The 63,512-nt window shown below is 41.9% G+C and overlaps 3 protein-coding genes and 2 long non-coding RNA genes across 5 annotated transcripts in view; 2 read left to right on the forward strand and 3 right to left on the reverse strand.

The window, feature by feature from the left end:
• The window catches only part of calm1b (calmodulin 1b), an 8,666-nt gene extending 3,752 nt beyond the window's left edge, over positions 1-4,914 (reverse strand). The window contains exons 1-3 of the mRNA XM_062550366.1: positions 4,709-4,914; positions 1,445-1,475; positions 653-796 (exon numbers count right to left, since the gene is read on the reverse strand). Coding sequence (XP_062406350.1) covers positions 653-796; positions 1,445-1,475; positions 4,709-4,711 — 178 coding nt within the window. The 5' untranslated portion in view covers positions 4,712-4,914. The remainder of the gene's footprint in view (positions 1-652; positions 797-1,444; positions 1,476-4,708) is intronic.
• A 1,337-nt stretch (positions 4,915-6,251) lies between these two features.
• LOC134097497 (uncharacterized) lies at positions 6,252-10,198 on the forward strand. The gene is made up of 3 exons (XR_009940919.1): positions 6,252-6,557; positions 8,510-8,710; positions 8,945-10,198. It is a non-coding gene; the product is annotated as an uncharacterized LOC134097497 (long non-coding RNA).
• A 4,591-nt stretch (positions 10,199-14,789) lies between these two features.
• On the forward strand, positions 14,790-20,931 carry LOC134098468 (uncharacterized). Its single transcript, XR_009941049.1, has 3 exons — positions 14,790-14,866; positions 18,546-18,741; positions 19,672-20,931. It is a non-coding gene; the product is annotated as an uncharacterized LOC134098468 (long non-coding RNA).
• Positions 20,932-28,829: 7,898 nt separating this feature from the next.
• LOC134097777 (26S proteasome regulatory subunit 4-like) lies at positions 28,830-37,233 on the reverse strand. Its single transcript, XM_062550719.1, has 11 exons — positions 37,146-37,233; positions 36,197-36,250; positions 35,684-35,780; positions 35,465-35,589; positions 34,835-35,020; positions 34,100-34,228; positions 33,852-33,948; positions 33,159-33,348; positions 32,598-32,749; positions 31,258-31,412; positions 28,830-29,173 (listed from the first exon to the last, which is right to left on the reverse strand). The coding sequence occupies exons 1-11, from the start codon at positions 37,146-37,148 to the stop codon at positions 29,039-29,041; spliced, it is 1,323 nt and encodes a 440-aa protein (XP_062406703.1). The 5' UTR covers positions 37,149-37,233; the 3' UTR covers positions 28,830-29,038.
• Positions 37,234-41,450: 4,217 nt separating this feature from the next.
• LOC134098498 (potassium channel subfamily K member 13-like) lies at positions 41,451-44,771 on the reverse strand. The gene is made up of 2 exons (XM_062551556.1): positions 44,435-44,771; positions 41,451-42,391 (listed from the first exon to the last, which is right to left on the reverse strand). Exons 1-2 carry the CDS (start codon positions 44,769-44,771, stop codon positions 41,451-41,453), a joined length of 1,278 nt encoding a protein of 425 aa, XP_062407540.1.
• Between the last annotated feature and the right edge of the window lie 18,741 nt (positions 44,772-63,512).

Below are 63,512 nucleotides of genomic sequence, written 5' to 3' on the forward strand. Positions count from 1 at the left end.
CATTTTTGGCCATCATTCTAGTTATGTTTCTCATGACTTCCTCTTTCAATACAACAGAGTAGATGAGAAACCATAAAGTGTTTTTTTTGGGGGTTTTTTGACAACGCAAGGGATTTGGCCAACAGTCTCTCTGCTCTCAGCACAGAGGCCATGATCAGTCATCAGTAATAAACGACAGACCCACATCCATAGATATATAGCCATGTTTTTTCCATCTGTAATAATGATATTTACATTTACACTTACTCATTTAGAAACTGACTTTAGCTGACGCAAATTATAGTATAATGTACATTCTTGTCAGCATGCGTGTTAGGTGTCAACACCAATGATGTGTTGGCAAATCCAACTCCTTGCCTCACCCCTACCAATAGCTGGCACCGTATGCACAATCGGACTCTAATCACACTCTTAAAACGAATGTGTTGGAAACGACACTGTGTTGTCCCTATCAGGACACAGATATGTGTTCAAAAATAACAAAAATAACACAAGCTGTGTTATTTTCAACACATATTGTGTAACGAATAACAAAAGCAATGTGTTGGAAATAACACAAACTGTGTTGTTGTCCCTTTCTGGACACAGAGATGTGTTGTTTTCAACACATTCATTTTAAGAGTGCACCAAATATGAGCTAATGTGAGCTAACCGTCAGCGTCGACCTCGTTGATCATGTCCTGTAGCTCGGCCTCTGTGGGGTTCTGACCGAGCGACCTCATGACTGTGCCCAGCTCTTTGGTTGTGATGGTGCCATCGCCGTCCTTGTCGAATAAGGAGAAAGCCTCCTTGAACTCTGGGATGAAAGGAGAGAGAGAGACGTTAGGTAACAGTTACTCTGAGCTGCCCATGAGAGTGTAGTCACAGCCATGGTAATCAGGGTAATAATAGGTATAATCGTAGTAGTAATATTAACAATAATAGTTGCAGTAATAGTCATATTAATGACACTACTTTCTGTATAAAAAAACCCCAAACATTTCATGTACAGTGTGTCAAATTATTATCTGGGCCTTTTCCCCCTGCTCAAACTCTCTGTATTTTCCACTATGTTCTCTCCCGTCCATAGAGGCTTACACATACTCCAAGATGGAACTACAAAGACCAAAAAGGCAATGTGTTTGAAGTCAAGTGCTTTACCCCAGACGCCAGTGCAGTCCATAATTAATCGCGGAGGGGTTTATGAAGCACAGCACAAGTGTGAATTTACCACTGGCACAAATCTTGTCATTATGTAAGAAATCTGGCTAAAACTCATTACGTTTGGGACACCCAAACAAAAAGAAATATTCCACATTCTAAAGACCCTTCCACATGAAGTCTGAATTCAATGTGACCTTTAGTCACATTACAAAAAAACTCTGATTGCAAAAATAAACCTCACTTCATTGGGAGACCCCTGGTTAAGTCACATGACAAAATAAAATGGAATGGTTTCTCTTACCTGCGATTTGCTCTTCCGTTAGTTGATCAGCCTAGAGAGGATAAAGGTAAAGCAGTCAGTTAGGGTTCCAAAATTGTTAGTTAGTTCATCAGCCTAGAGCGGATAAAGGAAAAGCAGCCTAGTACCATAAACATGTTCAGGCCAAAAGTCTATGTGTATGATTATGTGCACGAGATTACGCTGTTCCCCAGTATTTTATCAGGTTTTTTAAGCAAACAAAGGCACCCAGCCTAAAGGATATGTAGGACTCAAGTGATGCAGCTGCTTAGGAACGAGACCTTGCCAACAGATACTACTATACATGTACTGTACCATACCACCACAGAAGGCTGTAATATTAGTCTCAATAACATTGAATTTCAGATTTGCAAAGTGTAAAACTAGAGTGTTTTTGTACTTCCACAAAGGCCTTCCCTTGTCAGTTTAGAGACTGAGATCAGCACTGCTGACGCGGTCAGTACAACAGTGTCATTGACAGCTCAGCAAAATATTTCAACCAGGAGCGCAACTAAACGCCGCCAGCAAAGAAAATGCCGTTTTACAGCAAAACAAGCCAACCAACCAATGGCGTGGCAGTATAATGAGAGGAAACCCAGGGCAAAATGTGTCCAATTTCACCACAGAATTCACAGAATCGGGAAGAGTCTAATGGTCGTTGGATGAGTATGGAGCAAATGACCTAATGGACCTAATGGGGGTAGTAACAGCCTTTCTCCATCCCATAATGATTTCTTTCCCTTAGCACTCAGGAAGGGAGTGGCTAGGACTCTGGACTGTGATGGCACAGGGGCCCACTGACTGACAGGACCAGACGACGCCCGTTTGGGTTGTTTTTTCCACCCTCTGGCCTGGATTTAGGGACTGGCCTGGCCAGCATAACGATGCCCAAGACACAGGCATCATCCAGCCTGGACTGAAGCAACACTGCCCAAGCTGCGGTGCCAGGCCCAACCTATGCCCGCCTGACTGCCCGCCCGACTGCCCGCTTGCCCAGTCTCCTGGCCTGCTCTGCCCAGAGTGACGTCACTGAGGCATGGGAAGCTTCGCACGGAGCGTGGGAGTGCCCTTCCTGCTCGACAGAACAGCACGGCTGACTTCACTCCGTGCGCCCACACACATCGCCCAGGCAAGCCCTGCAGCTGACTCCTCGTGGCCCAGAAAAGAGGAGTCGGAAGGGAGGAGAGGCGAGGAGAGGAGAGGGGAGGTGGGAGGGTGGGGCAAGGGTAGTGAGAGGGTGAGGGTGTGCAGGGTGGAGGTGTGGCATGGTGCCAGTACAAAAAAGGCCAGCTGCTCAGAAAACCCTTCTGGCAAGAGCCAAACCCCCCACCCACCACCTCGGCTCACAGCCATGGGTAACCGGGTCAGTTCTCACTGTACCTGATGTGGCGCTGTACTACAGTGGGGGGGGGGGGACTGTAAGAAAGGGCACAGGGGGGGGGGGGGGGTGTTTAAACAGTGCAAGGCGCATGAGCGCTGAGGACCAGAACACACCCGGAGGGAGTTTAGAGTACAGTACCAAACACAGATATGCAAAACACCAATTTTGGAGGACATCCTAAGAGATAAAAAAAAAAAAAAAAAAAAAAAGGGGAACACACGCAACTTCACTTCGAAACACTCCAACCGTGCAAGATCTTCAGTCCAATGTGTTTTCAAATCCAAATCCAAATCCAAACCTAGGGTTGGGTTATATGATGGCCTGTCATGAGCATTAACCGGACAGTGGGAATGGATAGCTGTTTGTGTTACCCAGGACAGAAGCCAAGCAAGTAAATAAATAATGCAACCAGAGTCAGGTGTCACTACTGTTAATAAACACACATCAGCAGCTGCAACATGGCAACAGGTAGGGGACAGGACCCGAGAGCTTCGTGGTGTAGCATTACCTGTATCACAAAGGCTGTCTGTTTTGTGTCTACTGTCAGTACAGCCAGTCCAGCCAGTCAAAACACAGAATGTCAGTACCAAAACTACTACTGAATCAGATTGTGTTGCATCAGGCCAGAAGTATCCTATCTATTGGAAATGGGGTCAAGCGAATGTCTTTTTAAATATCTGGTTATAAATCACCTCAGCATTTATTTAAGGGGTTCTGGTGGCTACAATAAAAATTCTCCTCGCCAGATTTCGTAATATTCCCTGCCATTATAGGCTAAATCCTGCACACTTCAAATCTGATTTCATGGAGAATAATGCAATTTTGTTATGTCAATGGTGCCAAATCGCCAGGGCGTTAATTTTAAGAACAAATAATTACTTGCCCTACATAAAAGGCAACCACCAATGAACTGATGTCAATACTTTTAACTGGTGCAATTGAGACATCACCCCTTAATTTGCATACATTGAAAACATGCAAAAGACAACCAAATGAACATGTACCCAATGTATTATCAGCAAGTCCCTCACGCGCAATAAGCTCTAGCGCTATTTCCATCGCAAATAATCGATAAGTAGCCTACATTAGGCCTATTCAATGGCCTATCCATTTTTATAAAAGTAACATGATTCATTTTCGTATTTTCCTGCAACATTGTAAATCGAAACGCACTGTGATGTTTCACCGACAGCAGCCATGGCATAGACGTAGCCTACAGTGCAGTAACAGTTAAGGCTATCGTTTAATTATGAACACTTGAACCACGATCATTGCTTCACACAAAACAAGTATTTCCGTGGATTTGGGGTGGCGAGGCCTTGATTAAGCATGTGTCAAAGAATGAATGGAGGCGTTAGCCCTTATTTCCAACCCGTGTCAAACAGCCTAGCCTGCTACAGGGCTGGACACCACTGCCCTGCTTCCCCTCCCCCTCTCCCGTGTTTTTAGATCCATCAATTTAATTCACTTTCATCGTCTGTTTCCCACCGCAGCTATCAGACCACCATATGAATTAGGCTACCTCAATCTCCTCCGGTTGCATCACGGCAACCCGATATTATCTAACGGAAGCCGAATAGCCCGTGCCATAAGAATTGCGCAGTTGTCGCGGATCCCGCTCCATTTTGACTGCTGCATCGCTGGAGCGCGAGTATACTATATTAGAATGTCTATGGGATGTAGGCTATAAAAACAAGTATTTTCCGCAGAAAATCATATTTGAAGATAGTGCAGGCACATCCGCATTCGTTATTAAATCAAGATTGTCTCTGTAAAAACGAACGTATTCATACAGTGCAACATTGCATTGACACTTTTAATCTCTGAATATGAAAGCAAGACTATAGCAAAAATTAGAGGAAAAAAACGGTAAATATTATACATACCATGTTTGAAGGAGTCAAGCTGAGATAATGCACGAAAACTAGACTATGCGAGGAGCGTCCCCGGTATACAGGTCCTCAAGTTAAAATGTAGGTGTGTAGGCTCAGGCGGACTATACGCGTTTTCGATGGAAAGCAGCTCGAGATGTGTATTCCTCCGCCACACAGGCCCAGCTCTCTCACTTCCTACTGCCCCGCTGCAGAAATGGATCTCGCCTCCTCCTTCTCAACTAATAAAGCAGGGCAGTGATACGTCAGCCGATGAAATTGGACATCTCTGCCATGAGTCTTTGCAGCAAGTGCTGTCATCTGACAAAAGCCCAGATATCCTGCAATTTTCACGTGCGCCACAGATAAATCGATAAGGCATAGGCTACTCCACTTTCCTTTATTTGCTCGGTATTTCATTAGGCCTAATCTTTCATTATGCCCATACTCTACTAAGATAATAATCACACGTTTGGTGTTTGAGGCTGAGAGTTCATCGTAGATATGTAAAGACCAACTTCATTCAACATTAAGGATTTATCCCAAACTTTTGGTAGTTAATCAGATATGATAGGCCTTATCAGTCTGCTTCTGTAGCCTATTCGAAAACGGTTGTTTTATTCTATTTCCTACTCCCACAACAGGCTAATTTCTCCCAATGTGATAATTCATAGGCAATTACTTTATGTAGTTTATTGCCTTCTATACCGATAAAGTAAACGGTCTGAATGTTACACATAGCCCACCTTTCAAAAGGGCAATATAGGTTTATAACTCAGGATTAGGCACTTTAGATCTTTGAGTCAATCAAGAATGGGATATCTCGCCCTCATTGTCTCCAGTTTTTTTGGGCTCTTGTAATGGGTTCGACTAGACTTCACATGATACGCTCTCAACTCTGTAAAACCCTCGAGTGATTTCACAGCCTAAATATAGGGAACTAGTTTGCTGTGGCGGAAGGATACCTCAGGATTATAAAGCACTTTCCTTGTCGACGCTCGAGAATTTGCGAAGCGGATATGTGACGAAGCATCCGATTGGTTATTGCGGACCTGCAATATTATACAGAATGTGCTGGCAGCCATTATTGGCTATAGTAGACCTGCATTGCGCCAGGCAATAGTGCTTGCTTAAAGCTTATCAATCCATAAAAATAAGAATATTGTAGAATTCACATAGCCTGATTGCACCAATTATTTCCCCAAAACCCAGGCATATCCTTGACCAAAACTATGGCCTACCGTTTTCTATGATATCGCCCCTTTGCGAATCACTGTCGAGGTTCCAGTCGTGCAAACAGTTGCTAGTGATTGGCGCGCTGTGCAGATTAATGAATGCATTTCACAGCATGTAATTAGCCTACTATTTAACTGTATAGGGCTTATTAACTAGGCAGGTTTATTTTATTGTTTATTACTGTATTTGTGTCATGTCATCTGTGCAGGCTACAACAGATCAGACATGTGTAAGAATTAACTTTATTCTACCGTGTCTGCAATTTAAAACTTTGCTCGTGTACTGTAGGCCTACAAATGTGAAATGGTGCATCTATGTCCATTTTGCAAAACTGCGTAATTTTATAAACAATCTCTGTAATTTCGAGTTTTAAACCAGCATACAATTAAACATTCTGTAAACTGTTTGTAACTTGTATAGTTTAGGCATACTTCTTAGGTGCAGGCTTAGCCTATTTAAAATGTATCTTATGCGTTTTTGTAAATCTATTGTGCGATTAGCCTGCTGCACTGTCTGCTGTAATGAAAGTGAAAGTTAGGGGGACGGGTCTGTTTCGTTTTGTTTAGCGAACGAAAGGTTGCTTTATTGTTTGTTTTTGAGTCCCTGTTAGCGAGAACTCACATCAAAGGTAAGGTAATTTTGCATTAGATGTTAGCTTAAGGCAGCCAATAGGCTGCTATTGCCTTAATGAAATCTCACTGAACGCTGACTGTTACGTCCCATAGCCAAATGTTTCTGCAGCTATCTAACACTGACGTGAGCCATTTAGATGTGCAAATGCGTCATGGTTACAACATAGCCTAATCCAGACCAATTAGTCAGGGCAGTAATATTAAATTAAAACAATAGGACTTCGTTCGTCTTGATATTTCAGGTGACATAGGCTATTCAAAAGTTGGCTATGTGAAAAGCACGTGCCAAACGCAAAGACATTTTGGCCTACACTACGGGTCGAGAGCATGTGATAGGATAGCCAACACACATTTTGCTCATAGCCAATGTTGAATCTAAAGCACTCTCAGGCAACCCACACCTGCTTTGAACTGTTAATGAATTCATAGCCGAATACCTAGTCGGCATATAGCCTCTCCAATCTAATATCTCGATGTTCCTAGCTCTTGAGTAAGAGCCAGATCCCTTAATTATGGTCAGTTGGTACCATTAAAGGGGAATACAATTTTTGACCAGGTATAGGCGCTATAATTAGAAAATAGCCTATTGAAAGCATTGCATTTGTTATAGCTTATTGTGTTTGATCATTTGGTTTATTATGTCCATTGTGTTAAGTCGTCACTCTTATTTACAGCACATTTGAATACAACAGGAGTTTACCCAAACACTTCACATCAGGTTTACATCAGACAGGCAGGCAGGACAGTTTAGTGATAAAAAGGGGCCCACACAGGTCTGACTAAAACAATGCATGAAATAAGTAGAAAGAAAAACAAGAATAGAATTAGAAAGTACAAGTTCAAACAAAGATTATCAATAGGTAAACATTTTATTTATATATGATATGAAGCAAAAAATAGAATATGTAGCCTATGTCGATGGAGAGATATCTTAGGTTGTCAACAGGCATTTAAAAAAGTCTATCGTCATATTCTCAACTCTGAGCCAAAAACCTCTGCTTCAATACTTAAGTAAAGTTTCTAGTTGTACTCCTATACTGGAGGAGTTTATAGAGGAGGTTTTTCATATATGATTGTAACCTATAGTATGTGTAACAGATGTCAGCTAGCTGTGCATGTACAACATTAGTAAACCTCAATTCCAACACCTCAAGAGTAAAGCTGGCATGAAAGCTAGTAGTCTGGGCTTTTAGCTCGATTGTCAGCACACTCGGCTACCGATCCGAAGTGTTGTGCTCGCAGGTCCACACAACGGACGTTACATTGGTACCGTGGCCCGGATCGGCAGTGAGGTTTATGAGGGTGAGTGTAACGGATGCCAGCTAGCATTTCTGGTCTTGTGGAACGTTAGTAAACCTCACTCCCCTACCTGGGTCACGGCACCAATTTAACCTGCGTTGTGTGGAACCCGCGCAGTTCAGCCCTGCACAGGCCCAGATTCAAACCCGCGAACAGCAGCATCCCATATTGGGAGTCCAGTGTGTTGACAATGAAGCTCAAGGCATCAGAAAGTGAGGTTTTCACAACCGTACAAATGGAAAGTAAATAAAAGTTATGGAATATATATATATACTGTATATATGGGTTTTCAGCAAATACTGTAAATGAAAACATTCTCAAAAATACAGCATTTCAAGAATCTTAGGAATAACATTTCTCTATGTCACCAAAATGAAAAACAAAAGGAAGGCTTTTGAAACTGACTTCATCCAATGATAGGATTTCAATGTCCTGTATGCAAATAATTATATTTCAGTTGATAACGGCTCAACGGCTCACATATTGTCTAACTCTAGTCTAGGGTGGAATACCTTGCCAAAAATCACTAAGACTTATCCCCCTCAAATGGTATCGACCAACCCCTCTGTCTCAGTAGGCCTACCTAATGACTAATGATTAGGTCCATGGTCTTTGACATAGGCCCACAAAGCATACCTTGTTTTTGTAGGATCAAGGATGGTGAAAGTACATGAGGTCACCATTGGAAACACACTGAACTGCGAAAAAGACTTCAGGACATGTCTCAAACAGAAGCTCCGATCTTGGACTGAAACAACCGACTGGGACTGCAGTGATGTCATCCTGGCCTACTGCCCAATCGTCTCCCGAGTTGGGACTGACATCGAGGCTGCACTCGGGAAAATTCCTGGTAGCTAACTGAAAAAAAAGAATTGCCCGTTTATCAACACAGTTTAGGCAGTAGTACATGCATGATATTATTATTTCAGTGATGTGTATATTTTTTTTTTCAGTAGCTTGTAAGCTTCAGTAGCTTTCAGTAGTAGTAGTTGCAGTTAATGTGCAAAGATGATTAATACAGTGGATCATCACCTCAACATCTCTTACATTTTTGTCTTGTGTCTTCATCTAATTTCTTTCACAGGCCGTAAGCCTACTGTCCTGGTGGTGCTCCATCACACGTTTGATCAAGATTACATCCTGCCAGACACAGGAAGATTTGTAAACAGGCAAGACATGATCACAGTGAATTGCCTTTTTCACGAGTCCCAAGGACTGCTGAGAAGCCGACACCTTGACAGAGCTTTAGCAGATACTTTAGATTTCCTCCGAAAATATGATCCTTCTCATCTTTCTCCTCGCAATCAAGATGAAGATAGTGGTGCAAAGGGGCCTGTTGCTCAGTTCAACCGGTTCAAGGGTGTTAAGGGTTTTTTATTCATTGGTGGTGCCATTGGTGGTGCTATTGGTGTCTTTTTTGTTATTAGACACTTGCATAGACGCGGAAAATTTCTAGCACTAGTAAACTTAAGTCGGGGAATTTTTGGAATATTCCAAGTTAAAAACCTTCATGGAAATAAAGGAAATAATGAGAAATAATGTCCATTTCAGCTGACTATCGCTTTGTCAAGCTAAATCAGACCAGCAATATGACCAGCAATAAATATGGTTATTAACAGTTGTTAGCTTATGCAAAATGATGGACTCTCAAAGTGACAACAAGCCCACAGCTGGGCGACTCTGTTCACAATTTCCCCCCAGTTCCCACAGTGATTCCCACATGAGATGATGTTCACAATGATTATGTTTTAGTAGGAAAAAAATGTTCCCATGCACATGAAAACACCATAGGTTTCCTTTTTGCCTAGTAGCCTGATTGTGGTGTACATGATTGAATTCAACTTAATTCAGGTTGTTTTAAGTTATATTATGCTGCAAGATGGGATTTTTCAACTACATTCCAGTTCCCTGTTGTGGACTAACTCACCATGCTGAATTGTGCAACCCTAGAGACAGCGTACCACCCACGTCACACCATCCCCCTCCCTTCCTCCCCTCAACATTAAATGAATTGTATTGTTGTAGTAGAGTAATATTTTATAGAGCATTTCAAAGCTCTTGGGACTCCAGATGACCATTTTCAGGTACAATCTATAGTGCTTTACATTGTCAAATGAATCTTATTATGTCTCAATTAAATATAATAAAAAAAAATGTCCTCCTCCCCCTCCTCCTTCTACCTTCTAGCTGCAGTGTATATCCTTAGCAATAAGTAGATACAGCATATTGGGTCTTGGAATATCCACAAGAATCTGTAGACATACTGTAGAAATATTCATGGTGTTTTATCCAATATAAATTATGCAGATGTATAGTTCATCTTAAACACACCTATTGAACCAAACACAAAAAAATGCAAAAACAGAGACTTTTGTGTAATGATTCTGTATTTTGTGTAGGCTAGTCCTTCCATATCAGAACCCCTGACATCAAAATGGCAATAATAAAACTTCAGAGTGTTACCTTTCGTTTGAGACCATGATTATGTTTTTACACCAAGGGGTTCACATACAGTAAGCCTTTTATTTTTATGTCAGTGTGCATTTTGGGTGAGCAAAAGTCCAACAGGGAGTCTCCATAGGGCATGTTGCCAAAGTTATGAACATACCTTTACAGATAACGGTGTAATCTACTTGTCTTTTCTTCTATATTCTTCTAGTTTTACACACAACTTCACAGAACCATGGTGATAGGGCTCAGTTGTTTCACAAGTGATTCAAGTGACTTAGAGGGCTGAATTGTGGTCAGTTCAAAGATGTTTGTAACCCAGTAAATAGGGAAGGGGGAACTATATTCTAGCCCCTGTAACTTTGTGCCAGGACATAGTACATTAATTAAGAACTACAGGGTCTTAGCATTCAGCTTAACAGAAGTCTAGGGGTGCCTCTCATGCAGCGTTTATACGTCCTCCCTCTCTCCTCTGGCATCGATCCTCACTGATCTACATAAAGAAAGATAGAAGAAGGGATAGACTATCCCATTGTTGCCACCTCATCATTCTTTATGTAGATCAGTGAGGATCGAGGCCCGAGGAGTGAGGGAGGACGTATAAAAGCTGCATGAGAGGCACCTAAGCGTTTGATGGTAGGATGTAGTGCCCTATATGGGGCACTAGTAGGATGGTGGAAACAGTGCCCTCTGAAGGACGCACAGTGCAATGTCAGGGGAAAAGCCTAGAAATGGCCCACACCAGATCATGATAGAAGTACAGTACAAGGTAAGGATTGCTTGAATGGAATGATTTGCTTGAATGACTCATTTCATGTCAAGTTGTATGAGATTTAAACAGTTGATATTGTCAGTGGTGGTAGCCTACTGGTATTGAAAATCAGAAGCTGTCAAAAAAGCTATTTTTGTTCAAGATGTATAATGCTACTTATTTCAGTGTTAAGTACTCAAGCTGGGCCAAAATGTCTGCATATTATAAACACATGCAAATCAACAAAACAATTGCAAATAGACAAAACACAAGCAACTTAAGAAAACATCTTCATCAATTTGAAGTTTTATGCACGTTTAGGGTGTGCTACCAGCATTATATTACAGTTTTGTCACTTTCTACTCTGCAATTTCTGTGTAACAGTGGTCTGTTTATTCTAGGCTAACAGGCCTGGTATAGTCCTGTGTCTGTGTCCCTGTGACGGGGCGAGTCGTCACCATCACGGCAGCGAGGCGCTGCCTACTATACTTGTTGATTAGGCCTATGGCCAAGTTTCAGAAGTGTCTAGATGTGTAGACCTCTTTGTTGGCTGTAATTAGCTGTGTCTTTGGGCATTCTGAAACACCCCTGTGCTGTTTTGCAATTGGTATGATCCAATTACAGGGGTGCAATCAGGCCCTATTTAAAACCCATGCCTGTAGTTGCTGGGAGAGGAGAGAGTTGCCTGTGAAGAGACGTAAGTCTTGATAGCTCTACTCTAGTTTGTGACTAGTTGCGTAGTCTTGTGTGTCTAAACTGTTTTGATATTATTTTGACTTAGTCTTCTGTCTTTGTTTGCTTTGACTATCAAGTCATTTGTTTTCCCTTTCTTTAGTCAAAAGTATTTTATTTTTCCCTTTTTTTTAACATTCTAAACGGATGCCTTTGCTGGCCTTATTTGGGGAACCAATAAATCCCATCTTAAACCTTATTTTGAGTGCTATTCCATCTCCCTCACAACTGCCCGACACATCTACCTTTAACAGTTTTTTTTTTTTTTTTTTTTTTTTTTTAACTCTGCTTTATTAAAGACAAAAGCAAATATACAAATGAATACAGAAGGATACACATGAAACAGTAGAATCACAATTACACAAAAAAATATTACAAGGTGCACAAACAATTCAAATCAAATGAAAAGTAAATAAAAACTCAAAAAAATTAAATTACAGAAAAATAAAGGAATAAATACAATTATCTGGGGGAATTGACAAACACTTTATTATAGTGTGTAAGCAAAGTTGTAGCTTTTTGGTTCTCCAGACGTTTAACAATAACAATAAAGGATTCAAGTTCTGCACTAAATTGCTGTATATTTGGGGTGGCCAAAGCAAATTTTTGTTTGTGTATATAAAACTTAGTCATTAAAATAACAAAATTACAAATAAACTCTAAGCTAGTGTCTTCTTTATTTTCATAGTACACAAAGACATCTTTCAAAGAAAATGTAAGGTCAGGGTACTTCCCTGAGAACCAGTGGTTCAAAATGTCTGTCCATAACTTAGAAGTGACAGGGCAACTGTAAAATAAATGTGTCAAAGTTTCGCTATGAGCCTTACAAAAGGTACATATATCCTCAATATCACAATATTTAGAAACAATAAAGTGTACTGGATAGATTGTGTGCAAAATTTTAAAATGCACTTCTTTAACTTTGTTACTTATACAGTACTTGAAAGGAGTTAACCAAGATTTACGCCAGTTAATGGGCCCAATTATGCCAAATCTACCTTTAACAGTCCCACACACGTGGCATGACGTGTGACATCATGAAATGCATCATCAACGTTACGTGGCATGCGGGGTGTCGTGTACCTCCCAACAATTGTGCACACGCGACGTGAATGACGCATGTCTTCTACCTGCGCCAAGGTGGACAGAGGAGGGTACCACCTCCTTAAGAGATGATGCTGTGCCGTACTATCCGTAATCAATGGCCCCGTCTCAAACCGCCTACTTGCACACTTCAAATACTTAGTTTAAGTATATAGTGCAGATATTGGGCCAATGCTAACCATAGAAAAGTTGACATAATGCTGGTAAGGGCTCAGTGCACACTAGCAGTGTACTGACGTAAATATGTGATTTGAGACACAGCCAATGTCTCTTAAAAGTGATGCGTGAGTGAGCAAGACACCTCATTTCTCATGTCTGTCCCTCCTGGATTCCTCCATCCTCCATACATTCCTTCCCCATTTCTTTCACAAAATGAATTGGAAGGAGGGCTTAGGACAGAAGGAAGGAAGGAAAGAAGGAAGAGCGTATGGACAAATTGACTTCATCTCAAAGGTCCATCTGCATATACCGCCTCTCTCCTTGGTCCTCCAGCTCTTGCCCCGGAAATCGTTCAAAGCTTTACGTCATCGAGGATGTCTCATGTATCATATTTTAAACATGGAAGGAATGTCCGCAACACTGATAAATTGCTCCCGGTTTAGTGAAAGAATGCGTTTCTTCGGGATGTAAGTGCATGATCAGATGACCCCTGGTCTGTTCGACCTGTTTTACCTGTTACGTCCACGATAGTAAATCTAAAAGTGATTGCATTCAGTCTTGCAGTTACAGCATTTTCCTTATTCCAAAGGAAAGACATTAGACATGTTTGTAATGTATTCCTCTAAGTCCTCCCTCACAGGAATGAAAGATTTACATTTGTGTAGTTTTTATGGCCAGACAGTAGAAGATTCATAGGCCGCCCAAATGTTCTTCTTGTTAACATCCTGTTCCACGAAACCCAGGGACTCCTGAGGTGAATGATGAGGAACTGAAAACAGTATCAGATTATCTAATAGCCTACGTCAAGGGGCTGAGGTTCGCAGCAGCAGCATCACCCAACAATGGCAACAGAAAGCGTTTGCTTAGTGCTTTAATTAGTGCAACTGTTCTGACTGTTCTAATAATACTGTTGTATTATTGTTGTCGTATTTGAAAATCAATTACAGTAGTCTGGTCAAAGGGACATAGTAGCAGCACCAATGATTCCATAACAGACTCCAACATGCTGTAGTAAGTTTGCCTTTGTGTGGAAATTAAAGAAATTGTCCTGATCCTTCTATCCAATGATAAGCGGAGTATATGAAATCAACAATTTATGGCTATTTTTTACTTGTTGCATTTTATTCAAATTGTGTAACAACTCACCAGACTCTAAAGTGAGCAAAGAAGAGCATCTCCAACTCCTCACTTCCTGCTCAAAACCTCTTTCAGCAGCTTCTATTATGGAGGCGCCACGACAGCAGACACTTCATTATCACCTTTTACGCTATATGTTTAAGCACATGCATTCTTCCTTGGTATTTACACACATATCATTACATTTATTGCAAGTACAGGTATAACAGAGAATAATGCAGTAAAAGCTTGGGAAGGGATTTTAACATTATGACTATTGTTTACATTACAACTGGTGCAAATGTAGCACTTCATAGTTTAAACACCCATAGTGCAAATGTGTGCATATAGTAGCCTATGTAAGGCAGGTTAAAAGAGGATGAAGTTTAGAGTCATCCAGCTCAAAAAATAAATAAATTCCAATTTCGGGCGCCATTAAATAAAAAATAAAAAATATTTTTAGTAGTTATTATTTAGGCTACAGATCCCCATATAGACATGTTTAGAGTGTATTCTTATTGAGGTGAATTCATTTTTTGAGTAGCCTACCATGGATAAACGTCAGCCAAACTTACAGTATGCTGGGCCTACAATTTAGTTGTGTCAATATCAAAAGTGAAAGTAACTTGTTCACAACTAGGCTACCCTGACTCGTCGCAGCAGAGTTTCTCCCGCTACTGAGGACTGTTCAACCAGGTAGAAAATCAACCATGTTATTTCGGATTTTTAAAAGGCGACAAATAGGTGCAAGTAACCTAGGCTACATCATTTCTTCAAATGTGAATTTTGGGTCTTATTTGGTCCCTATTTCAGCGATAAAATAGGCATGTGTGCATGGGTGTGCCTGTGTTGACTTTGCTAAGTTGGCAGCGGTGTAAATCTGCGCTAGGTTAAAATAAGTTGTTTATAAGATACGTTTCTCAATAAGTCATGGTTGTGTTTTGTTGTGATATGCATTAGCCTAACCAACGAGCGCCATGTAGGCTACTGTACCATTCCCTTTTAAAAGCCAGGAACTCATGCACAGCTTTAACTCGTTTAACTCGTGACAGACTGTGGAGGGAACGGAACAAGTTTGAACACATCATTCCACGGAAGCTCGTATCTCGAACAGCTGTGTGTGTTGCAAGTTCAGTTAAGAAGAGATATGTAATCGGGAAAAACTTTGTTTGATATGCAGTGGGGACAAACATATCTGAGAACAGCTTGAGCCTCAACAGCCTAATGTCCATCCCATAGCCCTACGAGGCCTAGCCTACTTACATTAGTTAGGGTGCAGTCCATCGTAACATCGTAATTCTCCTAAAAGAAGAGACCTGCGCCTTTGTTTTCAATTCAATTCAATTCAAAAAACTTTATTTATCCCCGAGGGGCAATTTCTCCATGCAGGCATAGACACATAAGACGCACAACATATTAAGACAAACAAGGCAAGACAAGGGGTGGCTTCATTTGTTAGGTGAATGAAGCCACCCATACAGGCTTGGGGGGGCACCGAAAGGGGGGGCACCTCATTTTTATCAACATTTGTTGTGTCACAAAAAAATCATTCAATATTTGAATTAATATATTATAATTAATTTGATTGATTATCAAATCTGGACAGTCAGTTAGATCTGATATGTGCAGGTAATGACTGAAAGTAAAATTAAGATAAAGAACAGCATAAAATCAGCTATTAGGGTAGACTGAGTACAGTTGGGTCATGTGTACAGTTGAGACACCTTAAATATCTTGCCTGCAAACCAAGCCTGATCTATGATTTTTGCTACACATATGTGTGTTAGTATTATCTTTAATCATGGGAAATTTGGACATTCTGCATACCCCCTGTCCAAAGATATTGGCAAAAGTATTTTTACCATAGTGAGAATTTCACTTAACCATGTTCCACAGTGAATATCTTATTACTCCAATGTGACTGTTATACTTTTCTTACATCATTGCAAAGGTCATTCTGTGCTCTACAAACTGACATATGTCATGACATCCTTTCATGCAAGGTTGTTGCATTATTTAGAAAAATGTGCAAGATGGTCAGAAGGGTACAGTTGAGACACTTTGTCTCAACTGTACCCGGATAAAATCCCATTGGATTGCATGGTGTTTATTTGTGCATATTATGATGGCATTTAGGCAATATAGAACACAAATGTCAATAAAATGAACGTTTTTGATATTTAAACGATGTATTATTAATGAATATATCTTATAACATGAAGATTTTAAGGATTACATCATTATTTGAAAATTAGCCATGATAAAACCAAGAAAAAAAAGATATTTTCATCTTTAAACATTTGTCCCTGCTTTATGTCTATCTGATGCCAATTTAGATTAAAAAAATGGATTAAAATAAAAAGAAACACTCAGATTACACATTTTAAAAAGTTTGCTACATTTGCAGTGAATGGCTAGTCAGCCTTCCAGCATCATGAATGGGCGTCTCAACTGTACCATGCTACTGTCTCAACTGTACTCAATATAATTATATTAGGGTACGGTTGAGACAAAATGCCACCTTGTGTTTATGAGTTAATTGTGAAAAATCTAAACAACTTACGGATATATACTTTGGGTTTTATTTTAGTGCACAGATCAAAGATATACCATGTAAGAACACAGTTATTTTCAGTGGCTTTTTACAGTCAAACTTTCAAGTGGTAATGGGGAAAGCAAAAAATGTCCCAACTGTACTCAGTCTACCCCAATAGCTATGTATAATAGTGTGATATAATGGCTTCTCTATGTAAAAATCGGCACACTTAGAATATAACACAGAATTGCAGAGTCAATGTTGAGTATTGTATTGTGATACAAATATAAATGTGAAGAACAGACCTTGGACAATGTCCCCATATCATCTCTGACTGGAATTTATTGGAAATTAGATGATTGCACAATGAAATGTGTCAAAAAAAGAGAAAATCCCCAAAATCTGACTGTAGTTTCCCATCGGTAACAATTGTGACCGAAAATAAAACACTGCTTTTCACCCACTTTTTTATTAAAATTTGAAAAAATAGTAATTGATTACTTCAAAGGGTTACTCAAGACACGTGCAATTTGGGATTAAACGGGTTAATAGACCTAGGCCTATTGACCTATGGTTATGGTTATGGTTATACGTTTAGTTATGGTTATGCTATTTGGCAGACGCCTTTGTCAAGCGACATACAAATAAAAAAAACAATACAATAATTAATTTAACAGCGAGCAATTTTAAAAAGTAGGTCAGATTACAATATATACCTTGTGATAAAATGAGTGACGAACACAAAACTTTGCTCTGAAACCTCCCGGAACAGGCTGATACCATGCGTATTTCTGCTCAATGGCTCCTTGTAGTATCAATTTTCACAAGGAGTGATTTGATGTCTTCAAGTGAAGCAAGAATGGCAACAGTTGCTAGGTGTCCTGTCCACCTCTGGTCCAGCAAACGTTTCAGTTGGTCTCCTGTGTAGTGCATGGCAACCGTTGGTTTTCGGAAAAAGTTGTTCAGTGTGCTGCATGTATTAAAGAAGTCACTGATGGCCCTCTCAGCTGAGAAAGCTTGGACTACGACGAGATGCAATTGATGATTCACTCATAGGTGTCTGAATCATCATGCACACAGGGCACCTCGTGGCCAAGTTTGTCTTGCAAAAGTTGTTGCACACCTCCGTGCCTCCCCGGCATCACTGAAGCACCGTCATATACTCGACTTAGAATCCTGGTGGGACTCAGGCCAGAATAATGTCGGAGTGGGCATCATCTGCAGGAGTAGTGGCCATAACAAGCAGTCGTTCAGTAATCTCCAGCATTTTTTCATTGACAAACAAATAACTACAGAGATATTTTCTTTTCCAGTAGGATCCCTTGTTCCATCTACTTTTATGGCGAACCACTAATCAAAGTACTCACATAGGCTAGAACCCAGATAGCAGGGCCCACTGGGGGCAGATCTGACTGTCCATTGGCGTTTTGCTCATTAGTTCTCTGGCGGTCCGCTGGTGGGTTGCCGAACAAATGCCCCAATATTTTGCCACTGGTCTAAAATCTTTTTTTTTAAACGTATTTAGTTATACTTCATCCATCATTTTAATAACATGTCATATCTTTTCTTAATATTTGTGACATGTTAAAATGAAGAGATTATGGTCCAATGGCGGACCACATGTGGCATGCCACCGACGGCATGCCAGCAGCAGTCCGATCTGCCATCTGTTTTGATGCAAATCTGATTTTGCTGAGAAGCTGTAGCTCTGGAAGATCTCTGGTCTGCAGTCGAATTGCCTCAGAACAGGAATAATTGTTCCACAGTTGTAATGTGGATTATCTGTATGGTGTTGGTTCATTTTGTAACCGTTGTTACTGAATTTACTTGTTTTCACAGACAACAATGGTGAAGGTATACGTGCACACCACTGGACTACATCTGGATTGTCATGAGCAGTTTAAAGCACGTATAGCTAGCCGGGTCCATGTCCGGCAAGAGTCCAATCCTAATGACTGTAACCTCATTCTTGCATTCTGTACAATCACCTCTCGAGTTGGAACTGATGTTGAAGCGGCTGTCAATGAGATCCCAGGTAAGTCTTGTGCTGTGCAGCATTTAAAAGTGTCTTGAACTAAGGTAACTCAGAGAATTATGAATTGTAATTGTTCATTAATCATCATAATCATCAAAATGTCTAAATAATCATGACATTGATGTCCAGTGTTCACAGTATTTTCTCTACAAATGAAAGTCATAGCATACTCAGGCTTACTGAGCCAAGAGACTGGAAGGAATTATTGTCATTCTTTATCATTGACCTTTTTCCAGAATCTTGGACTAAACCTAGTTAACACGCCACTTGAATTTCATTATCTTCAGAAAAGAAACTCTATTTTCTTTCCTTTTTACTTTTTAACTTAAAATAACAGCTTCGACAGAGGAATGATGTTCTTGTCCTTGGCACTGCTAACCCTGGGTTGCCTGGTATTGCACTGTGTAATTAGCCCAGTGGTGCATGACCCTTTTCACCACTTGGTGATACCCTGGGTTAGTCTGGTTTTCACCATACTAAGCTCAATCTTTTAGGATTGAACATTAGTCTGGGAAGGCTGTGCTTTGTTTCTATTGCACTTTGCATCGCTTAAGTTTCGTTATCGTCACGTCACCAGCCAATAGCATGCCAGGACTGGAGTATGGCCGTTTCTGATTGGAGCCAAAGGTTCTGGCAGTAAACAGGAGGAGATAGATCTGCTGGTTTCCAGCCTGAGCTGCCGGGCGAAATTCAAATTCCCCGGAAGTTCAGGCAGGGTTCATCCAGCCCAGCCCTGGGTGTACTTTTAGAATCAATTTTCAGTGTGCGGATCACTGTGATAGACTTTTATAGAACCCTGCATATTGAAAAATCTCTCTGTATGCAGTACATTGAAAGGGTTAAATATGATTTTGTTTACGTAGTATTACTTTAACTGAACAGTTTGCATTTACCATAGGTCTGTCATTTTGTCTTTGTTTCATTTTATAGGGAACCAACCTGTGATCCTTGTGGTTTTTCATCACACCTTTGACGTAGACTATGTTGTGCCAGACAGTAGAAGATTCATAGGCCGACAAAATGTTCTTCTTGTTAACATCCTGTTCCACGAAACCCATCAGGGACTCCTGAGGTGCTTGCAGAATGATGAAGAACTGAAAACAGTATCAGATTATCTCATACGTCAAGGGGCTGAGGCTCCCTCTGCACCTGCACCTGCACCTGCATCACCATCCAACAACGGTGACAGAAGGCGTTGGATTGGTGGTTTCATTTGTTTGGTAGTTCTGATTGTTGTTGTAGTTATTCTTGTTTTGGTAATTGAATATCAACAGGGTAATCTGGGCAGTTGGAGTAACAGCTCCAGTGGTTCCATAGCAGGCCCCAATGATTCCATAAAAGACCCCAATGATTCCATAACAGACCCGAACATGCTGTAGCAAGTTGTAGTTGATTTGTATCTTTTTGTGTGGAAATTAAAGAAATAGTCCTCCTATCCAATGATATATGTATATGAAATCAACATCTTATGGCTATGTTACTTGCGGCAAATCATTTTATTCAAATTGCGTGACAACTCACCAGACTCTAAAGTGAGCAAAGAAGATCATCTCCAACTTTCACTTCCTGCTCAGGACCTCTTTCAGCAGCTTCTATCATGGAGGCGCCTCTGGCCACGACAGCCGACACTTCACTAACACCTTTTACGCTATAGCTATGACTCTTAACTCTACTTTCATCTTTCCTCTTTTGACCTCTGTCATACATACAGTACCATGCACCTACATTTGCACTATGGATGTTTCAACTATAAAGTGGTACATTTGCACTATTGTATTGTAAACAATAATCATAATGTTAAAATCCCTCCCCCAAAAGCTTCCCTAAGCTTTTACTGCATTATTCTGAGTTATACCTGTAATTGCAATAAACGTAACAGTGTGCGTCTAAATACGAAGCAGGGATACGTTTCCTATTTTAAACATTATATGGCTGCAATAAAAAGTGTGTATGGCTGCTATAAGGTAGATCACACATGCACACTTGGCTATTCAGACCCTCTAATTAACGTCTCTTGTCAATAATGACTTAAAGAAATAAATGGTCTGTGTAAACACTGTCTGAGCATCAAGAACAACCACAAGAACTGGTGGAGCCTGTTGTCCCTGGCGGTCATGCATGCTCTGGTTCCAGAGAGCACTTATACTCAGGCTCCAGTTTCAGCCATTTCTTCAGAATGTAGCTGTTCATGTCTCCTATACAGTCAGAATAAATAAATGACCCTTGGTCTGTTTTACTTGTTACAACCAAGATAGTAAAGTCTAAAGGTGATTGCATTTATGCAGTAGCATTTTCCTCATTCCAAAGAAAAGACATTTGACATGTTTGTAGATTGTAGACTGTATTTCTGTAAGTCATTCTGTGTGTTGACTTTGGTGGCCAAAGTCTATATGGTCGGTCACACCTGCTGTATCCAAGTCCAGATCACAATTGATGATTGGCAGTGATTTTGGTTAATATTGCTTGTCTCAAGTCATTCAAGTTTCAAAAGATTCAAGATTCAAAAATATTTATTGTCTAATATGTTGCCATGTTAGAACATGTTCTTTTGATTTAAGGCAGAGTGTCAAGTCAAGTCAAGTTTATTTATATAGCGCATTTCATACACAGAGGTCATTCAATGTGCTTTACATAAACAAAAACCAAACAGTAATAGCAGATAAAAGCATACAGTAGATGAGCAAAGAGTAATAATAATAGTAATAATAATAAAAAGAAAGCAATAAAGAATAATTAACATAAAAGACTAAAGGTGGAATAACTAGAAGACAGGTCTGTTTTTAACAGGTAGACTTTGCCAGAGTCTAATTTAGCAAACCAGTGATAGTGATCCTTCTCAAAGAGTGTGGGTGATGTGTTAGTAGCATGAGTTTTGTAGGATAATGTGTTGCATTGGGAATTAAGGATTTGTTGATTACTTTTTAGCCTGAGGCACTCTGAACCTTCTTCCTGGACAGCGCACTAATTAAGGTTAAATAATGAATGCAAGTCTCACAAAACAAGAATAAGAAACATAAAAGGGTTTTTTTTTAGAAAAGGAGTTTAGTTTTGTCTTCATGAAAATGCTAATTTCCTCATGAGAGGCCGTAATACTTGAATGATTGTCTTGTAAAGATATAGCTTTTGTTTGTAACATTGTCTCTCATTCAGCTTTTATACGTCCTCCCGTCCTCCTCGGGCCTCGATCCTCATGATATACATACAGTAAAGAATGATGGGTCGGCAACAATTGGATAGTCTATCCAGTTTTAGTTATAGATCAGTGGGAAGGCCCATCAAGGATTGAGGAGAGATGTTGAGAGGCACACCATTTCATCAGGTCCCTTTATGTTAATCAAGGACCATGCCGTCTGCATTCATAATCTAGGTGCTTGATTACACCTGTGGAAAGGACCTGGGGAAACCCATGAGGCAGGAGTTTTACTTTCTGGAGCCAGGACCGGCTCTGGGTGTCAAAGCTAACCAGGCTAACAAACCGGTGAGTAGCCTAAAGTCATGAAGTCATGTGACAGCATAAAGCCTACACTGACAGACTTTGACAAGATTTGGGAAAGATTCTTGAAAGATTGTAGTCTTTTGAGTAAAGCTTGAATGGGGCATTAGTTAAAAGACTACAATCTTTCTAGAGTATTTCCCAAATCAAAGTCTGTCAGTGTAAGGTAAGTAGCCAGTTAGGGCTATGTTTCTGAGAGGAAAGGAACTATTTTTAAGAGGGCAAAGTCATAGGCCTACAGTAACAGAGGCCACGAAGGGCCAAAGTGGAAATGATTTTTCCGAAGTGGTAATTTATTTTTAGAGCTCTTTGCATTCCCTTATAGTTTTGTGTTGCTTCACACGTTGTTCCCTTGCCAGCTATCTTATTCTTATTCTTCTATTCGGTTGCAATAGGCTAGGCCTACTTTGAGAAGGCAAAATCACGGGGTGGCCCATAAAATCATTTTGCTTACAGATCCCTCAAATTGACACTTTAGGAAATTATTGAGGTGGGAACTCATGGAGCAACATGGATAAACGCGTCAGTCAAATTAATTAGTAAATGAGATAGCCTATTGAGTTCCCTCCGTATTCTGCATTCATTTGCAAAGTCAAAGGTAGCATTATGAGGGACATGCGGGAACGCAAAACTGCGATGGGATGCAAGATGACCGCAAAAGGCGCTCTAACATCATGTTGGGCTGCTACGCCCAGTGTTACAGTTAGGCTACATTAAAATGAAAGTGAAAGTATCTTGAACAAACACACTCGTCGCAGAGGGTTTCACGCACGCTACAGAGGATTGCCCAAAGGTAGGCATTTCGGATTTTTAAAAGGCGATAAATAAGATACAAGTAGCATAATCTCGTTAAATATGAATTTTGGGTCCTATTTCACCGATTTGATCCCTATTTTAGCTAGCCTATCTAAACTAACGGATTATAGGCAGACGTGCGTGCATGTAGGCTATTGACTTTAACATGTTAAAATAAGTTGGTTGTAGATAAATCAAGTTACTCGATAAAGTTGTGTTTTGCGGTAAACGAACCATTCCCATTTCTGAACCAGCAGCCGCGTGACTGACTTGCAGTAGCCTATTGTTCTGTTTAGGCCTATTATTTAATATGTAAAGCACTTTGAAACTATGTTTAGAAAAGCGCTCTATAAATAAAGATTATTATTATTATTATTATTATTATTATAGCCTATGCGAGTCTGTGCGGACGGAACGGTTGCGTGCCAATTTACTGGATTCCACAAAACGTTGCATTTCTCGAACAGCTGTGTGTTTGTTACACGTAGTCTCTACAGTAGCATACAAGTTAGTACGAAGAGGATATGTGACCTAATTGGGGAAAGCTTTGTTTATAGCCTGCCTCCCCGTCATTATTTATAGATCAGTGGGAACGAGACGGATCAAGGAAGGGAGCGGCTATAATGACGAATGAGAAAAGACCATTATGCAGACGACCCATCCGATGGGCCTACTGATATTAGTTTAGCCTATATGCAGTCCACATGATGAACTGAGTTTGAGGACATAAATCTTTCTAACACTAATTGTAGGCCTACTCTTTGTACCCAGAATCACCCATTCATCTCTTTTGGTTTTGTGCTTTTCAAGAGACTTTGGCGTAAGATTTGTCGTTTTGTAACTGACCATAGTGTGAAGCTTTTCAGTTACGTTTGCAGGATGTTTTATTTGGTTTTACCACTTATAGTAGCCTAAGGAGCTGGAGGAGAAATACTTTTTTTGTAGTTTAATTATTATTTTAGCCAAATTCTACATAAATGCAAAGTAATGAAAATGAAGCCTTCTTTTAGCCTAGCCTACTTATTTTTTTTGAGGAGCTGGAAATGTATGTTAACAACATTTTTGCCTCACTGAACAAAAAAGCAATTAAAACTGTACATTTGTGTGCAAAATTTAAGATTATGCTGTAAATGTTTCTATTTTATACCTTTTTTTATGTTTTCTGTTTTATGTAAACCCCTGGCGTGTAGCTTGTATGTCTTCCTGTTACTGTAGTCATTTCTGTTTTCTAAATTTAATAATAATAATAATAATAATAATAATAATAATAATAATAAAAAGGACATAGATCTTTTTAAAAGGAGAGACCCTGTACCTTTTTTTTGCTAGGTGAGTGAAACCACCCAGTTCTATTAGACGAGGTGTTCCACCCCTGAGATAACTTATCCAGGTCAGTGAGTAGCCTAGTCCATTACTTTATTGTAGCAAACTCACCGCACCTTATAGCGACCATTAACTTGGTCGGGCAGGTGGTGCTTCTTAGTTCCTGTTAGCCTGCGAACATGTTATGACCACAATCAATTTCCTGACTTTGACAAAAGACGAAGCGTAGAATCACAGACCTTTCATCGCTGATCTGCTGCAGTAGGTAGGCTAATAGGCTCTGAAAGATCATACTCTGTCCGCAGTGGAACTGCCTCAGAACAGGCGTAGCATAATTGTTTCACAGTTGTAATGTGAATTATCACTATGGTGTTGGTTCATTTTGTACCAGTTAATGAATTTACTTGTTTTCACAGATAACAATGGTGAATATATATGTGCACACCACTGGACAACATCTGGATTGTCATGAGGAGTTTAAAGCACGTATAGCTAACCGGGTCCTTGTCCGACAAGAGCTCAATCTTAATGCCTGTGACCTCATTCTTGCATTCTGTACAATCACCTCTCGACTTGGAACTGACGTTGAAGCTGCTGTCAATGAGATCCCAGGTAAATCTTGCGTTGTGCTGTTTAAACGTATATTGAACTCGGGTAAGAGCAGTGTAAAAAATAAATATTTAACATAAGTAATTGATCTTAATAATCATAATCATAGAATGTGTAGCCTAATAAATCATAAAAGTCTGGTGTTCACTGTCTTGGCTCTTCAAATGAAAATCTCAGACTTACTGAGCCATTGCAGCCATTCAATAGGCTACATTCCTCCAAGAGACTGGAAGGAATTGTCATTTGCCCAGCTGTTGACCTCAAATTGGCTATCATTGACCCTTTTCCAGAATCATGGACTAAACCTCTTTTAACATATATCTTCACTGGGCCTATATGAAGTGAATGCGCCACTTGAATTTCATTGTCTCCCAAAAAGACTTGCTATTTTCTTTCCTTTTTACTTTTTTAACTTAAAATAACAGCTTCATACTCATTTTGATGAAAAAAAATGATGTTGTCATTAGCGCTACTCACCATGGATTGCCTGGTATTGCACTATGTAACTAGTCCAGTGATGCATGACCCTTTTCACCACTTGTTGATGCCCTGGGTATACTTTTACAATAATTTTTCAGTGTGTAGAGCAGTATGATAGACTTTAATAGAACCATGCATATGAAAAATCTCTCTAGTGTATGCAGTACATTGAAAGGTTTAATGTGATTTTGTTTACATTTTATTACTTTACTTTTTGTAATTTGCCTATGTTTCATTTTACAGGGGATCAACCTGTGATTCTTGTGGTTTTTCATCACACCTTTGAGGAAGACTACGTTGTGCCAGACAGTAGAAGATTCATAGGCCGCCAAAATGTTCATCTTGTTAACATCCTGTTCCACGAAACACGGGGAGTCCTGAGGTGCATCCATAATGATGAAGAACTGAAAAAAGTATCAGATTATCTCATACGTCAAGGGGCTGAGGTTCCCCTTCAAACATCACCATCCAACAATGGGAAAAGAAATTGGTGTTGTATTGGTACTTTTGTTGTGGCAGGTCTGACTGTTCTAGTTATTATTATTTGGGCAATTGAAAAACAACGGGGTAATCTGGGCAATAGCACAGTTACAGGGCTGTAGTAAGTTGTGGTTGATTTGTCTCTGTTTGTGAGGAAATTAAAGAAATAGTCCTCCTCCTATCTAATGAAAAGTGATATGAAATCAACACCTTGTTACTTGGCAAATCATTTTATTCAAATTGCGTGACAACTCACCAGACTCTAAAGTGAGCATAGAAGATCATCTCCAACTTTCACTTCCTGCTCACGACCTCTTTCAGCAGCTTCTATCATGGAGAAGCTACAGGTCATGACAGCAAATGCTTCATTAACACCTTTTACGCTATAGCTATAGCTATCATGACTCTAAACTCTTCTTTCATCTTTCCTCTTTCAACCTCTGTCATACATACCATGCACCTACATTTGCACTATGGATGTTTAAACTATAAAGTGGTTTATTTGCACTACGTATGTCAACAATAGCCCTTCCCTAAAAGCTTCCCTACTGCATTATTCTCCATACCTGTAATGCAATAAACGTAATTGTGTGTGTCTAAATACCAAGCAAGGATGTTTTACTATTTAAACATTATATGGCTGCAATAAAAAGTGAGTATGACTGCTTTATGGTTGATCACATATGAGCACCTGGCTCCTCAGACCTGCTAATTAATGTCTCATGTAAATAATGACCAAAAAAATAATACACTGTGGAAAAACTGTCTGAGCATCAAGAACAACCACAAGAACTGGTGGAGCCTGTTGTCAATTGTAGGTGACCCTGGCGGTCATACATAGTCTGGTTGCAGGGTTCACCCAGCCTAGGTCATGCATGCTCTGGTTCCAGATTTAGTAATTTCTTCAGAATGTTAAGTGCATGTTGCCACAACTGTTCATGTTTCCTATACAGTCATAAAAACATGACATACTGTAGATGTAGATGTTGCTTGGCAGGCAAGGATGACCCTTGGTCTGTTTTACCTGTTATAACCAGGATAGTAAAGTCTAAAAGAGATTGCATTCAGTCATGCATTTACCTCATACCAAAGGATAGACATTAGACGTGTTTGTAATGTATATCTGTAAGTCATTCTCTGTGTTGTAAACTAGGACCACCCTTCTGAGATCTGATGGCCAAAGTCTATGGTCACACCCATCCAAGTAGATCACAATTGATGATTGACAGTTGCTTGTCCCAAGTCATTCAAGATTCAAAAAGATTTATTGTCTAATATGTTGCCAAGATTGAACATTTTCTTTTGATTGAAGGCAGGGTGTGGGTGATGTGTCGCATTGAGTTGCATTGGGAATGAAGGATTTGTTGTACAATGACTTTATCCAGAGGCACTCTGAACCTTCTTCCTGGACAGAGCATTCATTTTAAGATTAAATAATTAATTAATGCAAAAATAATACCATAACATGTCTATTTTAAAAAAGGAATTTTGTTTGGTGATAGTGAGCCTCTCCGAATATTTCATATATGTACCAAATACATAAGGAAACAACATGTGCAACTGTGATGCATCTGGACACAGATGTGTTCACTAGTGTTATTTTCAACACATTCGTGTAGTCTCCATGTGCATTAAGCACTGGGTAAAAAGGGATTCGATTATTCAGGCTCTTCTGACTGCTTATGCAAATGAATATCACCACATACAATAACGTCTCACCTACTTCTCTCATTCCCACACACGTCCACAGTGCCAGTGCAGTTGTTGCTAGCGTAGCCTATACTGTTGTTGCTGCTAGCCCTTCTCTGGAGTGTTTGCGTGATGCGGCTGGACTCCGGGACTGATTTGTGATTTAATTTAGATGCCAAATGGGCAGCGCCGCACCACGGCACTTTCACTGCGGACCAACGAGTAGCAGGAGAAGCGAGAGTCAGGTGTTTTTCTGCTGAGTGGAGGCCTGCCAGCCAGCGTCCATCACATGGAATTAAATCAATGTTGCTTTTTCACCTACTGTAGTGTATTTATGCGGCTAAGAACATGGGTCGGCGCCACCAGATAAAGCCTGAATAGAAGTTTACTTATTCAGATTCTAGACATGCAGCTAATAAAGCCAGAGTAGAGGTTTACCTACTCAGACCAGCTAATTAAGCCAGAGTAGAGGTTTACCTATTCAGACACTCTTAACGAGAAACGCAAACTGCAAACTGCAAACTGTGAGTTTAATTCACTCAGTTCCTTGTTCTGTATGTATGAGGGGGAAACAATTTAGACAACATTTGTCTTTCAATACAAGGTTTAATTCGAAACTGGAAGTGAGGTGTCTGGTTGTTGCTGTGGATAACTATCTTGCAGCAAGTGTGTGTGTGTGTGTTAACTATCAATACGCTTTCACCAGTCGCAAGCTGAACTTCTAAAAAAGACTGAGCAAAATTTCTGAACATACTCCTTGAATGTGTTTGTATTTGCCATTGATCTACAATCTCATAATACAAAAGCATTGGGGAGATACTCAATCCAAGCATTTCTATTGTCTGTAGAAAAGCTAACACACCACTGTGGCATTAGCAAACTTCTCACATTCAATTCTGAGAGCCTGAGTCAGAGAGAAAAGTCCAGAGCAACTTTATGAGTAATTAGCCGGGTGGTGATTAGCTGTGGCTTCAGGGCTGAATGGCTTGTTTAATAATGCACTTAGGTCGTTACAAAGTGAAGGTATGAGAACATAGCCGGAGTTAATTAAACACACACACACTTTCTTAGTCACCTCAATAATCATGTTGGGAAACCAGGATAATAATTGAGGGTAGACATGACTGTTTAAAGTTAAAGTGGTGGAGTTCACCAAACAAAGAAACTATTTTTGGAGATACACAACAGGAGGTGGAATAAAAAAGAAAGCTAACAAATATGACTGTATATTCAAGAATTTTATTTTCCATATATTACAACGAGGCAAAAAAAGAAAAACTGATGGCCAAAGACTACATGCAAACAATATATCAAAATGGGTTCGTTCAGTGGAAACAATGCACTTGCGCTCTCATACACACCGGAGCAGTGGGCAGGATGTAGGGGGAGGGGGGGGGGGGGGTGGCTGCAGAATAACCGACTCTGTTGTTACAGGTACAGTCCCTCTGGTGTGCCCTCCTGCTTCTTGTACAGAACATTCTCTTTGGACTTCTTGAAGTCCTCGTTGGTGACCTTCATCCTGCGCTCCCGCAGGGCCATGAGCCCGGCCTCAGTGCAGATGGCCTGAGCAGGAGGAGGAGGGAGGGGGAGAGAGGGAGAGAGGGAGGGGGAGAGAGGGAGAGGAGGAAATGGAGAGCAGAGAAATAAAGGAGAGAGGAAGGAGAATTAAAGAGGAGAGGAGGAGGAAATAGAGGCGAAGAGAGAGAGAAAGGGAGAAAAAGCAAAAAGAGAGGAGGAGGTAGACAGGGAGAGAGAGAGAGAGAGAGAGAGAAAGGAAGGAAGATGTGAACGAGATGGGAGGGGAGTAGGAAATAAAAGATAGGTTTACATACAAAGTCACCATTTGAAATGAAGACACTGCTGAAAATAAATCATCGAACAATTAACAGATCAGAGATATTCATAACAGTATATCTGCCCTTCCGTCTGCTAAAAAAACAATGTTTGAATGTGTTGCCAGATTTTTGTGTGAAAACTGTGAAAAGCCACAGGGGGGCAGTAGAAACATTCTAATCTCACACTCAATTCAAATAATCCTTTCATAGTGAACCTGATTAATTTTGGACACAAATGAACCTATAGCTACTACTATTACCTCCTTATACCTATTCATTTAGTTGTTTGTTTTCTTCTTAATGGGCATTAACTTTACATCTTTAGATGCATTGCTCATTTGTTCATGTGCACTGTGTTGCTTGCTACTGTATCCTCTCTCTCTCTCTGTCTCTCTGTCTCTCTGTCTCTGTGTCTCTGTGTCTCTGTGTCTCTGTGTCTCTGTGTCTCTGTGTCTCTGTGTCTCTGTGTCTCTCTCTGTCTCTCTCTGTCTCTCTCTGTCTCTCTCTGTCTCTCTCTGTCTCTCTCTGTCTCTCTCTGTCTCTCTGCTCCTTCCTGTCAGCAGGCACTTAAGGTTCCATGGAGGAGGACATTGGTTAGTCCTAAAACAGGACTTTTAAAATACCTGTCAGCATGTCTGACTGAAATTGCGATGCCCAAATAGTATAGTTGGGAGTCACATTGGTCCTGCATGTACAGTATATTGTATACGTTCAACATGAGCCACACTGGCTCTGCGCAGGCTTGGACCCGGAAGTAACAGAGGAAGCGTAGTCGTCTGTCTTCAGATAACACCACAACCACGAGGGATAGTGTGCATCTCATTTGGAAAGCATACAGCAAACAGGAAATGTACAAAGCTGTAGAGTTGTTCAATTGACTGCTTAACGGTACTAATTCGTTCTGTTAACTGTATGTCAATTGCTTTGTGGATGGGATACATGGGTCAACTGGAAAAAGCCAGACACTAACAAGCTGAAAGGGGGGGGGGGGGGGGGGGGGGGGGGATTGTAGTAAGTGGAGGTGGAAATACTTCAGTCAATAAGTCCATTCCCCTCCTGTACTTGTATACCGGGACAAGGAAAGTAGTCCGTTTCAAATGCTCTAGTTGACCTAAAACCATAGCTCCACTTATCTGTGCTGAAATATACGGACTTCCCCGCTCCTGCTCCAGAGTTGCTGCTGGTTGGGGTGGTTAAACTGTTGCTCACACACACACACACAGACTTGTGTGGCTGATGCCCTTAGTTGTGTGCTGTGAGCTCAGCCTTTTTGTGGTGTGCATCATGTTTCTTCTTTTTTAGTATGTTGTACGACATTTGTGCAGTATATATAAAGTATCTATCTGTCTATCTACAGTATCTATCTATCATATCGTAAGTGTAAATATATTTGTATACTTTCTGTTTTTTTTCTCTCTAAATAGCCTTATATACATTTTGGAAGCTTTGTAGGGAGGCTGAGTGCCATTTTGTTTAACCTTTACAATTTTTTACTGTTTGGGAGTGAGGTTGGTTTCTGTTGTTATGTCTTTCAGTTTTCAGGCAAATTAGTTCCAATTCAAATAGCTAGTCTTGGTCGGTTCATTTATTTTGGCCTTTCCCCCCTCCAGATGTTTGTTTGTTTAGCTTTTGTTTATAAATTAAACTTTTTTGACAGTCTTTGTTGTGTTGAAGTGCAAGTGAAGTAAAGTGCTGGGGACAGGAATAGGGAATCTATTTTGTATATATTTGTTTTGCTTACGTCCCCCTAAACCCTAGACTAAAAAGGGTGACCTAACACTACAGATAAACATGCTTCTTTTTCCGACTTACCTTAATGTCGGCACCAGAGAGGTCGTCTTTGGCCAAGATGAGGTCATCTAAGGTGACATCGTCGGCCACAGTCATCCGGCTGGTGTGGATTTGGAAGATGCGCCTCTTGGTTTTCTCATCTGGCAGGGGGAACTCGATCTTACGATCAATCCGTCCTGGAAATAGCCACGCAGTGGGGAGGAGTTAGACAGTCAGTCAGTCTCGCAAGCACAAAGAGACACTGACTACATCTCCATGCACACCATACTGTGATTAAGGACCATATTCTGGTTATGGTAATATTCAGAATAAGACATTTCCATGTGGCATGTGTAGCAGAAACAGATTATTCCCATTTACATGTTAATCAGCATATGCTGAATATGCTTTCACTCGTCGATAAATTCCATCTTGACATTCAAACTTTCAGGTTTTAATACATATACATATATCTTAGAAGAGTAAACTTTTTGCCAACTTTTCACTATGTTTGCCAAATGTCAGGGCATCAAACCAAGCTTCCTTGCATGAGCATGTGCAGACGGAATGTAATATTCCGAAAGGGGCTTTTTCCGACTAATGTGGTGTGCATGGAAACATAGTTAATGCTACTGCTTATTGGTGAGTAATTTGTGCAATTTTGTGCTCTTATCCAACTCATATCAACATGTCCAATGAGGAAATGGGTTTACAACTTTTTCCTCTAAGAATTACTGGAAATGACAGCTCTTTGGGACACCTACACTAAACACCTGATGTAATAAACAAAAAGGGACTCCTCAAAGTAGGTGGCCATCTTTGCACACCAGTTTGCAGTTGCAGAGTTACGCTGCCTAACAGGAGTTAACAAGGTTGGAGGTTAGCGTAACACTTAAATCCCATATATGGGAAACTGTCCCATAAAGGTGCTGAAACATACAGTCGGTTATATGCATCACTGATGATGCTATATGTAGTGATGTATCATAATATGGCATTGCACTACCACCTGTGCATACTGAAACACAAAGTCAGTTCCCTTCCTAGAATTTGGAAATAAATTTTTCACACTTGCATTTTCATCCTTGCTGAGAGTATTTGTCTTGTGTTCTGTATGCAATACTACTACTACTAATACTACTACTTCTACTGGATGCCTACATGTCCCCTGCTGTTATAAGTAGGTAGGTAGGTAGGTAAGTAGGAAAGTAGGAAGGCTGTTAGGTAGGTAGGTAGGTAGGTAGGTAAGTAAGTAGGTAGTTAGGTAGGTAGGTAGGTAGGTAGGTAAGTAAGCAGCCTGTTAGGTAGGTAGGTAGGTAAGTAAGTAGGCTGTTAGGTAGGTATCTTGAGCTGCAGAGCAGCGCTCAGACTCTGGGCCTGACCTGGTCTGATGAGGGCAGGATCCAGGGTCTCGATCCTGTTGGTGGCCATGATGACCTTGACATCTCCTCTGGAGTCAAACCCATCCAGCTGGTTGAGGAGCTCCAGCATAGTCCTCTGGATCTCACGCTCACCTCCAGAGTTGGAGTCATATCTACAGAAGAGATCATAAGAGAAGACATGTTGTAGATCAAAACACAGTTAGTAACCAGCACAGCAGAAAGAAAAACTACATAATGGAAAGAAAATGTATTTTCTATATTATGTATTTGAAATATATTTGATCACATTTACTTTTATTTTTTTCATATATAAACCATGTCCAGTGAATACAATAAGTTCAGACCAGTGATCTGGCTGAAGGTGGGTTAGAGATCCATTAAGCTGCAGTGTTCAAAGAGCTGCTGTAGTGTTGGGTTCTGATTTTATGTGATCTCTCTGACATGTGAGATCTTTCAGAGTTACAACTCTAAAAGCAGAGACATTTTAAAACTTATGCACAGTGAAATCTCCAAAGTCTACCTCTGTCCACACATGTTGAATTTTTGATCAAGTTTACTTACCTCTTGGTGCCAATGGCATCAATCTCATCAATGAAGACGATTGACGGGGCGTGTTCCTCCGCCACCCTGAAGAGCTCTCGCACCAACTTGGGCCCGTCGCCCAGATACTTCTGGATGAGCTCAGAGCCCACCACGCGCAGGAACGTAGCCGACGTCTGGTTGGCCACAGCCTTGGCCAGAAGAGTCTTACCTTTAACCCACAGAGAAAGGTTAACACATGATGCTGTGGACTGGGAGTTCAGCCTATATGACCATCAACCCACTAACTAACCAAAGTCAGCACATATTTTTTCTTAGCTCAATTTGTAATGAATGTGGGTCAGGTCAGGTTAGCAGTCACTGTAACTCTAACACTAAATCTAACAGGGTTCAAATGACTTTTCCCTGACAAAAAAAGTCTGAATTTCCATGACCGTCCTAGATAATGAATGCTGCGTATCGTTCAAGAATATTTCACTTTTTACTACTCAAGCAAGCAGTAAAGCTAACAATCCGACATACAGCAATTCTGTGTAGACATATATTTGCATTAATGTATTATTTTTAGCAATAACATTTCAAACTGCTACAATACAATTCTCTGATATTTCATGACTTTCCATGTCTGTTTTAGACTCTCCAAAATTCCCTGATAATTCCACAAATTCCATGACCCGTGGGAATCCTGAAGTAGGGCAAAATAGCCTAACCAACCTGTTCCTGGTGCCCCGTAGAGAATGACACCTTTGGGAGGTTTAATGCCCATCTCCTCGTAGTACTCCGGGTGTGTAAGAGGCAGCTCCACTGATTCCTGTGGACACACACACACATCAGTTCCAAAACTTTTAAGAACTGCAGAAATATGGCGTATGGTGAAAGAACGACATATTGATTGCTTAATTTACTGTTGCTTTGATGACCATGACTGACAGAGAGACAGACAGACAGACAGACACACAAACCTTAATCTCCTGAATCTGACCGTCCAGGCCTCCAATGTCAGCATACGTCTCTTGAGGAGCCTTTTCCACTTTCATCACAGTGACCAGTGGATCGGTATCATCCATCAACACCCCAATTACAGCATGAACCTGTAGGCCAACAGAACATGAACACCTCATCAGGTCAGCAGACCCATGACTACTCAGTGACAGTATCCGTGACAACAGGGCTCCAGACTAACATTTTAACTAGGACCACTGCAGCTGAACATTCTAGGACCACCTAACTGAATATTTTAGGGTCACAAGCAGAACATTTAAGGGAGTACATCTTAAATCAATCTGCAATGCATTCATTCACATGTCCCCCATCTCAATTGTATTACTGATAAATGCTTTGTTAGTAAATACAGAAATGAATTGTGTGCTATTTAAAAAAAAAAAAAAAATGTTTTTGCAATATCTAAGCCGTGTAAACTCCCTCAGCTGTATGTCTAGTTTCTCACAAAATATGACCTTGGTATGAAATGTAGCAGTCTGTTTAATTTGTGCACTCAAATGTAGAACCTGCTTGTACAGGATCCTAGGTCTGTAAATGAGACAAACACATAATGCCTCGGATGCAATTTTAGCCCATCGATAGGTTGCTTAAAGAGCACAGCGGGGAGGGGGGGGGGGCAATTCTTGACTTGAGCTCAAATATCAACAGCCTCTGGCCAGGTTCACTGACCAACTCTAATAGTGCTAAAGGTTCACCTTGTGGTTGAGAAGCACGGAGCAACCGGGCTCTAGAAGGTCCTTATCCACGAAAGACAGGATGCTGACATAGTGCTCCGAGCCCACCGAGGTGGACACGATGGCGTGATTGTCGTCGATGATCTCCTCCAGATTCCCCACTGACATGGGGGTTCCCCTCAGGTCATCGACCTTTGACCTTTCCTCCTATGGGAGGAAAAGACACATGACTGGGATGAGAAAAGGTGTTGATGGAGCTGCTGCAATGAGGCTTTAGTAACGCAACGGAAATAGTTCTGTGGGTGCCATTTTAACAAGTTTTCATCTATAGAGAGCTACTCTATTGTATTGTGGGCTGGCAACACCAAGACTGGGCTTCTCCTCACACCAAATCCACAGCTTGGCTAAAACACCACTCCTGTTCCCTGATTAAACCAGTACAATACAGTTTATTCCCACCATATGCTACCATACATACACCATATATATCTCCGCATGATATGAGCTCATATCGCATCAGAGCCTGCACAATTAGAAAGCAGAATCAAACCTAGCGAAAACATAGTAGCTCAGAAAACTTAATGGCCCATTTCAGAAGAAAGAAAGTCAATGAATTAATTATCAATGAGTTGATTATGGGATGGCATGTACCTCCTGCTTCTCCTCAAGAGGCTTCATCTGTTCCTGGTTCCTGATGAACTCCTCCTCCATCAGCAGGTAGTCTTTAATCCGCTCCTGCTTCAGGAGCTTCAGCCTGCACTGGGTGTGTGGCGTAACTGGGGAGGCCCAACAGAAAACAAATGGTCATTTACCAGGGCCGCGTCTATTAGAGCTGTGCTCGGCTGAATATCCTCCGGCAAGATGTCTTACCCAGAGGTAGCTTGCTAGCAGCATCAGGCCCCTTGGACTTCTTCTTCCTCTTCCCTACTCGGGAAGGAATGGGAGGCTCATATTTCTTCTTCTTATCCTGTCACAGGGACACAATACAGCATGTCACATCATGTATGTTTTAAAAGGTTATGTTGAAATTTTGTGGGCTGGAATTGGGACAGGACCATTCATCGATATTTAATCAAAATCCTATTTGAACTAACACAATTAGGTCATGGAAAAGGTTTCAATTAATCATGCAGCTCAAATCTATCCCAACAGTTAATCTAGTCACATCTTTTATATGTCATTCTCCTTGAGTGATAGTGAAGCACATGCTCACACTCATAAAAAATGGCCCAACTTAAAAGCAACATTTGGAACATTGAAATGACGCCTGATTTTCAAAAAATATGCAACAAATCAAATCGCAATATCAGTCAGAAAAATTGCAGTGAGATATTTTCCCTGAATTGAACAGTTTTATTTGAAGTAAGAGTAAGTTTTGGTTACCTTATCGTCCTTCTTTCCACCCCCAGGACCATGACCTCCACTTTGGTTTTGTCCCTGTAGAAAAAAAAAACAAGTTAGTGAGCAGCAAAGTACCCCAATAAACGGTTAACCTAACAAATCACTAACGGAAACTACCATTTTCTTGTTTAGCGTAAGCTTCTGAATAGATCAACAAAAAGGTTGTTGTTGGCGAACTTGGCGCTCTACAATGGCAGATCCCCAGCTCTTTCCCTGATCTAGCTTACCTTTAAACACCTGCTATGAATAAGTGCAGTATCTTAGCAAGTGGTACGAGACCAGTTGGTCAACAACATCACTAGCAGCTACATCATGATGACATGATCCAGGCCTAAAGATACTAGCTAACCCGAGTCACTATGACATTGTGTCTATAGCTAGCTCGTAAGGTGATAACATGTTTCACGTTTATTTCCCTACCAACACAGGTAGTACTCAACAAGTAGGCTAATAGAATAAAATGTCTGTACTATTAAACTAACATCAAGTTATCTGAAGGCCAGCCACGACTTAACAACTAACTGTTAGCTAACCGCTACTGCTATGCTAACAAAACAAAACAAAAAAACATGTCAGGACTGGTCAACCTGAATTAAAAAGCAACAATATACTAAAAGATTGATTCAACACAACGTTGTTCTGGCACGTTGTTTCAAACAGCTGTTGTTATGGTCTTGTGTAAATTAGTGTTGACTATTATGCTAGCTACCTAACGTTAATACAAATCCCATAGTCTGAGTCGTTTGCTTGACTGAATTATTGGATCAAATCAATATAAATGTATGTGATTAAAACCCCATCCAAATAGGATTGGAGTCCAGTCGTGTGATCTTGGATTAGACATTTGGTTTCAAAACCCACAACAATTTAATAATGCTTCGTTTTTAAACATGAACACTTCGCCCACAAAGAAAAATGCTTGCTCACTTACCATAGCTGCTCGTCTCTCAAAATCTACGTCAAACTACGGGTAGTAGTACTAGACAAACAACGCGCTCAAATGTAGGTTTGCGTTTTCGTTGATAATGCATTCAGTGCGGCATTATTAAACAAATGGACAGTGAAACACATCTTTCATAACACAAATGTCTTAAATACATTTCACATATATTCACATCGACATACAAAACCAGACAGAATTACATGTAATGCCTTTCATGATAGGCCTAGTTTGACTAGGGTGAATTCGGGTAATGGACAATTTTGCAATTTTGACTTCTGCGCCTCCTCCTCCAATGGCGATATCAAAAGAAAGTGATCAAAGTAGTGTCTACCTGTTCTGTAATCCCCAATATGTTTTCTACTTAAATCAGAGGATACAAATATAAATATCTACCCAGATGAGACATTACACACCTTTTAGTGTTCCAGTTGCGCCAAAAAAAGAGGCAAAACATGGGACAGGTCGCTTTGTCAGGGACATTCAGATCTAATGAAAGCTATTTAGGCTACTTCATGATGTAAACTTTTTTATGCTAATTTCTAATAGGGAAAGCTGGCTAGTCTGCCATTAACCAAACTGTTAGCGTAAACAGTCAACCGCAGACTGTTACAATGTCAAAACAGTCCATAAATTACTTGTTTTGGTCCCTAATGCATATTTCCCTATTTTTAACACTTTAAATGACCCAAAACATGCTGTTTCTCATTAACACATTTGATAAAGTGGGACAGCAAAGAAAAGATTGTCAACACATCGGTGCATAGCCTATTATTGATTCTTGAACAGATCACTAACATAATCAATAATCAATAAGGAACCTTGTTTTATTTAAGACCAATTTTCATTCTTAACATCTAGTCAAAACATGGACCTTATCATACAATTCCAGGGGGATCTTCTGACAGACATCTGCCCTGCATTTTGTGTTATTGAACATGACATGTCACATGACATCTATGGTCAATTTACAGGAATTAACCGAAGCTGAAGTGTCCCACATTTTCCCCTTTTGCACATTTGACTGTGTTTCTGAGTAGCCTAGGTCTATTAAAAGCTTCAATGTGATTCCATTGCCCGCATGAGGCCTAAGAGTTGAAATACAGTTAGACCTTCCGATAACACAAAATTAAATTACTAATTCATGGAAGTGTAGGCTATAGCCTAATCATTCCTCATATTATGTTCAAATTCACAAACAAGCTAAGAAAAGTATATGCTGTATTTAGGCTTAACTCACACATCAGACACTCATTAGAGTAGGTTATTTGTAATGCCTAGTAGAGGACAATGTTTTATTTATTATTATTTGGTCAGAGGTGTTTTTTGTCACACTGTGGAATTGTATTCATATTGAATGTAGAGCAGATCTCCACAAGTGCACTTGACAGTGTATTTATAATGGGGATATAAAGAGGAGTCGTGACTCTGGAAAACCCCACACCACTGCTCCTTACAGCCTGCAATCAAATCAAGCCGTTTTCATCATAATGTATTCATCTCTTGATTATTTTCTTGATTGATCAATAGTTTAAACAATAAAATGTAATTTTGAAGAAAATGTTGCCCTCAAACACTTTCTGTTGTCCACACACCAAATGTAGCAAGAAAATGTAATTTTGAGGAAATTACCAGTGCATGAAAATGCAAAACATAGCCTATACATAAAATGTGAAACAAACTTTTATTTAGAGACAGTTGTGGGCAGAGGAAACAGTTGGCGGGAGTCATAGTTGATGACAATTGACAGTTAATGGTTGAACAGTTAAATAGTTGAGTAGTTTAAAACTTTATCATTTTTAACAGCCCAAAACAGATAACTCCAACATTTTTAAACTGTCAGATTGTCAGATTGGAATCCTGCCAGATTGCACAATTCTGAGAGCCAATCACATTGGAGGATTCTGGGAGCCAATCAGATTGCTCGATTCCAACAGCCAATCAAATTGCAGGATTCTGGGAGCCAAACAGATTGCAGAATTATTACAGCCATTCAGATTGCAGGATTTCAACCGCCAATCAGATTGCTGGAGCCAATTTAATTGCAGGATTCAGAGAGTCTTCATCTTCCAGGGCTCACCCTACCACTCTTTTACATCAACTCTGATGCATTGTGTCTCTGTGCCAGCTGGTTTCATGTGTGCCTACTGTAAAGGTGTTGCTGTTACCATGACAACTTTGCACTAATGAGGTTGATTATATTGCTTTTGTCAATGTTATTGTTGAACATTTCGCACGATATAAATATCTGCACCACTATTTATGAGCTTTCTGAGATGCAACACATAGCTTTCCCTGTCAAAACAAGAACACATTTCTGTGCTTGCAAAGATATCATTCTGATTTAAGTATTTTACTCCTATCCAATTCCAACACAGAAAAGAGGCATTACGATATTTTGAATGTGGAGAAACATTTCCACTTGGTATAGGCCAAGATTTTATTTGTGACAGTAAAATGTACCATTTTACTCAATTAAGTTTGAACTTAAAACAAGACTGAATGTTCTCGTAATATAATCATAAATAAATATGCAATTCAAACAAACAAAACAATGTAAAAATGTTTCATTCAATGTTTATTTGTTTTGTTGACACAATGTTATAACACTTTACATTAAGATGTAAGTAACACTAATGCATTCACTAAACAGCGAAACATTATCTCAAATATTATATGAAGTAAAGTGCCAAACCTGTTTTCTTACAGTTCACTCATACATTATGATTTACAAAAGGATCCCAAGTAACATAATTCAATGCATAATTATAACATGAATAAACTAATAAATCTTGTAATTACCGCTTCATACATGTTGAGTACTGCCTTTCATTAATGTTATGAAAGGATCCTCACATAATATAGAGTATTATATCATTATTTATTGTTCCATGGAGATTGAGGGTCAACTAAAAGCAATGTACAATGACCTGTGTTACAGTAACAATACCTTACAGACAGAAAAGAAAACCCAGCCTGTGGCAGGATATACTGTGATTTCAAATCCTCAGTACAGCATACTGATTTGTACAAAAATATATCAGCAATCTCTTCACCTATTCATGCCCCAACACACATTGTGCAATCATCATAACAGTAACATGTGAATAGGAGTGTGGGATGAGGTTGGGAAGACATGATGGCCTTGGCTCTTGTGACACTGTGCCTTAAGTAGGGTTCAGACCAAAGACTCCCGACGAGACGAGACGAGCCGAGCCGCGACGTTCTACAACCTTGCGACTGCGACTCAACATGTTTAATGCTCTGCGACGGTTTGCGACGGCTTGCAACTACGTGCAACTTCTAATTCACACCGCTGCAACTCCGTCTCGTCGTGTCAGGAATCTTTGGTGTGAATTGGGCTTTAGGGAAGGAATGGCACCACGTGCCAAACTGTACCTGGGCTCAGACATTCCCTTCTCAGAAGCATGCGCTTCATTTTACTGCACTTTCAATAGGGGTCTTGAGGAGGTATCCTCACAGCTTCTATCACAGAGTAGTCAGCGCTCCCCTCGGTTCTCCACTTGGCATCTTTTCACGGAGCTGATCGTTTGGAGCTGCCTGGTTCTAGACAGAGTGATTGGAACACCGGAAGGTCAGAAAGCCCCTGGGCCAGATATGGGTAGCATATGGGCCGGTTCTGGGGTTGGACTTAGCAACTACCCAGGGACATATCATATCTACATCTTTGTGCCTGTACTACCAATAGAAGTCGATATAAAGCGCTGACTGACATAACACTGACACCAAACCTCGACTCACACTCAAAAGTGTCATGTTTGTGCTGCACAATTTCTAAGTGCCTCTGGCTTGTTAAATCCCACTTTTTCCCCCTCAGGTAATATTTCAGAGCTGTTTGTCTTTTGTAGGAAGTCTACCCTTTTGGATTCTAGAAAAAAAGCAATCGTCTGAAGAGGATGTCTTTCTGCAAGATGTGTAATAATGGTATAATGAGAATGGCACCTCTTTGATGGAGCTGTAATGCTCACACATGAAAAAGAAGCCATGTCTGGAGACAGATTTATCTCTTTTTCAACGGTGTTTTCTTTGTCGCTCTTACCCGAGGCTTCACTGAAGCAAATAAGATCTGCTTTTTGTGTGAGCCACAGAGAGGCTGCAGGGAATGCTTGTATTCAGGGAGATTTCTGCAACGCACTTCTCCTTTCTGTGAGGGGTGGAAAAACATCACTAGACACAAGTGAGGATTCGTTCGCTCGCCCTCTCTCTCTCTCGGGATAGCGCATCAACCCAAATAGGTCACGTCGATCGGTGGCCAACCGTCAGATATATTCCCGTTTACCGGTCCACGCTGGTCTCTGCCAGACGGTTGTTCATGATGCCGAGTGCCCCGACCCCTCCGGAGAAGCCGTTGTGGCGCGATCCGGAGCCCGGCTGTCCGAGGTGCCCGTTGGCCATCTCGGACAGCTGCTTCTGCATGATGGCCAGGTTGACCTTGTTGGCCGCCAGGAAGTCCCTCATGGAGATCATCTCGCCGGACATGCGCCGGCCGTCCGTTTCGCTCTCGTTGGCGCCGTCCGTGTCGACGGAGGGGTCGCGCTGGCGCGCGCCGCTTCGCCCCGGGGCCACCGCGTTCCGCCGGTGGGGGTGAGGGCCCCTCGCGCCCACCGCTGCCCCTTGGCACGCGCCGGCGCCGCACAGCGCCTTCAGCCTCCGCAGCAGCCAGTTGAGCACCTGCTTGATGACGATGGAGATGACGTTGAAGAGCGAGTAGATGCAGCAGACGCCGGTGAGGATGCACAGGAAGTTGCCCAGGCGGTAGGCGCCCTGCGCCTCGTAGGCCTCCCGCTGGCCGCTCACCATGTCGCCGAAGCCGATGGTGCTGAACGCCACGAAGCAGAAGTAGACGGCGTCCAGGTAGCCCCAGCCCTCCACCGACCAGTACATGGCCGAGGCGCAGCAGGACACCAAGATGGCCGCCGCGCCCAGGATGAGCATCACGCAGTACACCGAGGGCTTCCAGCCGGCCGGACCGTCCAGCCCCGCGCGGCTGTGGCCGTGGTGGTGAGCGAAGCCGTGGGGCGGCCGGCCGATCTGGGGGAGGACGGCTTTGCGGCGGTGCCGATGCTCGTGACAGAATTTCAGGACAAAGGCAATGACGGTGATGACGCGCTCCAGGAACAGGTTGAAGAACAAAATGGTGGCCGCGCAGCCGATGAGCCCGTAGAAGATGAGGAAGACCTTTCCCCCGATGGTGGCAGGGGTGGTCATCCCAAACCCTGTGACAGCAAAAGCAAGAATGTTTTTTAAAACAATTACGTCAAAATAATCAACAATGCCAGCATAAAAGGAATATGACACCTCTGAACATTGTAAAGCATGTTACTACTGTATATAAATGAGCTGTAGTATAAACCATAAATATCACAGATAGTCAACTCTTTGCTCTACTGTTCCTCACATGATGTTTTTATCACATTCATTCGAGTCAAGTCAAGTCAAGTCAAGTCAAGTCAAGTCAAGTTTATTTATATAGCACATTTTATACAATATACACAATATACAATTCCATGCAAAGTTAGAAAAAAATCCTTTGTAATTCATGTCATGAGCCATGCCATGCCACCTCAAAAGAGCAACATCCACTCACTGCTTCATGCAGGGCAGCATGCACAGTCCCCTAATACCTCCACCCTCCACCCACACACTCCCGCAGCCTTGCACTGTCAACACACACTTCATATTGGGCAAACCCCTTCCAGCTGCGCTGGCTTGGTGCTTCACTCTGGGAGATAAGCTCCGGGGCTCATTAGAGTCCAATGCTTAATTGGCCCTTAATGAGCCACATGTGAACCACTCCCCCTCATGTAAACACCCCTCCTAATTCAGGCCCTGCCCGTGCTTCAAACGCACCACAGGAGCCGGGTTGCCATTGGTGACGACACCCAGATCTTTGACTCTCTCTCTCTCTCTCTCTCTCTCTCTCTCTCTGTCTCTCTCTGTCTCTCTCTCTCTCTCTCTTCACCCCTCTCTCTCTCGCTTTCCCTGTCAATCTCTGCCTCTCTTTCTCATTCACTCCATCTCGCTCATACCCTCTGCTCTGTCTCTGTAATGCATTTCAATCCACTATCCGCTGGGCACAAGCTATTTTATTTCAGCTCTGCACCTCAGCATCTAAACAGGGTGTGTGTGTGTGTGTGTGTGTGTGTCTGTCTGTGCTCTGTGATCTCTCCACAGAGAGGTGGCCCTGTGCATTCTACCATGTCCTGGGCCCGAGACAGAGTTTGAGCTAATGGATACTAAGAGCTTTGGATACATGACCAATGTGCTCCGATGTCTGAATTCATATTATACAGGATCACTGAGGGTGCATGCGTCTCCACCCCCTCAACAAAATAGTATCAGGATAGCAGGGGGACTTGCTGGTCTACATCACGCTGGATGCTTGTATGGAATCCTCTGATTGTATATAATCTCTGGCCAGTTGATTTTTCCTGTGATGTAATAAATTCAAAGCCTATGTCTTCAAGAGGAATGAACATGCGCACATACGGTGAGAGGGAATACTTGACCTCACTTTACGCATACAAATGAGGAGTATGTTGAAGGAACGGAGATGTGTCTGTGAATGAGATGACTGCAATTCACACATCTTTTAACAACAGTCCCTTGATGGATGGACATGACTATGGATGATCCAAGTGCTAAAGACCCAGTAATATCACCATTTCCAAATCACTGGTTACATTCTGCAAATTATTATATAAGTTTCAGTTCAATTAGCCTAAAGGGATTTAATGAGGAGCTGACATACTATTTAAACTACATTTAGTTTCTATACAGTTTAACCGTCACTGCCGTCTCATAGGTTTTTTTTTTTAACATGTTCACACTTATTGCTGTGAGAACAAATAAAAGCACATTATCGGCAGTGTTCACGTAAGCAACAATTATTTGTATGTAGCCTATTGAATCTATTTGAAGACCATCTGGAAGGAAATGTTTTACTTGAGAATTGCTATTTAGATTATCTAGTCATAGGCAAGTCATACAGACTAGTCATCATCTAGTCATAGGAAAACTGTCAAAAGCTAATTGCAGATGTTCCACAAGTGGCATCACTAAATAAAAATCAGTGCGCCAAAGGTGATTGATTTACATAAAATAAAAAGACCAGGGCAAGCGAATGCAAAAACATCATCAACGCCATGAACACTGAATTAGTTTAAGAAACCTCTCTCTTAAAGATTAATTTCCAAGTGCAAGAACAAGTCATGACTTTGATCACAAGAGTAAAAAAAGAGAAAATGGTCCGTTCTTACCAATGGTGGACACCACCGTGCAGACGAAGTAGAATGCGCCGGTGAAATCCCACCGCGGTCGCGTGGTGTCTACCCGGATACCTGCCACATTTGCCTCTTCATAGTTTCTCAAAAAGTTGTCCAGTTCCTTCTTACTTAGATTGTACTTTTGGCTGAAGTGTTCAAACCGTTGCACCCACCGCTCCTTCGCCAACCTCTCTTTCGGGTGCTCCAGTGCCGAAAAGACAGCAGCCCCGCAGAAAAGATAAAGAACTATTAACACTGCCAACAGAAGGAATCTCGCATTGTCTTCATTCAATGGACCGAAGCTGCAGCAGCAGCCACTCCGACAAGCCATTATGTGGTGACTGTCGAACAGGTGTGTTTGAAGCGCCTCCGCATCCTCGTGAGTTCAACACCAGCGAGATGAAACAAAGATGTTCGCCTCAAATTCTTCCCCGTCGTGGTTCAGCGCTCTTCCCCCAAATCGTGGACTTCCAAACTGGCGCGACAAGATCCATTGTTGAATAAACCATTTGGGTGCGCGAGCGTGTGCGTGACGCACTTCGTGCTGGAGATCGCGCAGACTGTTCAGGGAATTTGTACTTATATTCGACCTCCTGGTCGCTTTCCTCATCAATATTCCATCGAACCCCGAAGGCTCAGAGAGATACCAACCGTACTTCTCCAAATAAAGGTTCAAGAGAAGAGTTCTCATCAGGAACTGGGCTGGAGACCTGCCTACTCGACTCTCATGTACTTTTCACATGAAACAAAACCAAATCATTGTCCCTGACTGTCTCCTACAACCTTTCAGATATCACTTAAGCTAGATGTAGCCTAATACAACATAACACGTTTTCAGTGGAAGCATAAGAGATTATACAGTAGGCTATTGTTTAAAGATATTACATGAAACAAAAAAAAAGTTAGGATTGGCTATTTGGTAGGCTACTTGAAGTAGAAAGAACCAGTTGTAGGACTGGGACAATATAAGGACACAGCAGTAGGGCTGTATATCATATTGTTGTTCTGAAATGTGTCTAGAAACACTGAAATATTCATTAAATAATAATTCTGTTGAATCTTGAAGGAGTATTTTGCTCATTAAATAATGTATATCTGTAGATTTTTATGAGGCTCTGTTAAATTTCACTTCGTACATGATTTCAAATCTGTTATGAAATGCAGTGAACAAATACATAATTCAATCTGTTTGCCCTTTTTTATACTTCATTTACACAGATATTGTGCAAGATTCATCTTTTGCAATGTATAGAGTATTGCATCATTGTTATTGTGGGCAAAGTATCATGATTTTTGAGTTACTCTTTGCTTCCCAGCCCTAATAAAGACATACTCAACCCTAAGATTCTAAGTTAGATTCTAAGTTAGAATCATTGTATGGCCATTTCGTCAAGTTCATACGGTGAGGTGAAGTTGTATGCATTTTTGGACATTATATCTAAAGTGTCGTGTTCCACTTATCAATACAAACCTTTGGAGCTGAATATCTCAGAACTACTCAGAATGCAGTTAGAACCTTATAATTCTAAGGGGACAATTTGTAAATTTGTGCAGTTTGGCTCATGAAGACCAGTCCAGTTCTCATCAGTCCACTATAAGGTCTAAGGCACAAAAATGCAAGGTCCAAGGCACAACTGTTCTGAACATTTAATGCAAGTCAAGACTGGAGAGCCTATCCACATAATGCATGTTCTAATGCCAGATGATTTGTACAAAACAGCACAATGCATTCTCATTTCAATTGATGGTAATGTTTGTGCAACGACAGTGACAGAACATCCTATTTCAGAGACACATTGAAGCCCATGCTACAGAATGTGACCACTGTGGCCTGAGCAACAGGAATGCAAAGCATGATTCCAACATTTGGTAACACTTGGCGTTTTGTGCCTTGGGAGGGGAGCAGACATTGTCAGACGCAGTGATCAATAAGGCCTGACCTTTCAGATTTGGTTAGAGAATTGCTGAATTTGTCCTGAGACACTCGACGAAACTTTTGGCAAATGTCACCGCCGATGTTGAAGCAGAAATTGAATTATGCATGTGACATTGAAAAGGAACTATTGATAGCTGGAACGTCTGTTTAGCTGGAATATAGATGAGATTCTAGATTCAAATCCTAGAGATCAGAGATGTGGTCTAACTTCACATGGTCAATGCACTGAATATAAATCTCTTTACAAGAGCAGAGTGCTTAGAGTACGCTCATCTACTCATTATTAAACAAAGCTCCAAATTACCATGCATGTATACTGCAAGCTTAATAAATCACGATGTTGGGATAAAATATCTGTTAATTAAGTAAAAGTGGTACCCAAATGTATTTACTATGGCAAGCCATTTGAATGAGGTTACATTAGAGTAGATTGTTTGGCTTCTGGTCCTTGTAAAGACTGAAATGAATATTTCCCCATTAAAATGATCCTGGCCCAGTGGCTATTTACTGTGTCTTTATATGACAATGGATGATGTGGCCACTTGTTCCAGCCTCCTGTTCTGCCAGTCTTGGCCTGTTCTTGAGTAATTTATCGTCATCACTCTGAACTTTTCCAGCACTGTTGTCAGCAGTCTGGGTGCTACATGTATTGTCTGATTTTTGCCAAATTGTGTCTGAAATTGGCTGTGAAGAAGCTGCGTCACAGTTCATTTTGCCTTGTGGACTTTGAATGGAGGCCTTACTCAAAATAGAGAAAAAGTAGAATATCCGCTCAAATGTCAAAAGTACCTACATCATAGGGTCGGGGTACCCTCACAAAACGGAAGCTAAATGGTACCAACTGTCACTCTCCATATGGGGAACGCTGGAAGAAGCTGATAAAGAAATGGATGAGGCTGAACATAGAAACAGAGAATACCAGCTAAATAATGTCATACAGTAGGAAGATATTGAGTGGCAAACGAGAACAGTTGCTACATAATTCTTTTTTTTTTGTGATGACCTTCTATTGTCATTGCTGTGTGTACTGCCGGCTGCTGAGCAAGTTGGATAAGAGGATTGCCGCCTTCACTCTCTACGTCTCTATACACACACACACACACACACACACACACACACACACACACACACACACACACACAGAAATAATGGCAGATGGAGAAAGGCCTCCTGAGTTTGTGATTAAGACATTCATTTGACATTTGAGGGAAAAGGTAGGAGCTCCTCAAGTTTTATTTGAGGGAATCTCTCTACATCTATCTGGTACTAGTTGCAGTTGTGGATGTTGCTGAGGTGGGAGGGTTTGTTAGACTGGATGCATCAGTGATCTACCTGACTCATGTCTTCTATCAAATGATGAAAACATGGCCCCCGTGTGATCTCTGACTGCAAAATGAGGGTGTTGAATTCAGGACTTGTGCATGCAATGTTATGACCATTGCTAACAATATCCTGGATTTAAGCTGGAATTCAAGTCAACAAATTTAAAGCAATGGGTCTCTATTTGAATGACGAGTAAAGTGAAAAGTCAAAGCTCACTTATGTTTGTCCAAAACAACTTACATCAATAAATTATCATTAAAATAAACAGTTTAAAGTAAAGTCATATAGCCTAAATAATATCAATATTAGCAATAGACTATATTGAATTTAACAAAATGATAATAATAACCATAAACACAAAAACACGATTGCCAGGAGAATTAATCAGTTTCATGCAAGGTAAACAGATGAGTACATGCCACACAATAGTTATAGTTCATGCATGAGGACGTCGCTGGTTGATAGAGAATATGTACTTTGCACGCCATTTTAATAATGGCGCGATGAGGTGGGGAAAATATCATTATACATTTCTGCTTTATTTGTTATGGCAATGCACTACAATGCAATTCAAGTCTAGCATTAAGTGACTTGACATGTTTGTGGACTCTCATTATTAGGACTACACACGAGATGTTTTGTAGACATAGAATTAGAATTTGAATAACTGGGTCTTCCAATCTGATCACTTCAAACATGACTGAAAGCGTTTTTTTTTTGTCCATAAAGACAGCCATATTTCATACAATTCCTCTGAATTGCAGCAGCCCAACTCATCTACTCAATAGGATATGAATTAATGGCATTAAAAGTGTGGTTACAGCACCCAGTCACTTACTCACTAATTTCTATGTATTTAGCTTATCCACTTTAACGTTCAACAAGCTGTTGCAGTGATTATGGCCAAAGGTCTGCATTAGCAGTAAATAATTGGAGTTGAGGGCCAATTATGTCCCCTTGTTCAATTTATTTGGAATATTTCTTTCATTCATTGGTCATGCCATGTTGTTTGTGGCTGTTAAAATGTGCCCCCCCTTCCAGGCCACAGCCCAATGAAAAGAGCCCCCTCCTATTGCCTGAGTCTGAAATGCATTATTAAACAGGGGGAGGTGAGGAGTCCTGCTAGGACCGAGTGGATTATGGTTGCCATGGTTTTTTCACGGATGTCATAGTTACTGTTTTTCAATATGGCCCTCATACAGTAATGCAAAGCGTTAAAACCACACTTCATAAACAAGCAGACCCTGAAACCCTAACAATAAAGCAAAGAAATACTTACACAGCATACCATAAATCATTATGGTAGAGAGGAAATAGAACAGTAGCACCATATGTACTTCAAACCATGCAGACCAGAGAGGGTTGAAGCAGATCTTCTGTGCAAATCCTGCCTTGATCCAGGATTCTACATTTCTCTCCACTGACTCCGTCCATTGTTAGTGATTCACACTGTGTGATCAGTAGTGGAGAAAGACTGTAGGCCTACAACCAAAAGGATGGACAAAAGAGATGAATAAAAGGAGCTAAAAGAGAGGGAGGAGGATTAGAAGAGGACTGAAACAAGTTTATGGACAGATTCTTGTACATGGAGTAAACCTCAGCTATGTCCACATTATTCCATTTTCATTCAAATCTGGAACCCCTTTGTTAAGTTTTTTGCCACTTATCTACACAACTTCAACTATTTGAAAACGCTTAGAAAATGGCCCCATATTCATTTGAAAACGTTGGCTTGCGTCATATGATTACACAGACAGCATATCAGAAACATCTGAAAACTAGAAAAGCATTCAGAGAGCGCAGCTACCTCCGCCTGCATTGTTCTTCTAGGTTGTCATACATTTGCACCGAAACAATTCAGATCGCCACCACGTGGCCATACCATGCCATTACACGACTAAGCTAAATACATAAATGCCTCTGGAATCCCGTCAGAATTACGGATCAGTCCCAAAATTTGATCCTTTCTTCCTTGTGTCATGTCTGACCTTCCCTGAAAATCTCCTCGAAATCCATCAATCTCTTTTTGATTTATCTTGCTAACAAACAGACAGACAGACAGACAGACAGACAAACGCCGGTCCCCGATGAAAACCTCCTTGGTGGAGGTAAACAATCATGTAAACCCATATAGAAACTGATTAATTAATGTTCTCTTCCTGAACAGACCTTGGTAGTCTAAATTCTTTTACTCTCCATGACTCACGTTGACTTCCACTACTAGCCTGCCAGTGGTGAATGCAACATGGAGACAGAAATACAAGAGGATGGGTCCATATTTAAATGAGAACATTTTGAATATTATTATCATTATTGGGAGATTGGGGCAATATCACATTCTTGCGGGGGCCCTCCATAGCAATGTGCTGTGTTTGGACGTTAAAACATCTTGCTGCTTACTTGGTTATGTTTCTGGTTACGTTTGTTCTGTACTGGGCAGCCTTTTGAGTCTGTCACCAAGGAGAGGCCTCGACAAGCATAGCCTGGGGAAGAGGAGAGCTGAGAGAGATGGTGTCCTTGGAAGGCAATTACTGAAGATGATGGTCTGTCTCCTCAGAGGAGCAGTTCAGAGGGGGGGGGGGGGGGGGTGCAAGTGGGCGGGGGAGGGTTGATTGCAGCCCCACAGGTTGATACGTGCAGTCCAAACAGATTCAATCAATCCAGCTCACTCATGCTGACTGTGTGCCAGGGCCATCTCTGCCAGCCTGATCCTCTGTTGTTCTTTTCAGTGCCAAATTGTTATGAATTGACACGGGTGTGTACACACACACACACACACACACACACACACACACACACACACACACTACACACACACACACACACACACACACACACACACACACACACACACACACACACACACATGCACACACACATAACATAACCCACCAAATGCCTTACTCCAAAGCTATCTTAGGATCACAGAGGGAAAATCAATAGTCTCTGCTAATGCCAGCTAATCAAGCTGTTCTAAATGTGCGATGAGGATACCATGTTCCTATAAGCATGTGTGACAGATGTATTCTACACATACACAAGTGCACGCAAATCCTAATGCATCCTTATCAACAGCAGAGGTAGCCATTGGAATCCTCTGTGTGTTGAGCATGTCTGAAACAGTGTTTACAACATTACTACCACCAGTAGGCTGTGTGGGCCGATTCTGTGAAAATGGCGTAATCTTAAAGATTTCTCTGTCATGTGTCCGTGTCTGAGCCATTATCCCCTCATTCTCTAATTGTCCTGGCTGCCACAGTCTCATCGACTCGCTACACAATTGGCTCGAGCCAAATCACACCAGCATATACAGTACACACCAATAACCTCGCCTCGCCTCTCTGTCGACCGAGGAATGATCAAGTTGTCCTGCCTGTTCATCCATCAGGTTAGTTGGTGCAGTAACAGCCAAAGCCATGCTCCGCGAACCCCATTTAGAGAGCCTGCGTGTTTCTGATGAGCTTCTGAGATATTCACCAGTTAGATGTGTTCCCACCGGGCACCCGACACCAGCTCTCCGCTCATTACCAGCACGGAGGAACACCAGCTGTCTCCATCTCTTTACTAAGCAATCAGTAAATGGAGAGATCAAACTTGGAGCCTGTGTGTGCACAGAGGTATAGGGAGTGGAGCCACTGGAGACAGACGCAGGAAGTATAGTTGCTGCTTATGTGGGGTGGAAAATAGTTCCCATGTGCCTTATGGGTGTTGGATGATGATGACCCAGGCCTTCGATTTGATCCTGTTCCTTGAGGAGTTTGTGTTTGGTATCGTGTCATTCCTGGCTTTTAGAGTGCGGTTTTGGTTTTCAGATGGAATCATTTAAGAACAACGCTGTGTCATTTTAAGGAAATTTGCCTTTTATGAGTAAACAGGAAAATAATGTATATTAGCAGAAACTGTTGTGGATTGCAGTGACCACAATGTGGTTAGAGAAAGTTTATATTGGAGAAAAGAACTGAGATCAACTGAATTCCTCTGGAGTTTTCCTGTGTGTCATCATGGACCTACACTCTTAAAATGAATGTGTTGGAAACAACGTAAACTGTGTTGTCCCCTTCTGGGCACAGAGATGTGTTAAAAAAACCACATTTGTTTTACTGTAAGAGTGCATCTGTTTTGTTTGCTGCTGTAATTCTAATGGAAATGCTTACTGTAACTCTGATCTCACCTTTTCTCACTTTCTTTTACAGTAGTGCAGTCCTAGTAGACCGTGGAAAGTGACCAAGCCAAATGTAAGGGAACAGATAAGATGGGCAGGGTTTTTTTCCCTCCCCTCCGAGGGGTGTGCACTGTCCTCACCCTCCTTCGTCCAGAGGCTCCTCTTCAAGGTGGCGTTCCCAGGCAACATGGACAGAGAGTGGCTCGGACTCGGCGCTTCCCCCCCGTCACGTGACAATCATTATATGATCTCTTATTTGTGTGCATTCATGTGATGTAACAACGCACTCGCTCACGCTTCACTCTGCTGTGATCTTGTGGCTGCTATGGCAACAATGCTATAGAAATGTGCTGCTGATCTATAGATATGAGGCCTTCTGTTGATTGATGTTTTGTGGACTACAGGGAGAGAGAGAGAGAGAGAGAGAGAGAGAGAGAGAGAGAGAGAGAGAGAGAGAGAGAGAGAGAGAGAGAGAGAGAGAGAGAGAGAGAGAGAAAGAGAGAGATTGAATGAGCCCATGAGTAGACCAGTGAAGTCATGAATGAATAATATAATATATATCATATATATAATAATAATATAATAATATCAGATATGAATGTCCTGAAAGTAAGAGGGGAGGTTGAGGCTGTGGGGCCGATGGAGGCATGGTGAGGTCTTTGAGACCTGGAGCTGCTGGGGGAAGTTGAGTGCACAGGTGCGCTGATTGCCAGACGACTGCCTCTCCTCAGCTCAACAAGGTCTTGAGAGGCTCCCAAAATATCATGTTTCCTGTTACAGTGGCGCTGAGTCTATTTTTGTAGATTTCAACTGGGTCGTTTTCCGAGGACGTCCATTTTTCACAACACTATCCGCGCGACATGTGTGAAGAAGAGGCATTTGCATGCAGTAAAGCCGGTATGGACACACTCTGAGATTAATGTATGTGACTACAGCTGTTATGTAAAAAAAACATGCCTTTTTCATCGGGTTTCGCTGAATTTTGTACCCTTTAGCATTGAAAATTGACAAAAAGGAGGATTCATCAGGTTATTAAATGGGTATGGTTTCAGAAGGACCAGCAACACAAAGGTTTATACTTTTATCACATTTTACTCACATTTTGCTGAACTGTTGCAGGGGATATCTTCTCCCTAGGTACCAAATGAAGAAAGAGCCAGTACAGGGGAGCTTCTGAAAATGAACATGAAACTTGACCTTTCAGTGACCTTTGAGCCTCTCTGGAGAGCAGTTCTTGCTTCAGTTAAACAAGCAGCAAGAATCCTGAAAGCAAGGGGTTCAGTTCCTATAGTATAGGTAGCTGTGATCGTGCAGTGTATGAAAAACCTTTCGGAGCGCGTCCTGCAGCCATAGACATAACCACATAACATACATAACCTGTTCATTATTTTATCAGCATATTATGAAAGAGATTATTTCAAATGCATTTCAAACGTTCAAATGATTATCTTTTGTAACAAAACCTGGCCATTTCACGGAGCTATGCTGTTTTGAGCCCTCTCACTGTGGTCTGCCTGTTGCTGAGCTTAGATGTGGAAATTCCAGTTGTTGTTGTTGTTGTTGTTGTTGTTGTTGGGTTTTTTTTTGCTCTGATCCTTGACATATTGTTTTGTTCCTCTCGTCTGAAAAAAGGTGTTTGAATATGCTTGCCCCGCTGTAAGGTGTGAGATGATGCAGTGCTCATACCATATACGGGGACCCAGGTTTGAATCCGACCTGCGGTCACATCCCGACTCCACCCCATCTCTCTCTCCCACTTGCTTCTTACCTCTTCACTATCCTATCATAATAAAGGATATTATATATAAAGAAATAGCCAGAGGGTCATCTGTGTGTGTGTGTGTGTGTGTGTGTGTGTGTGTGTGTGTGTGTATGTGTGGTTACACGACAAGCACAGGCTGTGTGGTGTGAGGTATGTGTCGATGCTTGCCCACTGCAACATGCAGGAGCAGGATATATACATATTTGCCTGGGTGCTGTGCACAGACACAAGCACACACACATATGCATCCATACAGTACACACACACTCAAACACATATAAACACACACACACACACACACACACACACACACACACATACACATATACTGTGTGTGTATGTGCTGCACACGCAGAACTCACTCCAAAGATCACGAGAGTGTGCAGCTTCATACTCCAGTGAAGAGCCAGTGCAGTCGAGCCATTTGAGCCGTGTGGATGATGAATCTGCTTAATATACTGGTCCAGTCACACAGCAGAGCTCCAAGAGACGCGTGACACAAAGACGCATGTTCTCATTTTGCAAAAGACCCCATTTGTATCGTTACTGTAATACATATTACAGATAGAACTGTTAATACTCTATACTGAATTGATGGATAAAATAAAAAGTCTGGGTTTTGTGGCCAGGCTACAAATCCACGATAGATCAATAAATTCCATTCCTTTTTACACCACTTACGACCACTTGTAAAGTGGATTTCAAACTGCAATAGCAAAGAAGCAAAATGTTTTTCATTAGCAATTGTTAGAGCTCTTCCCGTGATTGAACTTGTACTACCACAGGCTGGACAAAGGCTCTTGAAGACCTGCACGGTGTTGTCTGGAGGGCTGCTGAGTCTGAGTGTATTTGCCTTTAATCCGGTTTGCCTTTTGATCTTAATTCAGTTGTTGGCAGAGGATCCATTTAACAAAATGGCTCTCATAGAAATTGAATTGCATGGAGCGAGTTGCCAGACAGTGAGGGGCTTCTCCTTGACTGTTTCATCTGTTACAGATATATCCGTTCCACCTAGAGACAGATGAAGAGGTTATAGGGCAGACACAGTGTTTACTTCACTTTCCCTTCTCTCCCCGATGATATTCTATTTTATTTCATTCTGACTTCACCTCATTGTATTTCATATATGTTTCATATATTGCATTGGAAAAGCTGCATGGGTTAAATCTGATCCTGGTTATTGTATGGCAGACTAGGTCTGAGACAGAGCTGTGGGAGGCACAAGGAATTTTGAACATCCTCCTTACAAGGGCAAAGCAGAGATAGCGCCATCTACTGGGCAAGCTTAATCATAACAGCTACAATTATTCCTAAATGGCAGTGGGCATGCAAAAATATGCTATGAAATATGTCAATGTTTCTACATATTTCATACTTACTGTACATGTATTGGTGCAATTTGAATATTGAATTCATCTTCTGAAAATGTTCACTTTTCAGATTTACTTTTTTGTTGTTGATGAATGACTAACGTTTTCATTACTGTAAACTCCAAAATTGTTGTTAATCAGTTTGTATAATCTGTGTGTATTATAAACCAGACCAGGCTATTAAGGCCCAGCAACACCAACTCCTGGTACTGCAGAGCAGTGTTGCTTACAACAATACTTGTTTAATTAATAGTTTGTTTAATTAAACGATGAAGTCAGCACACGGACTGGACCTTATCGGGATACTCCACAAGCAGATCTGCTGACAATGTGATATCTTCTTGGCAATCTCACCATCTTGTGGTCAATTGTGATTAAGACATGAGGGCCGTGGTGGCTGCTGGAGAAGATCATTAGGAAGACCTTGTTGAACGCTGCTGTTGTATTACTCCTGTCCTCTGTATATACAATTGATCCAAAAAGCACGTCATTACCCTTTGCTCAAGATAAATAATCTCACATCTCCTCTTTTAATTAATCTCCTGCTATTGATGTCCTGAGGCTTTTGTATTTCGGGGGCTCCTAGAGTTGAGTCAGTGCTTAATTGAGAATTGATTCCCCTTAGGCTCATCCATTTTAGCCTCCACTCTCTTTAAAATACCATAAAATACGACAAACATTTAATTAAACCTCCCGCAATTGTACCAGTGTTATGTCCCTCTGCATGATGTCACGGCTCCAAGGCTGTGAACGGCTGGTCCTGTAAATGACCAGTAGGTGGCGCACTCAACTTGAATGTGAAAAGAACCTGAGCGAGATTCCAAGCACTCTCCCTACTGTGTTGTTGTTAGAAGCCTAAATGACAAACCAGTTGTGAGAAGATTAAGATCTTATCTTTCAAATTTATTTAGAGGGTGAGGCTTCGGGGAACTGGAGCAATGAGGAAAATTCACTCATGAATAATGTTATCACTGTTTCATCTTCTTGGTAATTTGCCTTTTGCACAGTTGGCTACAGGTTCGAGGGGCATACATTCATCCAGTGTTGCACATTTCCATATGTTTCTCTCATTCCCTTTCTCTCTCTCTCTCTCTCTGAATGGAAATTCTTGGTTTATTGAGGTAATATAGAAGTAAGCACAAAGCATATTAGATTCGTTTTACTAACCTCAGTTTCTAAATATATATAGGCTATATATATAATATAAACAAGGATGTTATTTAAGGAGAAGCTACAGGCCAACAGGCTGACTAAAACAGGTCTTTAGAGAACTTTGTATGATTTCACTAATAGCACTAAGTTAACAGCCTAAACAAAAGCATAAACTGATTCAATCGCTATTCTAATATGATAGACATCAGCCACAAAAATGACCCTTGTGGCAGCTTGCATTCAGACGAAACCTCTTCACAGTAATGCATTACACATCAAAGAGGGTTTGATGACAGTGTGGACTGCTTTGGCTGGCTGGGTATTGTTGCTCTGTCTGAGGCACACTTGCATCTCGAGGTCCTGGGAGCATCCAGCAGGAGAGTGCGGAGCCGGGTTGGCTTGCCCTGAAAGATGCTGGAGAACGGACAAGAGATGTTGGACACTGGATGCAGGGCCTGCACTTCAAAGATGCTGGAGAGGGTGAGGCGATATGAGCTGGACGCTGGACACTGGATGCTGGCTGCGGTGGTCACTGCATGCTCAGAGCCTATTATCAACACTGTGAGCCACCAAACACAGAAAGGCATTTGGCTGGGTTGACTTCTCAACAAATGGTATGGTGTTATTACTTCATATATCATAATGCTACTTCGATATAATACACAGAATTAATTTTAATTTTTAGTGAACTCTAGATGTAATTGGGATGGGAACCAGAATGTAATGAAAAAGAAAGATTCACTTAAAAAAACAGAGGCGGTATTTCACTTTGATAATTAATTCATCCAAAAGATCTTGAGAAACAAAATCACTTTTTATGACTTCCTAGTGTACATCCCAGTAGCCTGGTTAGCGCACACACCTGCTCAATTGTAATTGAGAGTGGGTCTGGAAAAGGTTCATTGACTTAGAACTTCCAGCAGGGGCGTAACTAGCAGTGAAATTAAACTTAAATTGCATGCATTTAACTCCTGCAGAAGTGTCGCAATCTCATAAACAAAAGTTGAAATACAGTTGTCTCATTTACAAGGAAATACATGTCAATGCCGGATTAGCAATTGTATTGGCAAGCCCGTATTTTAGGCACATTGGAATTGTGCTTCAGGGGGGCACTGTGGCGCAACAGGCTATAGCGCTCGTGCCATGTACGGGTCCGAGTGCCCATGGGGACCCAGGTTTGAGTCCGGCCTGTGGTCATTTCCCAATCCCACCCTATCTCTCTCTCCCACTTGCTTCCTGTCTCTCTCCACTGTCCTATACAAATAAAGGCAAAAAGCCCAAAAAATATACTTGACCAGACGAACCTGCAGAGCAAAGCCCAGTTCTGCCAAAGGTTTGTATGGGTGTTCCCAGGCCAGTGTCCCAGCACATCTCTCCTCTTGTTGTGTGAGGTTTCCTAGTCCAGGCTGTCATATTATACATCATATTCACATGACATTCTAAAACTGCACCCTGTCACACAGATAAGGAACAGGATCAAGACAACTTCTCTCTGTTATATAGCTCAGAAGTCATCTTAGAAATCCTTGCAAGGGTTAAGCAACTTTTTTTTGTGAGTACACTGAATAATTTCGATACTAAAATAATCTCATTTGGTTTCCATGTGGAAAATCCTGTTTTGTCCCCAGTGGCGCGCGTGCCTCTGACTGAGGACTTACGGCATGCATCAGGCATTCTCTGTTTGCTTAGATGGAATTGAGAATTCAATACGAGCGTAAAATTTCATTTGTGGCAGAAACTCTGGCTATGTTGTGATATTCCGCTGAAATTAGACACACCTCATGAATACAGATGCGACTTAAAACACTGCAAGGGGGGTGGGGGGGGGGGGGGGTGTTGTGTCCAAGAAAGCTCTCTGCCTCTCCTCAAGGTGTGTTCTCTGTTTGAATGGTGCAAGCACCGCTGCTAAATTTAACAACAAATTTCTGCCGCAAAATTTCCCCTTGAAATTCCATTTTATGCTCATTTAGTTTGAGGCAATCAGTGGAAAATGTATCTTCTTATCGAAACAAACGAAATTCATCAGTTGTGATAATAGTTTAAATAATTCTTGCAGTGAATCTCCCATGTAGCTATAAACTTCACCAAAAAAAAGCTATCCTCTTTTGTCCTCATAGCAGCAAAGAACCTACATAATTGATAAATGATTTAAAAAAAAAAAAGAAACGTGATTGCAGCGTTGTGATTCCGACTCATCTGTAAGCAACTGCTGCTCCAGCAGCTCGTCTAGATCTGATATTGACAGCGACCGACCGCTGGGTTGTGAAGGCGGCTGATTGACAGACAGACAGTGACAGACATGAGTGAGATGTGGTCGGTGGGGGCAGACGTGTCACACATGGCAGCCCCGTGCGCCCGGGAAAGGCGCTCCTTTTTCAGAGGGGGGGGCAGAAAGGAGCAGTCACCTCCTACAGGGACCCCACCGGCTGGGGCAAGTGAGGTGAGGAGCAGTCAGGATCTGCAGGGAGAGGAACAGTAATGGCAGCTATCAAGTTATACAGTACATGACTGTCAGAGGTGGTGGTAAAATACCGTAATTTCCCGACTATTAGTCGCGCCTTATACAATGGCTTTGCAAAATTTCTTACGCTATGAGGTTAATACATGGGGGCAGTTAATATGATGTTAATATGGTTTTGTTTCTTTTAACTTGCATAAAACACTGTCCTGCAGCTAATACACAATGCAGCTTATATGCAGGAAATTACTGTAAGAGGTGGATGAACTATAAATTCTGTAATCACGGTATACGGTGAACTGCGCCATGCGGTATCAACATTTTTAAAAAGGCATTTAGAACATGTTTGATTATGGTGGAGGTTATTGTCAAATTTCTATGACAATACCACTGGTATTGAATAGTTCCTAGAGTGTTGATGAGTGTACATACTGTGAATGTTGATAATACAGTGTGACTTTTGAATGTTATAAGTTGCAATTGGTGAATAAACTATTTTCAGAGGTGGATAAACTCAATGTCTGAAATGAAGTTAAATGAAATGAAATGTCAGGGTTGGATATAAACTGTGTTTACTTGAATTTGGCCTCCCCTACAACCAATGGCACAATGGTAATCATTTCCTTACCAGGCCCAATTCAGGCCCAATTCGGGCCCTACCCTGACCAACATGCTGATTTGCTCTTTCACTGACATATTCACGGACCTCTAAATGATTGACAAATCCCTTGTCCATATTTGTATTCTCTTGTGTCCCTCTCTCCCCCACCATCTGCAGTATTCTTGCACTTTGGAGGATCTTTGGAGGTGAGACCTCTCTCCATCAACACACACAATCAACATGGACAGGGAGTGCTTCAGTAACGTGGAGGCTCCAGGCAGGAGACAGTGGGGACCCTGCACTTTTGAGTAGGCTTGCCCACCTCTTTCATGCACCTCAAAACCATGCCAAGCTCGTCGCTAGTAGCTATATGGCACCACTTCTTCACTCTCTCTCTCTCTCTCTCTCTCTGTCTCTCTCTCTTCACCAACGCAACTGTTCTACCCTTCACTGACGAAACTCTTATGAGATATTAAAAGCACTGTATTTAATCCATTTTTCATAGGCAGAGGCACCACAAGCCGCTTGTGATAGAAGACCCAGGGAGGCGTGCAATGTCCTGACAATGACGGGGCAATAAGCCAGCAAGCAAAATCAGCAGCGGGGCGCCAGGCCGGGCTAAAGAAATAGACAGATGTCTTAACTATTCCATGTAGTCGTGTCATGGAGTTGTGCAGAGTGCAATGGTGTCATGATGTGTTACTGGCCATGGGAGGTCAAGAGCACAAACTGCCATAGCAACATGCACGTCTAAATATAAACCATGCATACCCATATGTGCACGTGTGCGTGTGTGTGTGTGTGTATGCGTGTGTGCATGTGTGTGTGTGTGTGTATATGCGTGTGTGCATGCATGTGTGTGTGTGTGTGTGTGTATGCGTGTGTGCATGTGTGTGTGTGTGTGTGTATGTGTGTGTGTGTGTGAACGAGAGAGAGCATGACTGTGCTTGCCCGCCTGCCTATCTGGAGATGAATCTAGTGGTCTGGAACGTGCCCCATCGCTATGTTGATGTTAACACAAGATAAATTATGTCCGGGGTGAGTCATCAGAGCCGAGGCCCTATCACGTCTGTCCGCGCATGGCGAGGCCTCCGCCACTCCGAGGGGGGCTTGCGGTGGGGGGGGGGGGGGGGGCTTGTGGTGGGGGGGTGGAGATGATGGCGCCGATGGAGTCCACAGGGCCGTGTGTGGCGTGCGGTGTCCCCCGGAAGCACGGCGTCCATGCACAGCTCTGGCTGGAGACGGCCAGGACAGACCCCTCGCTCCCAACACACACACACCCGCGTCATGCCCCGCAGGGCTGGCACAGGGAAGCCTCCACTGAGCCATCTGTTTGCACAGCTCACACAATATATCCTTGCTGGAGCCCAGCCTGTTTCTTTTGCATTTCTGAGTTACGAAACCGTATAATCAGTTTGGCTTAATGTACACCGCTAATGTCAATGTTTACATTGTTTTCTATAGAGCCCTATGCTACATGGATGAGACTGAAGACATGGTCCTATGCAACCCAAACGGCGCATCCTGACAGCCCCAGGCCCCTCCCTCAGATGACTTCATTAGTGCAATTAAGAGGGCTGTGGCCCCACCCCCACTGAGCCACCGTCATCGCGTCATCTGCACACATGTTGCCACAGCAGGTGCCAGTGGATTAGCCAAGAATAACATATTCATGTATGGAAGTGAATCTGGGTGTACATGTGTAGGCTATGTAACAAAAGTCATTCACTAGCAAACATTTTTCAATACAGAGTTAGTGTGTTTTGGTTGTCATTTTGTGTTAAATAAGGCTGTTTTGACACAGAGTCAAAAACACAAAGAGACAAACAGGAGGAATTGAGTGAGATGGAATAGAGTTGCAGAAGAGAGGGATAAGAGCAAATGTGTGTGTGTAAGTGTGTGTGTGTGTGTGTGTGTGTGTGTGTGTGTGTGTGTGTGTGTGTGTGTGTGTGTGTGTGAGGAACAGAGTGGCAGAAATAAGAGGAGAGAAAGAGAAGCGGTCGGTAGGCTACACTCCGTTCGTCTCTGGGGAAGTGCGGACAGATATGGATGTGTTTGGTCCACTCTGGAAACAGACAGGATTGCCAACCGGTGCTGACAGAGAGTATCCCACCGCAGGAAGCATTCAGGCCATGCATCCCTCCGAGACTCCTCCGCTTTCTTCCCCTCTCTCTCCCTTCTTCAGACACACCAGCCTGTGGACTCTCAGGGCAACAAGACCCAACAAGAACCTGAAATCCAAACGGCTAACAGTCAAAAGCGAGAGGTTAGCGTAGCTTCCGGGCCTGTGTGATTTCATCATGCTAAAACCGTAGGCTAGCATCAGTGCCCCCCACCCCCCCTCGAGCGGCCTATTGTTGATGATGATGACGCCATGGGAGATTTGCGGGTAAAAAAAAAATGGCACTGCCTTCGGGAAAGACGATACTCTCAAAGGTGAGAGACTGCCAGCTCCATTATCTGCCCTCCGTCTCCGCCAGGCTGGGAATCTCAGAGGCCGAGCCAACGCCGCCCTGGGCCAGGATAGGAGTCTCTCTCACAGAACGGCCATAACTGGCTTTGTTTATCATATACTGTATCTGCGGCTGTGCTACTCTCATATGAAAGGTCTCTGATACAGTTAGAGAACTTCTCAGACATACTGTATCTTTTGATGACTGACCGAGCAAATTCCCACCTTTATTGTTACTTGTGTTCAAATAAAAAATACAATTAATAACTTTGGTGCTTTGGTATTCACTGTCTTTACCTTCACAAGAACATAACAATGAAGGGCAATACAGGTACACTACATTTAATACAGTAGGCCTATACCATATACAGATCAATACAGTGAAATAAACAAAGTGTTGGAAATAAACAGCAGTGTCAGTGGAGTGGTAGTACGGTCATGCGGTATGGTAGTGGCATGGTGTGGTAGTACGGTCATGCGGTGTGGTAGTGCGGTCATGCGGTATGGTAGTGGCATGGTGTGGTAGTGCGGTCATGCGGTATGGTAGTACGGTCATGCGGTATGGTAGTGGCATGGTGTGGTAGTACGGTCATGCAGTGTGGTAGTGGCATGGTGTGGTAGTGCGGTCATGCGGTATGGTAGTGGCATGGTGTGGTAGTGCGGTCATGCGGTATGGTAGTACGGTCTTGCGGTATGGTAGTGGCATGGTGTGGTAGTACGGTCATGCGGTGTGGTAGTGGCATGGTGTGGTAGTGCGGTCATGCGGTATGGTAGTACGGTCATGCGGTATGGTAGTGGTATGGTAGTGGCATGGTGTGGTAGTGCGGTCATGCGGTATGGTAGTACGGTCATGCGGTATGGTAGTGGCATGGTGTGGTAGTACGGTCATGCGGTATGGTAGTACGGTCATGCGTTATGGTATACGGTCATGCGGTATGGTAGTGGCACGGCTGTATCAGCTGTTCAGACTGCCATCTGACTGCCTGTGGAGAGAAACGGTTACTAAGACGAGAGGTGTGTGATTTGAGGTACAGTATGTTTTTTAGAAGGCAGGGGTGAGAAGTGAGCGTGGTGTTGATCTTATCAACTGGGCTGGAGCTCTCTGCTGTGTTCTCAGTCCTCTGTTGCAGTATGCAATCTTGAGCAGGCGTGTTGACAAACCACACTGTGACACGGGAAGGTGACTGCCCTAAGTACAGCATATGAGTCCTCACACATATATCATAGATAGCTTAATTAAACAAGCCGGTTAGGACTATACTCCAAGCACATTAAACTGCCTCTCACACATGTCCGACGACTGACCAAGCATCTCTGCCTTGCCTCGCCGATTAAGTTGCGACTGTCGCAAACACTGCATGGGTATTTGAGTATATTTGAGCATTCCGTGTGTGTTTGAGCTGAGAGCTGCATGGATGGAAAGAACTCGCCCCTCTACAGTATTCACTGGCCTCTCCTCCCACACTCCTTCCTGTAGATGGGCAGATGGGCATGTGGAGAAAAAGTGTTCCCACTTCATCACTTCATCCTGTTTTTAAACACACACACACACACACACACACACACAGAGAGATACACACACACACACACACACACACACACACACTCTCACAACACAGAATGACTCAGGCAGGAAGTGATGTCAGGGGTCACCAGGAGATGCCAGCGCTGACCTGGCACAGGCTAGGCGTGATCCTGGCACGCGCCGCCTCAGGCTGGCACGGCCCCCCATGTCAGAGCAGCCGCCCGTGGGCACTGCCGCAGTTCATTAGTCCCCCGGGGCGTGATAGAGTGACCCAGAGGGCATCGCCAGAGAACAAGGTAATTAATTGCCGGCTCGTCCTCCTGAGTGGGTT

This window comes from Sardina pilchardus, chromosome 12, assembly GCF_963854185.1.
Source record: "Sardina pilchardus chromosome 12, fSarPil1.1, whole genome shotgun sequence".
Classification (NCBI taxonomy): Eukaryota; Metazoa; Chordata; class Actinopteri; order Clupeiformes; family Clupeidae; genus Sardina; species Sardina pilchardus.

Coding starts and splice junctions, on each gene's coding strand:
- LOC134097777 (XM_062550719.1), bottom strand. Junction 35,590..35,683: donor TGCTAGCAAGCTACCTCTGG/GTAAGACATCTT, acceptor GGGCCTCCCCAG/TTACGCCACACACCCAGTGC. Junction 32,750..33,158: donor GATGCCATTGGCACCAAGAG/GTAAGTAAACTT, acceptor TCTCTTCTGTAG/ATATGACTCCAACTCTGGAG.
- LOC134098498 (XM_062551556.1), bottom strand. CDS start 44,771: ATGGCTTGTCGGAGTGGCTGCTGCTGCAGCTTCGGTCCATTGAATGAA. Junction 42,392..44,434: donor CACGGTGGTGTCCACCATTG/GTAAGAACGGAC, acceptor TTGCTGTCACAG/GGTTTGGGATGACCACCCCT.